The following is a 72089-nucleotide window of genomic DNA, read 5'->3' as shown; positions in this document are numbered from 1 at the left end:
CATTAGATCGTCAAGCTGTCGCGTCTCAAAGTTTCTCGACCGCGCTCGCAATCAGATCACAGATACAATACTCGTTCGAACAGAAGAAGAGTAATGGAACACTCTGAACAAGAGAATATTGAGCTCCGTGGTACAGTGACCACCCTTCAGGAAAAGTTGGAAAGTCTCACTACTCTGGTTGACTCCTTAATGGCCGCACAGAATCAGCCGCCACCACCCAACAGTCAAGCAGCGGTAACATCTGAAGTCACTACTCCAGTTTCTACAGTTGCATTCGGTATTCCATCTTTCTCCATGCCAGAAGGTTGGGGCCCGCCTTTCAGCTTTGGTACAGGTTTCCGCCATAATTTCTCTGGGGTTCAAACAGCTACAACTGAAGCGCCTGCTGCGCAAGGTTCAGCATTTACTCCAAATCAGGGGGTAACTTTTTCTCAAATCACTATGGCACTTTCTCAACCCACTATGACAGTTCCGACCCCTACGGTTCACACTGTTCCTTATGATGACAATGAGATTTATCATGATCAGGGTGATAGCACAAATCAGCGTAATCTTGTGGGAGATCTCCAAGAGCAGTTTAACAAGATTCAACTGGAAGTTAAAGCTATCCGTGGCAAAGATTTGTTTGGAAAGAATGCCCAGGAGCTATGTTTGGTTCCCAGTGTACAAATACCAGCTAAGTTCAAGGTCCCAGACTTTGAGAAGTACAAAGGAAGTTCATGTCCACAAAGCCATCTTGTGATGTATGCCAGGAAGATGTCTACTTATGCAGATAATCATCAGTTGCTTATCCATTACTTTCAAGACAGTTTGACTGGTGCCGCACTGAAGTGGTACACAGGCTTGGATAGCACTAATATTCGGACTTTCAATGACCTAGGTGAGGCCTTTGTCCGACAATACAAGTATAACTCGGATATGGCTCCAGACAGAGATCAGCTTCGGTCCATGGCTCAGAAAGATCATGAAGCTTTCAAAGAGTATGCCCAACGATGGAGAGAAACTGCTGCTCAGATTAATCCACCATTAAAAGAAAAAGAGATGACAAAGATCTTCTTGAATACTCTCAGTCCGTTTTATTATGAACGCATGATTGCTAGTGCTCCAAGTGATTTCACCGAAATGGTAAACATGGGGATGCGTCTAGAAGAAGGAGTCCGAACAGGACGTTTGACTAAAGAAGGTGGATCTTCGAGTGGAACCAAAAAGTTCGGAAGTGGTTTCCCAAAGAAGAAAGAACAAAGTGTTGACATGGTATCCCAAGGGAAGCCAAGAGGAAATATCAATCGTCGACAACAGATTGCTGCTATTGCGCCAGTCGTTAATTCAGCACCGAATCCGGGATTTACCCCACAGTTTCAGCAACAACAGCCTCGACCACAGGCTCAGCAGCTGAACAATAATCAGAATCGTGTGCAAAGAGCTCCACAGTTTGATCCGATTCCGATGACCTACACAGAATTGTACCCTGCACTGATTGAAAGAGGCCTTATTCAAACTAAAACACCACCACCAGTACCTGAGAGACTCCCATGGTGGTACAAAGCTGAGGTCTCATGCCCATATCATCAAGGAGCACCTGGCCATGATCTTGAGCATTGCATAGCCTTGAAATATGAAGTCCAGAGGTTGGTTAGATCTAATCTTCTCTCTTTCAGAAATTTGAATCCAAATGTGCAAGCAAATCCGCTGCCCAATCATGGAGGGCATGTTGTAAACATGGTATATGGGTGTCCTGGTCCATACCGGGTCTATAATATCAATTACTCAAGAGCCAATTTGGTACAAATGCACGCCACTCTTTGTCGGGGGCAGAATTTTCGCCATCATCAATACGGTTCCTGTAGAATATGTTGTGTAGATCCTCACGGATGTTCAATTGTGAGAAGAGATCTCCAAGTTCTGTTGGATAATGGTACTCTTCAGATCTACCGAAATAGGGATGAAAATGAAGTTAACATGATAGGATGTTATCCGCATGAGCTTTTAGTCTCAGATATCAACTCGGAAATGCCTACAGTTAACGTCATCATTCCTCATTTCAACATGCCTGAGCGCATGGAAGTTACTTACAACAAGCCGAAGGTTCCTGTTGCTCCTTTGATCATTTGTCTACCTGGACCTGTTCCTTATGACTCTGACAAGGCAGTTCCATACAACTACAATGCAACAATGATAAAGGACGGACAAGAAGTTCCTTTACCAACTCTTTCATCTGTCGTAAACATCGCTGATGTAAGTCGTGTAACAAGAAGTGGGCGTGTGTGTACTCCACTACCTCCAAAGCAGCCTGTTGTTCCTGCAACCAGGCAAAATCCTGTCAATACGCCAGTGGGGAATCCTGAGGAAACTCCTGTCAGTAATACAAACATTGATGTTGGTCAATCCAGTGGAACCAATGTCAATCCAGACTTTGATGAAATTTTGAAGCTTATCAAAAGAAGTGAATACAAAATTGTGGATCAGCTTATGCAGACTCCTTCAAAGATCTCAATACTTTCATTGCTGTTGAACTCAGAAGCCCACAGGGAAGCCCTGATGAAAGTCTTAGATCAAGCTTTTGTAGATCATGATGTGACTGTTGATCACTTTGATGGGATAATAGCCAACATAACTACTTGCAACAATTTAAGTTTCTGTGATGAAGAACTCCCCGAGGAGGGCAGAAATCACAATCTTGCTTTGCACATTTCTATGAACTGTCAGTCAGACTCTTTGTCCAATGTGTTAGTAGACACCGGATCTTCCTTGAATGTGATGCCAAAGACGACTCTTGCTCGCTTGTCTTACCAAGGAATGCCTATGAAGTTCAGTGGTGTAGTTGTCAAAGCATTTGATGGGTCGCGAAAATCTGTTATCGGTGAAGTCAACCTTCCCATGACAATTGGTCCCCATACATTTCAAATCACCTTCCAGGTCATGGACATTCAAGCTGCTTATAGCTGTCTGTTGGGACGACCATGGATCCACGAAGCAGGGGCAGTGACTTCTACGCTCCATCAAAAGTTAAAGTTTGTGACAAATGGAAAATTGGTAACAATAAGTGGGGAGCAAGCCTTAATGGTGAGTCATTTATCCAATTTCTCTTTCATAAGTGCCGATAATGAGGAAGGAACTCAGTTCCAAGGTCTCTCTTTAGAAGACGAGTCTTCCAAAAAGAAAGCATCAATTTCTTCTTACAAAGAGGCAGTAAAAGTAGTGAAAGATGGAACTACCACTGGCTGGGGGCAAGTTGTGATCCCGACCAAGAATGAAACTAGAGCAGGTCTCGGATGTTCACCAACATTCTCAAACTGCACCAAGAAGGATGAAACCCTTCGTCCGATCAAAGAAACGTTCCATAGTGGAGGGTTCCTTAACCCAATTCCTCAAGAGGTCAATGTCCTTATTGAGGAATGCATCGAAGAAAGTCTACCTGATCCTGAAGAAGAATGGAAATGTTATCTCAATGACTCGGGATACATATCTCAGGAAGAACCATATCCTCCTTCAGAAGAATCCAAAGGCAATGAAACTGAGCCTGTTCCTGCAGAAATATGGGACACTTTGGGACAACCAAGTGGAAAATTTGATTATATGGTGAAATACACTGCACCTGAAAGTTACAAGATTGCGATTGAGGATATTCAACCAACTGGATGGGGAGATTCCTTTGAATATAATAGTCAACCAGAAGAGGCTTATCAGCCCTGTCAATTTTCTCAGCAGCCTGAAGTTACTGAAGATTTCGGATTCGATGTATCTGCCAAGGTTCATAATCCTGAAGATGGTTATTATCACATAAATGCCATTTTTGAAGATGAAGGAGAAGATGGTCCCGCAACTGACTCGGAAAGTGTCGCTGACAATGAGTCTCTTCATCCTGAAGACTGGGAAATACATCCTGAAAATTCTGAAGATTGTGACTCATCTTATGCTCTTCAAGAAGTAGAAGAAGACCGTTTCAACTCTACAAAGAACAAGGTTGACAAACCAGGACCTTCAAATCCTGCTCGACCAGCGGTCAATGTCAATGCTGAAGATAATTCTGGGGAGCATTTTCCTGAATACATAATACACAGAGGAGTTCGTTGCTACTGGAAGGCTGTCGACGTTCCGAATGTTGTTCGCCGCTCAAAGTAATCACCTCGCTGTTATTTTGACCTCCTGCCTTGCCCAAAGCAGAGAGATGTTTTATAGGGCTTTGCTTTTAAATGTTCCGCCCAAATAACTTTGTGTATAGGGCTTTGTTTTAAAAGTTTCCCTCTTTGTCCTGCCCAAGACAAATGAGTTTGTGTTTAGGGCTTTGTTTCAAAAATGAATCATAAATAAAGCGTCATTTTGAATTCCCTACATTATATGTTTTATTTTTGCTTTTTCTGGAAATGGTAATCCTAAAAAAACCAAAAAAATAATAAAAAAAAAAAAAACTTTTCCAAAAAAATCTGCATACACTCCTGCATTCATAAATTTTCTAAAATAGATATAAATCACATGTGCAGATTAACTATTGATAAACCCATTGAATGCAATAACCCTATGCCCTCTCCCAACTTTGAGTTTCCTGTGTTCGAAGCCGAAGAAGAGGAAGAAGAGGAGATTCCGGACGAGATCTCTCGGTTACTTAAGCACGAGGAAAGAGCCATTCTGCCTCACAAAGAACCTTTAGAAAAAATCAACTTGGGTTCTGAAGAAGACAAAAAAGAAGTGACCATTGGATCGCTGCTTGATGCTGATATCAAGAGTAAGTTGACAGACCTTCTCAAAGAATATGTTGACGTGTTTGCCTGGTCCTACCAAGACATGCCTGGGTTGGATACCAATATTGTTCAGCATTACTTGCCATTGAAGCCAGAATGTCCGCCGGTTAAGCAGAAATTGCGAAGGACTCACCCTGATATGGCTAACAAGATCAAAGTGGAAGTTCAAAAACAGCTCGACGCAGGTTTTCTAGTCACCTCAGAGTATCCTCAATGGTTGGCTAACATTGTGCCAGTTCCGAAGAAAGATGGCAAAGTCAGAATGTGTGTTGACTACCGTGACTTGAACAAGGCCAGTCCAAAAGATGACTTTCCATTACCGCATATCGACATGCTGGTTGATAACACTGCTAAGTTCAACGTCTTTTCCTTCATGGACGGGTTCTCCGGTTATAATCAGATCAAGATGGCTCCTGAAGACATGGAGAAGACATCTTTCATCACCCCATGGGGTACCTTTTGCTACAAAGTGATGCCGTTTGGATTAAAGAATGCAGGTGCAACTTACCAAAGGGCAATGACTACTCTCTTTCATGACATGATGCATAAAGAAATTGAAGTCTATGTGGACGACATGATAGCCAAGTCCAGCACAGAAGAAGAACATATTGAATACCTTTTGAAGTTGTTTCAACGACTAAGGAAATATCAGCTTCGCTTGAATCCTAACAAATGTACTTTTGGGGTTAGATCTGGAAAACTCTTGGGTTTCATTGTCAGCCAAAGAGGTATTGAAGTAGATCCCGACAAAGTCAGAGCTATTCAAGAGATGCCTGCACCAAAAACTGAAAAGCAAGTAAGAGGATTTCTCGGACGATTGAACTATATCTCCAGATTTATTTCTCAAATGACTGCTACTTGTGGGCCAATTTTCAAGCTTCTCCGCAAAGATCAAGGGGTTGTATGGACTGAAGATTGCCAGAAAGCGTTTGACAGTATCAAGGAATACCTGTTAGAACCACCAATATTGATTCCTCCAGTTGAAGGAAGACCATTAATCATGTACCTTACTGTGTTGGAAGAATCCATGGGCTGTATGCTTGGACAGCAAGATGAAACTGGTAAGAAGGAGCATGCCATCTATTACTTGAGTAAGAAATTCACAGACTGTGAGTCTCGTTACTCCATGCTCGAAAAAACATGTTGTGCTTTGGCCTGGGCTTCAAAACGTCTCCGCCAATACATGATCAACAATACTACTTGGTTAATCTCCAAAATGGATCCGATCAAGTATGTCTTTGAAAAGCCTGCCTTAACAGGAAGGATTGCCCGATGGCAAATGCTGTTATCCGAATATGATATTGAATACCGTGCTCAAAAAGCGGTCAAGGGAAGCATTCTCGCCGATCACTTGGCGCATCAACCAATTAATGAATATCAATCTCTCAAGTTCGATTTTCCTGATGAAGATGTCTTGTACTTGAAGATGAAAGATTGTGACGAACCGTTACCTGAAGAAGGTCCTGAGCCTGGATCAAGATGGGGCCTAATTTTTGATGGAGCAGTAAACGCTTTTGGCAATGGAATTGGGGCAATCATCATCACTCCCAAGGGTACTCATATCCCGTTCTCCGCCAGATTGCTATTTGATTGCACCAACAACATCGCAGAATATGAAGCTTGTATCATGGGTCTCGAAGAAGCCATTGACTTAAGGATCAAGATCCTTGACATATATGGAGATTCCGCTCTCGTGATCAACCAAATCAAAGACAAGTGGGAAACTTACCACCCTGGCTTGATTCCCTACAGATATTATGCAAGACGTCTGTTGACTTTCTTCAACAAGGTTGAATTGCATCATATACCCCGAGATCAGAATCGAATGGCAGACGCCTTGGCTACTCTATCTTCCATGTTCAAAGTCAGTCACTGGAATGATGTGCCTAAAGTCAGAATCACGCGCCTTGAAAGGCCCGCCTATGTGTTTGCAACTGAAGCAGTCATCGATGATAAACCGTGGTTTCACGACATCAAACGCTTCCTTCAAACTCAAGAGTACCCGCTTGGGGCATCAAACAAAGATAAGAAAACTCTAAGGAGACTTTCTGGCAGTTTCTTCCTGAACGGAGATGTGCTATACAAAAGAAACTTCGACATGGTTTTGCTCAGATGCGTGGACAGACACGAAGCAGACATGTTAATGCATGAAGTGCATGAAGGGTCCTTTGGAACTCATTCAAATGGGCATGCAATGTCCAAAAAGATCTTAAGAGCAGGATACTATTGGTTGACAATGGAATCTGACTGTTATAAACACGTGAAGAGATGTCACAAGTGCCAGATCTACGCAGATAAGATCCATGTGCCACCGACTCTACTCAACGTTCTCTCATCTCCGTGGCCTTTCTCCATGTGGGGTATCGACATGATTGGAATGATCGAACCGAAAGCTTCAAACGGTCATCGTTTCATCTTGGTAGCAATTGATTACTTCACCAAATGGGTCGAAGCAGCATCTTACGCCAATGTTACAAGACAAGTGGTTGTGAGGTTTATCAAGAATAACATCATTTGCCGATATGGTATTCCCAGCAAGATCATTACTGATAATGGTTCAAACCTGAATAACAAGATGATGAAAGAATTGTGTAAGGAATTCAAGATTGAGCATCATAACTCTTCTCCTTACAGACCAAAAATGAACGGCGCTGTTGAAGCTGCTAACAAGAACATTAAGAAGATCGTCCAGAAAATGGTCGTCACTTACAAAGACTGGCACGAAATGCTGCCATTTGCTTTACATGGGTACCGTACCTCAGTGCGTACTTCAACAGGGGCAACTCCCTTTTCTCTAGTATACGGCATGGAAGTTGTGCTCCCCGTAGAAGTCGAAATCCCATCAATGAGAGTCCTCATGGAGACTAAGTTATCAGAGGCTGAATGGTGTCAAAGCAGATACGATCAGTTGAACTTAATCGAAGAAAAACGTATGACTGCTCTATGCCATGGACAGTTATACCAAGCAAGGATGAAACAAGCTTTCAACAAAAAGGTTCGACCTCGTGAATTTCAAGAAGGCGACCTCGTGCTTAAAAAGATCTTGTCTTTTCAACCAGATTCTAGGGGCAAATGGTCTCCTAATTATGAAGGCCCGTATGTTGTCAAAAGAGCATTTTCTGGCGGCGCCATGATTCTTACTACCATGGATGGTGATGAACTCCCACATCCTGTGAATGCTGATGCAGTCAAGAAATATTTTGTCTAAAAAATACAAAAGAACAGCTCGGTAAGTCGAAAACCCGCAAAGGGCGACTTAGGCAAAAATGAGCGTCTCGCTGGACTGAAAACCCGAAAGGGCGGTCCAGGCAAAAATTAGAGACAATAAACAGAAAAAATTCATCCTGGTAGATTGAAAACCTGAAAGGGCAATCTAGGCAAAAATTAAGGAATTATGACAAAGTAACTGCATTAGTCTATACTTCGTCACCTGAAAAGTCTGTACTTCATCAAAGGATCTTCAATCAAATCATTATCAATCTGAAGCGACAAGCACAGTTGGAACTCAAAGTTATTAGAGGGAATAGTGGTTATTGCTTTCAATGTAGCCTTTTCCGCATAATTACCATTTCCAACTTTTGTAAATACTCCATGGAATCACGCCTTTAGCTGATTACCATCCTATTAAATAAATTTGAGCCTTGTGCCCATTTGTTTGCAATCTTTAATTTCTTTCAGCTTGCAAAATGACGCTTTAATTGTGTTATTCGTTTTTGGAAAAAGAAAAAAATAAGTTTTAAATGAATTTACTTCACTTTTCTTTTTCAAAATAAAAGCGAAATTTTCCTTTGAGTTGTGAACAACGGAAGGAACATCAGCAGTCGTCTCCATAGGATGAACAAAAAGGATTCTCCCGGAAAAATTGTTGAGACAACGGTATTCTTGTCCCAGAAAAGAATTCTTGAAGCAATTACCCCTCGAGGTAAAGAAGCTCTTCTATCCCCAGTGAAGAAGGTCTTTTATTCCCAATGAAGAAGATCTCCAATCTCCAGTGAGGAGGTTCTTTCATCTCAATGAGAAAAGATGCTCATCTTCCCCAGAGAAGTTTAAAGCACGCAACACCATTCATCACCCGTGTTATCTACACCGTGTTGAAAAACATTTGCCAAGTATCTGGTTGTATTGCGACGTTGGTCCTTCTCCAGTATATACTTCTTTGTCTGTCAGTATTGTCAGCATGCATGCTACATTCTTGACATTCATCATTCATACATATTTGCATCATTTATACATTCTTGCATTTTTCAATGTTTGCCTCAATATTCACATGTTCAGGATATATCTATCCTCGAAAAAAAAGAAAAAAAGAAAAAAAGAAAAAAAGAAGAAAAAGAAACAAATATGGGCGTGTCATCTCTCCAAGTAGGTTGTCACCCATAAGCAGAAAGAACATTTTGTTTCTCCAGTTCCCCACTGAGATTATTCCTCGTGGAAGAAGGTTGCTTTAGTTTCTCCTCTCCAAAACAAAGGAGAAAATCCCCATTCGAGTTCATTCCTCATGGGTACAAAGTCTTGTTTGATTGTTTCTTTCCAATTCATTCTTGGTTAGAACCTTGTCTTTACCAGAGATTCAAATTCCGATTCCCCAAATAGAGTCGTGAAAAAACAGACAATAAGCAATAGCCTCATCATCTGAACGGCTTATGTCTCTTTCAAAAGCTTTTTCCTCTCAAGGAAATCAATCATAAAGACCACTTGACAATCAGGACCTTATTACTGTTCACAAGGCTGAATAACCAGTAATTTCCCTAGCAAAGTCTCCAGAAATCATTTTATCACTCGGCTGATAATTGATCTTGTCTTCAGAACCTCTATCACGAGGCTGGTAGTCGGTAACTTTTGTTCTGGTTATATTATTAAACATGTCTATCCCAATGCTGATAGTCGATAATATTAACCGAACCTTTGAAACTCTTTTTACCATGCTGATAGTCGGTAATGCAGTTTCATACCTTCACCTTCGCATTATTAAACAAGTCTATCCCCATGCAGATAGTCGATAATGTTGATAGGTAAGCTTTTCTTACAAAGCTATCATTCCCCGGTGAAGCATACACTTGCTTTCCCGAACAAAACGGATTCTCTTCCTAAAACGGATTGGGACATCCTTCTCCAATCTCTTTTCCCCAGCGGAGTCAGTTCTTGATATCCCTCGGTAAAGATATCCTTGCATCATTCGCAATTTTGGTATCTTAGGTCCAAAATTCGCGTCTTCTGATATTTAAGTCTCTTCCACCCTATCAAAACGAAGATTTTCAATCTTCATGTCTCAGGTTGAAGAAACTTAAATAGGGGCATCTGTCATACCCCAATTTTTGACCTAAGATACCACCTCATATCATCTGCATATGCATCATTTGCATCTCTAACAAATTGCATAGCTTGTGTTTGCTACTTGTGACTCAGCAGGATTTAATCAGGAAATCACTCATCAGTACAAGTAACAATCAATTAGGGTTTTGTTCTCCCTTCATCTCAAAAGAACTATCTTCATCAGCAATCAACATTTGGTCCTCAGAGATCCATCTCAACAAGCTCAAAGGCTCTGAATCGACTGAATTAGGGTTTTGACTGAAGATAGTACACTCCTGACTTTAGCTCAGGATTTGACATAATGACTTGGGACATGATATCAAGACCTCAAGTGCATCATTTTGACCTAATCCATTGGCTCATAACATCTCCTACACAAAGATTGATCAGACAAATCCTCAGATCAGGGTTTTGAACTATCAGGGACTGAAATCAGGGATCACATTTGGGAAACCCTAAAAACCCCCAGGAAGTCAATCAAAGGTTTCAATCATCTTCAAATAATCCCTATGACAATATCCAATGAATATTGTGTCTCAATTCAAGATCCACAGACATCAATTTCATCAGGTCGACAATTAGGGTTTTTTTGACCTAATTCACTGAACAACTGACTTTTTAATCAGGACATGGTGCCACAACTCAAAACATGACTCAATATCCTCTAATGCTTCAATGTGATTCATTCATACCATTCATATGGTGAGGATAGCATGTTTCATTTGAAATCTCCAGAAACGCGGTTCGTCTGAAAAAGTCAACTGTACAAGATCACCATTGACTTTTGGGGAATTTTGGTCAACCATGACTTTTGAAGTTTTAAATCATCAATATATGATATGAGAAGTCATTTGATCAAGAAAAATCAAGAAAATCAATCAAGAATCAAAAAGTCAAAGTTTGACTTTCATACTTAGAAAATTTTCTAAGTGTTTTTCATGGTTTTTTCCAAACTTTGGAAGGGAATAACTCAAAATTTCACCTACAAACTGAAAAAAACTTCCAACATGAAAGTTGTAGATTTTGATCCAATAAACAACTTTGACACATATAAATTTTTTCCATAAGATCAACCATTTAAGAGATATGGTGCTTCAAAGTTGGTACTTTTTGAAAGTTTCACTTGAAATCTCATTTTCTTCAAAGTTCATGGATCTTTTTCACCCACTTCCTTAAGGGTCTTGAAGAAACTTTCAACTAGGGTTTTGAAGTATGTAACATGAGCTTTCCAAAATGTCCAAGAGCATGAAAAAATATGGAGCATAGCTATGGTTTTGAATTATGCATTTAGTGATCATTTTCACTTGAAATTTCAAGCCATTTTCACTAAGTTATGAACCATTTTGCCAAATAATGCAAGTAATGATACATAGAGGCAATAATTGAATGATATTTTCTGATTTGAAGATCAGAATGGAAGAGGATAGGAAGCTTGGAATTTAACCATGGTTTAGTAACTTTAACCATTTGCATTTAATGTGAAAGATTCCATTTTATCTCTTAAGCCAAATCATCATTCTTGATCAACTTGCAAAAGCTTGGAGTTCAGAATCCTTGGCCTATAAATAGAGGTGCAAATCACTTCCAAATTCACACCAAAACCTCACAATTATAGGTTTTCTCTCTTCTTTCTTGAATTGCAAGTTTCATAGTTTTCAAAGAGGTAGAAAACTCAACCTCCAAATCATTGAAGTTATGGCCAAAGTGATGGTTCTAACAACTCATAAACATCATATGGGATGTGTTTGAACCACTCACACACCCCAAATCACCCCAAAACTCAGATTCACTTTTCAACCTCCATATGAACATCAAATGAGCCTTATCATGCCAAAATCCACACAAGCTCATTTCTGTCCAAACTAATGCTTCTAACATCATCCATATATCACATATGAACTATCCAATCCATCACATATAGCCAATAACCTCAGAATCATCAGATTCGATTCTCACTCCAAGCTTATGCAGGTCGGGTACCATAGCCATGCCCAGATGAATTCAGATGATTCCAAGCATCCAGACACCTTCCATAAGGTCCATTGAAGCTATCCAGATCATCAAACAACTTCTGTAACACCTCTATTGCAGAATTCGATTCTCAGTTGGCCGTTTTTGAAGGTAAGCTCTCTTGAACTTCAAACTCATACATACATGCATCATAAATGAAAAATTGAGTTGCTATCTTGTTTCTGCACTATCACTGATCAATAGCCCTCAATCAATTTCACAATTCATCAATTATACACGATTTCATGATCAATCTCAGAATTAGGGTTCTTCGTGTTCATCAGAGAATTAATCATCTTAGAGCAAAAATAAATGAAATTAAAGATCACCATCATGTTCCTTATGAAAAAACGAGTGAGATAGACCCTTCACTTGATCAATTTCATTCAGTTTCGAAGATTTTCAGATTCTTGTTGAGGGTTTGTTCTTGGCGCCAGATTTGGTTCAAAGGTTTTTGGAAATTGATTGAAAATATATTTTATTGAACGCGTATGTTTAACAAGCCACAAGCGTGGCTCAGTTGGTCCAGGTTTTGGCATGTGAGAGAGAGGGCGTGGGTTCAAGCCCTTTGGAAGACAAAACCAATTTTTTTGACACTTTTTTCTTTCAAATTCTTCACAACTTCATTTAATTATTTAATACATCAAATTAACTTATTTTTTCTTCATTTTTTAAACACTTCTTATTTAATATACATATTTTAAGAATATCAAAAAAAATCATCAAAAAATATTTATTTGATACATTTTTTAATAGTTTTAAAATGACTTGTTTTAAGAAATTTTAATACTTTTAAATATTATTTTTCATTTGATTTTCAAATTTAATCACTTGTAAATATTTTTTGAAGCAAACCCTAATCATCTAAATGTTCGTTGAAGACAATCTTCTTGTTTATCTCGATTAAATTGATTTCTTTCAAAATTCAAATCGTTTTAAAAACGAGCGATCACGATTCGTTTCAAAAACGGTAAATCATTTCTTTTTGATTTTCAAAGGAAACTATTGATTAAATCTTTTTAATTGATCAATTGATTTTCAAAACGATGTGGGGCCTCTCGAATATTAGAGAGTATAAGTCCCTTTCGTCTTTCTTTATACAGTTTTTGTTTTAACAGAAAACTTTTTTCCAAATAAACTTCCAAACAGTTTTTTTAACAAACAAATCTTTCAACTCTTTTTTAAACCATCCACCATGTTTTATGAAAATAAAACATGGGCCTCTCGAATATTAGAGAGTATAAGTCCCTTTCCTTTTCTTTATACAGTTTTTCTTTGTACAGAAAACTCTTTCAAAACAAATCTTCAAACCGTTTTTTTCAAACAACGCGTCAACCATGTTTTGTAAATAAAACACGGGCCTCCACGTAGGTATAAGTCCCAAGCCCCTTTGTACATACCCACTCTAGTACATGAAATTAGGTATTTCATTGTACGCCTTTTGTACATAGCTCAATCTATTTGTTTTAACTTTAATAACAAACCAAAAATGAAGGTTTCTTTAAATCTTCCCAAAAATATACCATGGGCCTCCATGTAGGTATAAGTCCCGAGCCCCTTTGTAAATACCTGTTTACATAGCTGTTGAATAAATTCAAATGGACTTCTCCTCGAGTGTGAGTCCCGAGCCCTGTGTATACAAATGGATCATGCTTACAGGTATATTTCCTTCATAAACTCCATTATATACACACACTCTGTCATATATGTATAACTGTTCATATTTGTTCATGTACTTGTTCATGTTTGTTCGTACTTGTTCATATGTGTGTTTGTGTTATATATGCTTATTCAACTTAGTACAACACTAGGTTCCCCATAGCCTCCTATTGGGCTTCGTGCAAAGAATCTCCACTAGTTTAGGTTAGGACATAGAGTATGGTTTCCCGGTGAAATCGCTCTAAGAGCTCAAACCAACTATACCATGCCTCCCCTTGGGCTTTGTACAAACGAGTGACCCTCCCATAGCCTCCTCTTGGGCTTACAATGCAAGGACCCCGGATTGTCCCTCCCATAGCCTCCTCTTGGGCTTACAATGCAAGGACCCTCGGATAGCCTCCTCTTGGGCTTCGTACAAGGACCCACGGGCTTCTTATAAGCATCCCCAATATCCAAATCAAATACCCTAGGAGATTAGACATTTTTCATCTCTATACTAGGAGTATCTCTTTTATATCATCACAAACAATCAATCAATCAATCAAACTTTTTTGCCACAAGGTTGGCTAATCAATCAAATTTCTTTTTGCCACAAGGCTGGCTAATCAATCAAACTGTTTTACCACCGTACTGGATGATTAATCAAAGTTTTTGTCACAAGGTTGACTTCATTGAAACTTTTGCCACGAGGCTGGCTGATTAATTAAAACTTTTTGTCACAAGGCTGACTTCATTGAAAGTTTTTGCCACAAGGCTGGTTAAACAAAAACATCTTTATCATTCTAAGCACCCTAAGTGGCATGGCCCCGGGCTTATAATGAAAAGATTTTTTAAACAAAATCAAATAGATGTATGTGATGATATAGATTAGATACATCTAGCATTTAGACGACATTTGTCTATTTTTCTTTGCTTCCACTAGCATAAGTGGGAACTACGATTGCTCTGACTTTCTCAACATCCCTTTGAGAATACGTAGGCACAAGGTCGATCCTTGGCGAGCAAAACAAAACAAAAAAAACCATTCAAACCTTAGCACCCGTAGACCCCGAGCTACAGATGCTCTGATTCCCTTTAGGGGATATGTATGCAGAGGATCGCGATGATCTTTGCGAGCATAATCAAACAAACACCTTAGGTCCCACCTATTTCACAAGAACCTCCACCACAACAAGAATGGAATAAAACATAACAAAGAAACCTATAGAGTACTATAGATACGTTGGGTGCTAATACCTTCCCTTCGTATAACCAACCCTCTTACCCAAAGATCTCTCCCCCCACTTTTAGGTTATTGCAGCTTTTTTCCTTTTCCTCCTTTGGAAATAATAAAAAGTTTGGTCGGTACAAAAGAAAAATCATTTTTTTGAGCACTCGAGCCCAAAGAAGGCATCAGGTGTCTCATCCACAAAAAAGAGGAACACAAAAACGATTTTTCGCCCGCGACAGTGATGCCCCCTTTGATGCCAAGGAGTGGCACATTAGGGTAGTTTCCACAATGATCAATGATAGTAATGTCTCTTTGAAAGAAGTTGTTCCACCGGATATCTGAATGAGACAAAGACATAATCCTGCGAGACCATTGCATTCTTTGTTCATTTCTCAACACTGATCGGGGAAGATGAAATGTAAACCATCTAGCCAATAGTGGTATACAGCACATAAGAGTTCCTCGTTTCTTCATGGTACGAGTGTATAGAGAATGTAGAATGTCTCCCAGCAATGTTGGTACCGGGTTACGGGTTAGGAAAAGATTGATGATGTGTACACTTATGAACTGGTCGGGATTAGGGAATAAAACCAACCCATAGATCAAAAGGGCCATAACCTCCTCAAAAGCTGGATAACTTTTGTTTTCTAGCAGTAATCGAGCCTTTTCCAATAAGAACTTAGCAAGCAAACCCTTAACTCCACTCTTTGTTTCCCAATTGGACTCGATTTCTGATTTTCGCAAATGTAAAGCAGCAGCAATGACTTCAGGTTTTGGAATCCTTTCTAAACCAGTGAAAGGTAATTGATCTCGAATAGGTAATCCAATTAGCTCAGAGAACTCTTCCAAAGTGGGTACTAACTGGTAATCTGGAAAGGTAAAGCAATGATGTTCAGGGTCAAAGAACTGGAACAGGACTCGTATCATGTCTTCTTCAAATTTTGAGGTAACCAAATGGAGTAGGTGACCATGCCTTTCGGTGAATTGAACATTCCTGGGGAATTCTGATACTAAGTCTTTTAGTTCAGATGGTACCGTTGAGATGTTGATTCGGATGTAATCTCTGGTGGCGGGAGCCATTACCTGTAAAATAAACAAAGGTAAACTCTTTGATCCTTAAAGTGTTTAGTGTGAAAATGATATGCTTTATGATGCAAACATGTGGCACACAAAAACAAATCAAACAATAGCCTTAGGTTTAAAGGCCTGCACGGAGCTGATAGGTGATACCCTCCCCACTGAAGTTGAGTTGGTTAAAACCTGTCCTAGAATAGTATTCGGGTTCTATGATCCTTGGAGGTAACATCTCAATACGGCGCTCGAACGGCCGATCAAAATATTCCTGGAGGATAACTAACTTCGATCAATTTCAAAGCTAGCCACTTAATAGGCCACAAGTCAAGTTCAACTAAAAAGTTTCTAAGACAAATTAGTGTTTAATGACATTTCGGAAGCCTAATATACTCCTTGATCGTTTTCAAGGGATATCAGTATAAACCAAAGTATCGCACTAACGATGACTACCAGATCAACCGTATCGGTACATGCCGTACAGTTTCCTTGGTCTATTGTCATATACTTAAGGTATCTCGAGATTCGGGTTAGAATCTTTCACACAAGCAAAATACCCAAACAAACCTTTGAAAAATAGAGCAATTAAGTCAAACAATTGAAAACATCGAAGTGACCTATTCTCTTAAGGTAACCCCTTTTGAAAACATTTTGTTTTTTGAAAGTATTTGATTCCCCAGCAGAGTCGCCAATTCTGTGGACCTCCGTTTTCGGCCATACCTCTCGCGGATAGATACGTGAACTGACTCTTTTTATTGTTTCTGCTTTCGCTTTTTTTTTTTGAAAATTCAGAGAGTCGCCACCGACCTTTTATTTTATCCAATTAAGGAAAGGTTTATAAAAGACACAGAAAAAAGACCTTTAAGAAATTCTGGGTAAGGGGGTAGGTTATACAAAGGGAAGGTGTTAGCACCCTTTGTATCCATGGTTATCCATGGGCTCTTAATTTGCTTAGCTCACTTGTTTTCAATTGCTCTGAAATACTTGCATGTGATTTGAAATACCTTTGTAAATTGAATTTGTAATGATCCTTGTGCGGATGTATACAAAGTGTTTTTATCTTTCAAAAGATGTTTTTGGAAAAAGAACGTTAACTTCGTAATGATCCTTGTTTGGATGTATACAAAGTATTGTCTTTTTTGGAAAGTTTATTTTGAAAAACAATAGTGTATGAGAATTTTGTTTGTTTTGATTTGAGCAAGCAAATTAGGAGGTCTACCCTGAGTTGTAAGGTCTTTATCCTATTTCCTTTAAAAATCTATCCTTTCACCGGATATAAACAAAAGGTTCGATTTTGTACTCGAAACAGTAGAATTTGACTTTGATTTTGAAAAGAATGAGAAAGGGGTTACCTTAAGAGGTGCAAGTGTGATTGTGTTTGAATTCAGATATTTTATCTTTTGAAGTTAGTGATCTAACGGTTCAATTTTATCTCTGACATACACGCAGTTTATATGTGCTGGAATTTAAAAATGCGGAAATGTAAAATGCGGAAAGTAAATCTACGCTATTACATCGATTTGCAGGAAATGTAAACTATGCCTATTTACATGAATTTAGCAACCTATACATTTATCTAGGAATTTTAAATAGCAAGAAAATAAAGACATGTTTTTGGATTTTTTATGACTTATTTTAATTATGATTAATGCATGATTAATTATAATAAAATGAGGAAAAAGGATGAAGATAAAATTTAAACCTAAAATTTAAGTTCAAAATATGTTCAAAATGTTTGTTAATTAATTTAAAAAACAAAACTATTTTTTTTTTGAGTTTTTGAAATTGATTAGAAATTTATTAAGTTAATTAATATATAACTATACAAATAATTACACAAATAATTAAAACTTGAAGAGAAAATTATTCAAAATATGTACAAAAATTAGTTTATAATGTATAAACAATATTTAATATAAAGAACAATTTTTTTTTATGATTTTTTGATTGGTTGAAATAATTAAAAAGCAAATATATAAATATATACCAATTAATTATGCAAAATATTTAAATTATGAAGAAAAATAAAATATTTTTATATCAGAAAATAATATATTATTTTAGCAACCTAAAAATATTTTTTTTGTATTTTTTGGATTTTTAAAACTATTTTTAATTAATTTAACAAAGAAATTAAAATAAAATAGAAAATAAAAGGATAATAATCAGGTGTGATGGTTTATGAGGGAACATGGTGTGGTTGCGTGTTGTGATGCGTTGGATTGAAAATTTAATGAGATCTGATGGCTCAGATTTTGAGGCACATGGCATAATGATAGGACTTCACGCACTGAATCAGAGATTTTTTTAAAAAACGCGCGCGCTACATCCAATGAGGTGAAGACACCTCATCGTCTTCAACCTCCAGCCAGCATCTTTAACAGCGTTTTTGTAATAAAAGCGCTGTAATAGATACTTCCTAAACCTGCAAAATAGCGAATAGGGTCAAACGTGAAAATAAATTTGGCGCGACATGTGCCACTTGAGAGATTTATGTCTCAAGCATCTTGTTGTGAGTGGCCAACGCGTCTACTTTAGTCGCTAACTGTTTGATATGCTCATTAGTGTGCACGTTCTGGTTTATGAAATCCTTATTAGTCTGGGTTTGAGTGGCTATGAAATTTTCCATCATTATTTCTAAGTTAGACTTCCTAGGGACATTAGGAGTAGCGAATGGTGCCTTTTGGTATCCAGGTGGTACACTGGGTGCTTGACCAGGTGCATACAAAGCATTATTGTTCTTGTACAAGAAATTAGGGTGATTCTTCCATCCTGGGTTATACGTGTTTGAGTAGGGGTTTCCTTGAGCATAGTTTACTAGTTCAGGGGAAACTCCTGCCAAAAGATGGCAATCAAAAGCAGCATGTCCAGTCATTCCGCATATTTCGCAATTGGGGGAAACAGCAGCCACTGCGGCTACAGGTGCTATAGTGAGGTTTTCAATCTTCTGAGTTAGGGCATCGACTTTGGTGTTAACGTGGTTTAGGCTACTTATCTCGTACATCCCATTCTTCGTTGAAGATTTCTCTCCAGAAGTTTTCTCTGATTGAGCTCTCTCCCTTCCCCATTGATAATGGTTTTGATCCATGCTTTCGATAAGTGTGTAAGGATCAGCATATTCTTTATCCATCAGTACAACACCCGCGGCGGCGACAATTGTAAGTCTCGTATTGTAGAGGTGACCATTGTAGAAGGTATGGATGATTAACCATTGTTCTAAACCGTGATGCGGATAAAGTCTAAGTATGTCTTTGTATCTTTCCCACGCTTCGAATAAAGACTCGTTGTCTTTTTGTCTAAACCCATTGATCTGAGCTCTAAGCATGGCGGTCTTGCTAGGTGGAAAATAATGCACCAGGAAGACTTTCTTAAGTTCATTCCAGGTCGTGACAGAATTGGCGGGTAAAGACTGGAGCCAAGCTCTAGCTCTATCCCTCAATGAAAAAGGAAAAAGGCGCAGTCGGATAGCTTCCGAACTGACGCCATTTGCTTTTACAGTGTCTGCGTATTGCAAGAACACTAACAAATGAAGATTAGGATCTTCCGTCGCATTTCCAGAAAACTGGTTTTGTTGTACAGCTGACAACAATGATGGTTTTAGCTCGAAATTGTTTGCCTCAATAGCAGGAGCAGCAATGCTATTGTGAGGTTCATCTTGCGAAGGAATAGCGTAAGATTTGAGAGGACGCGGTTGTTCTCCCATGGTTGATTCTTCGACTGGTTCAGAAGTAGGAGTAGGAACAAGAGTGCGAGTACGTCGTAATCGACGTGATACAGTGATAGAACGCTCCAGTTCGGGAATTGGCAGCACTAAGTATTCACTTCGAGAGCGAGTACTTGGCATGCACAAAGGGAATTAGAAAAATTGTTGCCTTAGTCTCTACAACATAACAGTTAATTACGATTATCGACTAAATCAGTCCCCGGCAACAGCGCCAAAAACTTGATCGCGACAATGGGGTATGTCTATGATTATGACTGCAAGTGCACAGTCTATCGCGTAGTTTTAAAAGATATCGAATCCACAGGGACTAAGAATCGACCTAATGTAGTTAATGCTACTACGTAAATCTAAGGCTAATATTCAATTGATTATCAATCGGTACGGGGTTTGAAAAGAAATATGGTTTGAGAAGAAATATTATTAAATATAATTAAATTGAATCTAGAATAATAATATCGGTATGCAATGGTCGGACTTCGGGGATCTAGTAAGCCGTCGATGCGGATTGTAATTTAAAATCGCTTTTCTGTAGAAATCATTAGTTTAAAAACCCTCCTCTCACACTCTCGTGTTTATTTATTATGATTTCACTATTAAACCTAAGTGAGCGCTCTCGCTGTATCAATTAAAGTTCAAAGTGATTTTTGAAAACCAAAGAAAACTAATTACCCTTAAAGCGCTCTCGCTGTATTTAAGGTTAATGCCTAATTTCTAGGGTCCAGTTAAAATCTCAAACTCTCGTTTTTATTGATCCTAACTTTTATTTGTTTTTAACTCTCGTTACAAAACAGTTTAATTACGCGTTTAGAAATATCAGCCAGACAAATAAATTCAATTAATAAACTACATCGACAGTGTTACTTGATTCCCTCGGTTATGTGACCTTGCATACCGATAAAAATAAATTAGCCGGACATTGTTTTAATAAACGGAACAGGATAGATATAATAGATATAAAATGATCTGGACATAATTTGATAAATTAACATAAACCGTGAATAATAATAAATGCTAATAAATAAACCTGAATTAAATTGCAGACTGGAAAATCGTATCTTGCGGTACCGATTCTTGAATCCGGGACGAAAATAAATGCTGAAACTAAATCTACTCCTAAAACTAATATGAATTCTGAAGCTTGAAAGGAAAATTGAATTGCAATAGAGTTTCCGGTGTGGAAATCTATTGCAGAAAACGGTTTGGAAAATAAGAACAGGACTGAAAAATTGCAGAAGAAAGAATCTTGACGGCAGTAGGTAAAACTTCGTAACCCTTTCACTAATTCTTGAAGGGTTTATATAGAGCTCTCAATTCTTGAATTTCGTAGTTGTTCCTGGTCTTTCAGCAGAGAAAATGGAGGAAACAGAAAAACTGCGCTTCTTCTGGGCTTGAGTGTGTGACTTACGTCACACACATATTCAAGGGGGGTGCCGAACGGCTGGAAGGGGGGTGCGCCGACCGGCGTGTGGCATGGTGCGCCATCCGTCTGGGCTGCCTCAGTCTGGGGCGCCTCGGTCTGGGCCTTTGGCTTGCCTTGTTTTGTCGCTATTCGCACCTCCTCTCTTTCTTGCACCTTTTCTCACATGAGCCAATAATTATTCAATTACCTGAAACACAATGAAATACCGGCATAACACAAAATAATATAATAAAATCGAAATAAAATAGAATAATAATGCATGTAAATTAAGCTAAATATACGATACGTTTTTGCGTTATCAGAGATCTTATTTTTAGACTTGGGTATTCTATTCAGGACATAGCAAACAATCAATAAAATTTTCCCTCACCAATGAGGTGCAACACCAGAATTCATCATAATTGCGATAACAAGTTCACTAAGAGTTCTATTCTTTCTTTTTGCTTTACCATTCATTTAAGGAGAATATGTAGCAGTCTTTTCATGTACAATTCCATGTTTAATATAAAAATCATTGAAAACCCAGAATCGTATTCAGTCCCCCTATCACTACAAAGCTTTTAATCTTCTTATTAAATTGATTCTCAATTTCAGTTACATACATCTTAAACATGTCAAGCGCTTCACTTTTATTCTTCATTAATTATACATAAGTGTAATCAGAGCAATCGTCAATAAAAGTGATAAAGTAACATTTACTATATCTAGTTAAAGTTCCATCTAATTCACATATATCAGAGTGTATATGATATAGGGCACTACAAATAAAATGTCATATGCCACGGCCAGAAAACCGCGACTAGATGCAAAATAACCGTGGTTTTACGCTTTGGCCACGGTTTGGCGATGAAAACGTGACTGTGGGATATGCAGATGTGGCCTAAAGTTTAAGCCACAGTTTTCTTGTTTGGGCGACGTTTTCTTGTTTGGGCGACGTTTTATAGACATCTGTGGTTTGTATATGCCACGGTTTATCTTGCGTTTAAGTTCTGAGCAGTGGCCAGATTTTAAAACCATGATTCTTATTTAATGTATAGCATACGATTTAGTTGCCTAGGTCTAACCACAGTTTGTTTATGGCCACTAGTTAAAACCACGGCTAACTTAAAAACTTTCAATTTTTTAAACCACAGATTGTATACCATAATCAATTTTAATAAGCTTCATTCATAAATGAATTAAGTATATAAATTTTGAAGAGGAAAGCAATATAGTGAAGAATTTGTTTTAAAATAACTGATTATAATACACAGACGTCAAGGTCATAAAGGAGTTTCTCCATAAAACAACAATACGATATTCTCATATAATAAGTAGCAACAAATATAAACCGTAAAGAGAATATTCACAAAGTAGCTATTCAAAGGCACAAATATTCTTGTTAACTTAATAGAATCCCTTAATCTATTAGCTCCAGAAATGAGATCCATTCAACTTCAAGAAACAAACAAAAATAGAGCAAACATAATGCTTTACAAAATATAACTTTTCCTTAGTTTTCTTGAACAAAGATTCATTCTAAACAATTTAAAATTGTCCAAGAGAATGCATAAAGTTTTTCAATGGAAGCAAGTATGATATGAAAGAAACCATCTATCACCAGTCATCATAAGCTCCAACTTCAATAGCAGCCTTCTTAACAGCATCCATTCTAAGAATCAACGGCGCGCGCTTCGGTTCAAAGATCTTATCTGACGATAATGCCTTCCCTAACATGACAAGGATCATATCAATTAAGGTCTGCAACTTTTTGAACTAATTCTCCTTATAAGTGCAAAATTCCAACTAGCAAAGCCTAGTGATTAATATTATAATATGCTGCTAGTCATCAGCTAAAGGCTTGAAATTAAATTCAAATAAACCCAAGTGTTTCAAAAAAATACAAATTCATATCACTGGATCAGATACTAATATGTGTTAATAAGATTGATAAATTGAACCTTCTCGTGTTTGAAAATTACTCTCTGCATGAAGCTTATTTTCAGATATAGCAGACAAATCCAAGCGCCTGCATGCATCAGAGGGTAATGCAGTTGTGGCTCTTTGTTGCATTATACTAATTGACTGCATAACTAAAGGAGATTTCAGCCATTTGCTAGATCCAGTCTGGTTGTTCATCTGCTTGATTTCATGAAACCGTTTCAGTGATAGAATACAATCAACAATTTTTCCAGTAGATCCATTCTCTACACTCTCCTGAAAACAAATGACCAAAACACTAGATCAACCATGCTAATCTAAAACCAATACAAAAATCTTAAAAAGCAACTACATTTATTCAGGGTTTTAAAACAATGTCCATGACCTAACACACTTGTTCAACCATGCTAATCTAAAACCAAAACGAAAAAGCTTAAAAAGCAACTAGAATTATTCAGGATTCTTAAAACAATGTCTATGACCGAACACACTTGTTCAACCATGCTAATCTTAAACCTAAACAAAAGGTTTAAAAAGCAACTAGAATTATTCAGGGTTCTTAAAATATTGGCCATGACCTAACGCACTTGTTCAACCATGCTAATCTAAAACCAAAACAAAAAGCTTAAAAAGCAACTAGATTTATTCAGGGCTTTTAAAACAATGTTCATGACCTAAGCCGTGATAGTAATAATGTCTCTATGACCACAATGCAACCTCCATTGAGGCCGCATTACCACATTTGACTGTGATTTCTACTACAGGAAGAACAATAAAGCAGCTGTCATTTCAATATGCACTAGATTTATCATTTCATCATGCACTAGATTTATTTAACTACAATGTTTGCACACACATTCGGAAAACATGGCATGTGGCACATATAACTAACATACCTTTTCAAGATCATAAGCCTCAAAAGCTGGAAGCTTTAATTCTCTGGAAGCATTAATAAAGTTGCGAATATTTTCAAAATACTGATAGGCAGGCAAAGGCTGAGAATCCCAGGCAAGTGATTGCATTGGTACTTGAGTATCCACTATCTAACAAAATTAACATCACAATATGAAGTGTCGTATTCAAACAGTCAAATTTCTCAATCAGAACATTCTATTTAACCAAAATATGCAATTAATCATTCTATATAATGCCATTGGATTGCAATACCTTCGGTACTGCTCCTAGATGAATCTTGTTAATAGCCTTGCAAAGAATTAGACCATTTCTCAAGCAAGAAACAAGTTCCCTCTCTGAGGGTTGCTTAGATATTCCAAGAGGACCAACTTGACTTTCTAGCCACTGCGTCGCCTCATAACGCCTCAAAGCTGCACAATTTGAATCAACATTGTTACATCAACATAATCAAAACCAAAAGATATATCGTAATAACGCAACAGATTGATTTATGGAAAACATTCAAAATTAACCTGCTTCTCCAGCTTTTCTTGAAGACATATTGAAATCATGAACTCCACTTATGGAGGAATTCTCCATCATGATCATCAACCATAAAAAATCAACAACAATAGGAGTAAAAGGACTAAACCTAAAATCTTTAATCTAAAGAAATTATCACAAAAAAGCGCAATTTGACATTTTCTCCTTATAATAGATTTGTGTTTATCTTCAGCGAGAATGGCATTGTTCAACTGAATATCAATTCTGAAAACCAAATTCAAAATCAAAAGCATGAGATCTGATCCATTTCATCTTTTTGTAACTCAAATCAACAACACAATAAAACAAATAAACAATCGGATAGAAAGAGAGGTGTGAGTGGGGTACTTTTTCAGGAAATATTTGTCGACGACAGCGGAAATGTCGAGAAGGGGGTTACCTATACCGAGGAGAACACCTTCCAACTCCATTGGTGAATGATGGATGCAAAAAAAACAGAGAAGAGAAAAAGGAGAGGCGAGAGGTGTTGTTGAATGAATGATAATAGTTTTGGAGTGAAGCTTGGAAATAAAGCATTTATCAGGCTCTCGGTACCTTATCTAAGAGGCCATAAAACAAATTTCCAACTATAAGGTTGGTCCTGTTGTGTTTTCACCAGTATATAACACCATAAACATGTTTACAACTAAACACAATCTGAAAGGCAATAAGATAAAGAAAACCATACCTATAATGTTATTACTCCTAAAAAAAAATCTCTCTCCATTTTTTATATATTCAAGTTGACAAAAAAACAATGAAACCATCAAATTTCGGAAAGAATTAAATTGAAAATGGGAAGAAATTAGGTTACAAAATTGCTAATGAACAAAAGTTAGGGGAAAGAGGGAATTGCCTAATGGAGTGACGTTACATTAATTCTGAGAGAGAAACGGGAGGGTTTTTTGCGTTCGACATAGAAGAGTTATTAACCTTAAAAGTTTTTGTTCTGGGCATGATTGGTTTTCTCATGAAGAGGGTTACTGTGGTTTCTCCGTTTGTTGGGGTTATAAGAACACGATGGTTTCACCGAACGAGGGTTAAGGTGTACAAGGCATGGTGGTTTTCTGAGGGAGAGGAAATTTGAAATCGACAATGCTAGGGTTTCTTCTAGGCAATGACGGCTTTCTCATTGAGACGGGGATTAGTATTTGAGAGGGAAAATTAGGTTTAGAATGAGGCACCTTATTGTATTTACATTTTCAACTAGAATATAACCCGCGCGATGCGCGGTTTGCTTATAATATATTATTATCATTGTATATAAAATTTTAAACTTCATCAAAATTTTAAAATTATTGTTATGTTTATGGAGTGTTTTTTAAATAATTTTATTTGAGTAATTGTTATAGGTAGTTTTTTAGATACATATTTTAAAAAAAAGTTCAATATTAAGAATAATATAAAGGATCAATTGATTGTGTTTATAAGATTTTTTTTCTAATGAGTTTATTTGATTAATTATTGTATATGAGTTTATTATAATAGTTAAGAATATGTTGAATTTGAAAGAGTAATAAATTAGATAGATATATTAGTAAATAATATAGGAATTATAATAAGTTCTATCAATTAGTTTGTATCTTAAAAGTTTAATGATTTTTGCATAATTTTTTTTAATGATTTTAATGAACGAAGAATATATAAAACAACATTTGATTGGTTGTCATTTAAACGGTTAAAATTTCTATTAATAATTAGTAAAAAAGTATAATTTCAAAAATTCTAATAGTCATCAATTATAGGTTTAGGATAATTGAGATCGATTTTTTTAAAATTAGAATTTGGTACTAACTGCAAAGTTAAAATTTTTATTGATAGATAATGTCTTTAATTTGGGAAAATGGAGTTTTAATTTTTTTAAGAGTTACAATTTGGATTCATAAATAGTGAAAAATATATTTTAATATTTTTAATAGGTCATTGATGGTTGAACAGGAATGTAGAAATAAAAAACAAAACTTCAAAATGATTAAAATGAAAATTAAATATCATCAATATGCACCGATTATAGTGTAAGAATCTTGATTGTTAAAAGTAGTTTCTTTAAGCTAATAAAATATTTTTTTATAAAGAATAACAACATCAATTATTCCATGTTTCTTCTAAACAACAAAAATATTGTGAAGTTGAGATGAAGGAAATTTAATGGAAATTAAATATTGTTGGTATGGTTATATTCGAAAAATCATAAGTGGAAAAACAAAATTAAACAAAAAATAATAATCTAAGTCGTATGGTTATATTTGGACGAAAACATGTATAGTTTTAGAAATTTGACGATCTAAATGATTACAAAAATTATATATTTCAATATTCATTCTAAGGTTGTTATGCGTAGAAGTAGAGGCCGATAAATTACTTCCAAATTGGAACAGGTAAATTTATATGCATATTTATTACAATAAAAATATACAACATATATCAAAATAATTTTAACATAAGCATATGTATTACACAACATATATCAAAATAATTTTAACATAAGCATATGTATTACGGTTTTTAAAATTTAGATGCTCCAAATGATTGCAAGAGATGTATATTTCAATCTTCATTCTAAAATTGTTATTGTTAGGAGCTTGACCCGAGTAGACTCTCATTCAAATTGCAAAACCTGCAAAATAATAATGAATAAAGAATAACAACATCAATTATTCCATGTTTATTCTAAACAACAAAAATATTGTGAAGTTGAGATGAAGGAAATTTAATGGAAATTAAATATTGTTGGTATGGTTATATTCGAAAAATCACAAGTGGAAAAAGAAAATTAAACAAAAAATAATAATCTAAGTGGTATGGTTATATTTGGACGAAAACATGTATAGTTTTAGAAATTTGACGATCTTAATGATTGCAAAAATTATATATTTCAATATTCATTCTAAGGTTGTTATGCGTAGAAGTAGAGGCCGATAAATTACTTCCAAATTGGAACTGGTAAATTTATATGCATATTTATTACAATAAAAATATACCGCATATATCAAAATAATTTTAACATAAGCATATGTATTACGATTTTAAAAATTTAGATGCTTCAAATGATTGCAAGAGATGTATATTTCAATCTTCATTCTAAAATTGTTATTGTTAGGAGCTTGACCCGAGTAGACTCTCATTCAAATTGCAAAACCTGCAAAATAATAATGAAAAATTATATATTACACATATGACTATGAAATGAATTTGAATATGATCAAAATAATATTTATGAAATAAATTTGAATATGGCCAAAATAATTGAATAAAATTTATACAGAAAAATATGGACATGAAATATATTTGAATAGATGTAAAAAAGATGAACCTTTCCAGAGCTTTTGGATTAGATAAAGATAGAAAAATAAATTTTCTTTTTGAAATGGGGTAGAATAACTCACTCATTCATCTCATTCTTTTTCAGATTATGCATCTATTTCTAAAATATACGTGTGAGGAAGAAAGTGAGTGGGCATTTATATATTTAAGAAAGAAAGTGAGACAAATTGATCAATTTTAAAATAATAAATAGATATTATAAATTAACCGTTTCATAGAACTCTCCATTTTCTAAACATTAATTTTACAATAATTAAGAAGATAATGCAATTAAAAAATTGTAACTGATTTTGTTTCAAAAATAAGTTATAACTAAAAATAATATAATAATGATGACATTAAAAACAAAACAAAAAATTAAATGAAATTATTTTTATTAAAAATCTTAAATATTTCTTTTAACTCTTTTATCATGTGACGTTCAGGAAGTTAATAGTCCAATAATATATTTATTATGTAACTTCCCTGAATTAAAGTTGTTGAAGAGTATTATAAATGAATTTATATCAAGTATATTTTAATTATAATGTAATATCTTATGACCTAACATTTTTAATCAAAATTAAAAAGATTTAATAGTGGTAGTTGACATATGTGATTTTTCTCTATAAATTATAAAATTGAAAATATTTCACTAAATGAATTTATATTATAATAAATTATGAATTAAATTTTTAATAAAAATACTAAATTATGAATTATATTTATTAAATCTTTAAAAATTTCTAATAACTCACATATTATGTAACGTTCACAAAATTAATAGGCTACTAATAGTTTTGTTATGTAACTTGCATGATTAATCATATTATTAATTAAATTTTATATTTAAATTAAATATAGCACATTTTAAAAAATTTCTATAAATAATTTAAATTAATGAAATATTACATAGTTTAACAAACTCAAAAAATATGATTGTAAATTTTAATAAAAATCTTGTACTGATAATATAACATATTGTGATAAAAAAATTATTCAATAAAAAAATTTAAACTATCATATCAATTAATTTTTAGTTCCCTTTTTAAATTAATCATGAAAATTTTATTGATCATAACAATTTTATTGATCATGAAAATGAAAGTTTTTTTAAATTTGTATTTTTATATATTTTTATTATTGTAGTGTATACAATTTTAATGGTAACAAAAATGAAAATTATTGAAAATATAATTATAAAATTTAAGAGTTAAAGTTTAAAAAATGAAAAGATATATTATTTGGTTTAGGTGATATTTTTTAATAATAATTAAATCAGTTTAATTTGAAAAGCTATGAGAGAATGACACGTCATCTGAAAAGCTATGAGAGAATGACACATCATCCTAAAGTTAGGGTTTTGTCTAGGGTTGCTATCATGACAACCTTACATTTATATTAAGTAGATATTAAGTAGATAGATAGATATATTATTATTATTATTATTATTATTATTATTATTATTATTATTATTATTATTATTATTTATAATTATGGTGGTCGGTTATTATATTATTATTTTATTATTAGTATTATTATTATAGTTGTTATTATTATTTTACTATTATTATTAGTTAGATATATTATTTTATTATTATTAATAGTGATGGTTTAATATTAATATATTATTATTATTAATAGTGATGGTTTAATGTTATTATATTATTATTAATATTATTATTATTTATTTTAATATTATTATTAATTGTGGTATTGAATTGGAGTTGTTGTGAAGAATTAAAATAAAAGTGATAAAAATTCTAAATTTTAATAGGATGCCACATAAGCATTGGGATTCTAATATGATGCCATGTAAGAATTAGGGTTAGGGTTGTGTCCTAGGTTGTCATCATGACAACCTTGGATTTATATTAAGTACATGTTTTTTCTTTTTTAATCTAAAAAAATTAGAAAAGAATATAATTAACGAGAGGGAATCTAAAAAGAAGAGAGAAATTCTGACGGGGTCTTTTTTTTGGCTTGGGCCACAGTTTGAAGTGAAAATTATAATACCGCGGTTTTTATTTGCGGCTTAAAATATCTACAGTTCGTTAACCGTGGACAATGAAGAAAATGCCACACTTTCACACTCTGGATTTAATATTTTAAAACATATGTCTACGATTTGAAGACCCTGGCTAAAGCTTGCATGTGGCCACAGTTTTTGAGTTGTGGAAAAATTTAGCGTGGCCGTAGGCCAAAAATGTTGTAATGGGGGATCAGATTCTTTAATAATTGATTTATGCGAAGTCTTAGTTATTTTAGCTTGACTACAATATTCACATTTATTTGTGTCAATAATATTTAATGTAGGGATTAAGCCTAAGTCGCTTGCATTAGAAATAACTCGCTTATTAACGTGACAAAGTCGAAAAAAAATCCAAATAACCATATTTAATAATTTATTTACACAAAAAACCATGTTTTCGGCAAAATTACGCATATGACCAGGTTTCAGAGGTGGTCTCCACATAGGAGCCACCTCAGGTGGCGCCAACCCCCAATTTCTCCTAACCTATGCGCCACCCAGGGTGGCATCAATGTACATTTTTTCAATTTTAGCCACCTAGGGTGGCGCCTATGCACACTTCCCTTTTTTTTTTTAAATGTTTATATACTATTTTTTTTAATTTTTTTTATTTATTAATAAAATTGTTTTTAACATAAATAAATAAATTTTATTTTGTTTTTTTTATTTATTAATAAAATTGTTTTTATTTTAAAGTATTAAAAATATATATATATTAAATTGCAGCAGATAAAATCAGTGAATCGGCTAACTCGAGCGTCCACGGAAAAGAGTAGTTCATTCATTAATTAAAAGGTACATAGAAAATAACCAACAGAAAAAGATAAAGTAAAACATCTAAGAAATCACCACGGTTAAAACAATGTCATTAGGTCCATGCATCATTTGAATGACATCAATGTCGTATTCCACGTTGTCCCAGAAAGTTATCGTTGCTCCCGTCACATCATCAGCCCTTGTTTTAAGCCTCTTGATGCTTCTTATCTGTTCGCCGGCCTCGTACTCCCCCTCTAAAAATCTCAGGAGAGTCCTCTTGAGTTGCTCGACGGAAGAGATATTCCAAAACATAACCGGCATGGAAGGTTTGACAGCGGAGAATATGACATGTCCGTTCCTTCTGCGATACTCCGGTTCAGGTTCGGCACGCCATGTTGATCTCAGGGGCGGCAACTCTGTTGTCCGGTGACATCCATCTGGCCTAATGGTTGTCCGGCGAGGCATGGTTGTGTTTGTGTGATTGTTTGGTATTTGGAGTTTGTGTATCTGTGTGTAAACTCAACCATAGGAGCCCCTAATTTATAATAGTAGTGGGTAGAAAAAAGTAATGATGTTGCGTACTGTTTACAAGCACGCCTAACATGTATGATAAATGCAGACACGCTGATCAATGACTGACTTGATGGGACTAGACGAAAGCATGCGTATTTGACTGTCCAAAATAAAGAGTGGCAGTATGGTCCATGAGGACAAACACACAACGAGACAAAGACATAACTAGTTGATTTAATAAAGGATAATACAAATACATAACCAATAGAAATAGAAATAGAAATAGAAATAGAAATACAAATACAAATACAAATACAAATACAAATACAAATACAAATACAAATACAAATACAAATACTAATACAAATACAAATACTAATACAAAATACAAATGACATACAACTAATTGTTGGTGGAATTTGATCCACGGTTAGGACAGGTATTTTTATTGTGCCCGACTTCACGACATATGCTACACTTTCGTACCATTTTCTCATGATCCATCTCGGTTGTGATCCGGGTGCTGTTCGGACGACCTCTTTTCTTTCTCCGCATGTTATCATTATGCCAAACCACGTCCCCTTCATACGCAGGCCAATAATCCTCCTTTGCCATCACTTGAAATGAGTTGTTGTACACCCCGAGCAAGGTATCCGCCTTGTAAATGGGAGATAAAAGTGCTAACGGATCTTGATGCGCATACGAACATGTTGCAATTACATGAGAGCATGGCATCCGAAAGGCTTGAAACTTTCCACAATCGCACCAACCTTCATCTATAAGAACCCTGTATTGTTGTCTCGGAAGGCCCTCGTTATGGTCAATCTTTTCTTTAACACTGAAGGTCCGGTTGAATCGATCGAAAGATGTCACAATGTGGCTGTTGGCTTTGGCAGATTGCTCTTTCATGAATTTGACGCATGTTTCGCTCCATAATTGTCCGAATTCTATAACTGCATTCCAACGCTCACCTCTTCTTGCGAAAAGAGAAGCCATCCTATAGTATGTTGCTTCCACCAAGGCAGTAATCGGAAGGTGTCTGATGCCCTTAAACACCCCGTTCATATACTCCACAAGATTCGTAGTCATGTGCCCTCATCGCTTCCCGTTGTCGTATGATCTGGTCCATTTCTCTCTAGCAAGATTGTCTACCCATCTGCCTGCATCTGGATTTGCCGCTACAATTTCATGTCGATAATATTGGAACGTCGGTTGAGTCAACGCATATCCGGCATTGACAAGAGTCTTCCGAAGAGCCCTGTCCTTTATCTCCCGCATGAAATTTTGTGCGATGTGTCGAATACAGTAAACATGCGTTGATGTAGGGTTTTGCCATCCGTTTGCTGGATTGTTGTACGCACTCTCGATGGCAGCATGTCTGTCTGAAATCAAGCAAAGTCCAGGTTGGGGGGCAACGTGTGTCCGAAGATTTCTGAGAAAGAAACCCCAACCTTCAGCAGTTTCTCCTTCCACAAGAGCGAAAGCAACAGGAAATATGTTACTATTTCCGTCTTGAGCCACAGCCATTAACATGGTGCCTTTATATTTTCCGTACAACCAAGTTCCATCTATTTGAAGAATTGGTTTGCAATATGAAAATCCTTGTACACATGGGCGGAAAGCCCAGAAGAGCCTGTGGAATATCACATTTCCTTGAAGTGATGTTCCGTCTGGAGATTGCGCCGGAAGGGTCTCTAAAATAGTAACAGTTCCAGGAGCATAAATTTGAAGCGCATATAAGAAATGTGGGAGTCGTTTATACGAATCCTCCCAATTTCCATACACAACTTCGATCGCCTTGGTCTTTGCCAACCACGCCTTTCTATAAGACGGAGTGTAGTTGTACGTTGCAACGATATGAGAGATTATCGTTTTCACCTTTAACGATGGATCTTTTTCAACTAGAGGCAAGATTTCTTGACAAATGATGTCATAACTGAGCTTACGGTGATCTTGTGAAACATTTGTGTTAACACATGTGTGATCTTGGGAAATATATCCTATAACCCATGAGTCACTTCTCTTCCTGTATGATGCATGCAACCTGAATCCACAATCAGTGTTTCTACAGTAAATTTTGTACCTTTCGACATTGGCGCGATCAACTCTAAAATCAACATTGTTTGCCATATGAAATCTTTTTATGGCCATGATACATGCCTCCTTAGAACAAAATCTGTCTCCTACTTTTAACCGTTGATCTGTTTGGGTGTATGGATCATAGAAAATATCAGTCGATGGTTCGTCATCCCCATCAAAATTCAGGTTCCTCATGTGCACTGGAGGCATATGCACTTGATCTCGTGGTACAACAACTTCCGGTTCATCTTCACTTTCCTCGTTTACCAGGTTATCAACTTCTATTTCCGGTGCTTCTTCTTCTTCATCTACAACGTCGACCTCTGCTTGCTCGTCTCCAAGTGCATCAATGACTTGTGACTCAACCATTTGTGTGGGTTGAACTTCTGGTAGAGTAACATACAGTTCTATGCATTCGTAACCAGAATACTCATGATTGGCAAACATATTCTGCATGTCTTCATCGTCTTTGATCTCAACTTGGATAAACTTGACTGGGTTGTCTCCACGAAGAAATCGATATTGGTAAAAAATCTGGGATACACCACCCATTGCAAGCTTCGTCTCTAATCTCCCTTTGAAGTAACTGAAATTTTCTTTTCTGCTTAAACAAAATCGTTTAACCTCAGTGTTTCTAAATAGAAAACCAACTTCTTCGTTGTCATAGGTCTCGCCAAAAACATGAGCGTTGATAATGTATTGTGGAGGGGCCATTGTTGAGTGGGTAGAGAGTTTTATTTCAGATGTGTAATCAGATGTGTAATGTGTTGTGTTATTTTAAAAGTTATAGGCTTCCTTTATGTAGACGAACATTGAGTGATGACAATTATGAAGGCGAATACTATACAATCACATGCGTACTGAGTTGATTTGATGAATAAATGACACTGCTGCACACCAGACTGTTTCACAATTGATTTGAGGTATGCATGACACTGCTGAGCTGCTGCACAGTCGACTTGACCAGACACAGCCATACTGTACAATCACATGCGAATAAAGTTGACGGAAAATGAATGCCTGAGTTGATTTGAGGTGTGCTTGACACTGGTGAACTACAGTTTTGCCGACTTGACCAGACACAACCATACTGAGCAGTGTACACTGTACAATCACATGCGAAGACTGTATGCTAATTATTTTCGGTGACACAGAACTAGAAAAAACCCTAAACCCTAAAAATAAAAAAAAATAACATAGAAAACCCTAACCAAACCCTAACCCTAAATTTTCAACAAAAAAAAATAACAGAAGCATGTAGGCGCCACCTGGGGTGGCGCATTAGAGTAACTTTTCCCAGCATGGCGCCACCTGGGGTGGCGCATTAGTGAAATTTCTTTTTTTTTTTTTTGTTTGCCCTAATTTTGTCTAGTGGTCCCCACTGCCAAAACCCTAATCTGATCCGCCAGCATGTGATCTACCTGCATCGAAATACTGTATGCATGCATGCCTAGACAATTCAGCACCGAACACGGGATGCAGGCCTAGTCTATTCTGCCAGAAACAATTAATGCATGCATGCTTAGACAAAGTCAGCACAAAACACGGGAATGCATGGTCATTTCAACACAGAATGCATGTGAACCCATCTTTATCACTTTGATATCTGTATCACATGCATGCTCACCACTTGGCCCTCATGCACTTAACATCAGCAACCACCAACCCTCTATAAATACTCTCATAGACTTGCTTTCTTTTCACCAACATATATTCTTCTTCTTCAAAAAACCACTTTGCATTTTCAAATCCGCAGAAAACTTAAAGAGTTATTGAAAATGGCTCAACAACAACTTCTTACCATGGGTGAAACACACAGAGGAACTAGAGCGAATTTGGCAACCTATGTAAGTTTATACTTATTTATTTCTAAACATCTATGCGTATATGATATCCAGTTTAATCGATTTATTTGTGGTTCTTAGGCTGTTGACCGATTCCGTACACGTTCTCACGCTTATGTTGAACCCGACGAGAGGATTATTCCGAATCTCCAAGCATGTGGCTTCGGACATATCATAAAAGTCAGCAACAACACCATAGACAGAAAATTCATCCTTGCCTTACAAGAGCGATGGAGGCCTGAAACCCACACATTTCATCTTCCAATAGGTGAGTGTACTGTTACTCTAGAGGATGTTTATATGTTACTTGGTCTGCCCATTGATGGCAAGGCTGTTAATGGATCTGTTCAACATGCTAATTCAATGTGTGTGAGAGTGTTGGGAAGAGATCTAGTTGAGCCTACTCAAGGTTCAAGAGGCCAGGGTATCAGTCTGGCCTCCCTTAGAGCTTACTATGATGAACTCTTCTTTATGGACAACTCTACCGAGGAGCATGTTTGGTTAATGACTAAGGTCTATATAATGCTGATGTTTGGTAAACTTTTATTCCCGGAGTCGACAGGTAACACTGTCAACTTTTTCTATTTAAGTAAATTTGATAGTATTAGCAAGATTAGGAAATATAGTCGGGGGTCCGCCGTTTTGGCGATGTTATACCAGTCTCTTTATAAGAACGCGGTTGCCGAGAAGTGCACCTTCTATGGATTAGCGTTCCTCCTACAAGTATGGGGTTGGTGGAGAATGCCGACGCTATCCCCTGCAGGCAGGAACAACTACACGTTCCCTTATGCAACAAGATACGTCTTTTTCTCTTTTTCAACGCTATTCCTTGAACACTAACTCTCTTTTACATAAAAATCTGAAATAACATTTTTGCTCTTTTTTCTTAGGTTCTGTGGTCCTAAATTGGATTACAGTAAGAATCCGAGGGGGAGTGTTGTTTTGTATCGGGACCTAATTGATCACCTCCGAGCTGAAGATGTATTACCCCTAAACTTTTATATGATCATATAGATGTATTACAATTCATCATGTTTTTTAATAATATGTTATTTTTTCTCCTACGCAGTTTAATTGGAGACCATACTTGTTGCTGGACCATGAGCCAAACGAGAGTGACCGGGAAGTTTGGACTGCAGTAGTACCGATAATAAGGTTCAACATCGTGGAGATGCACCAATCTGACCGTGTGAGACTGCAGTTTGGCATGCATCAACCGATCCCGGATCCCCCCACTGATTTGGGTCGCTGGCATATTAAAAGAGTTAACAATCAATGGGACCACACAGATTATCGTACATTCGCACCTGAATTTTGTGAGATGTGGAAGCAGCGTCGCAGCCGTCTGCTACAATTCCCTGTTGCCCAACTCCCCATGTTTCCAACCGCGGGATACCTTGCTTGGTATAGAACAGTCACAACCCCCGATATGTATGTGTCCGACCCCTACTACCTACACGACCCCCGCCAACAACAATACACACAACAACCACCCCAACAACGCCAACAACGCCGACAACGCCAAACATCCGAACAACCTGACCATGAGGAATATCAAACAACACCAACAACGCCCTACCAAAGTCAACCCATCCAACAACAATCATGGGGCTTCACCCAACAACTCCGTGACGCCGACCCCTCCACTAGGCTACCCGTCCAACAACAATCGTGGGGCTTCACCCAACAACACTACGACGCCGGCCCCTCCTCCTCCACTAGGCAACCCATCCAGCAACAATCATGGGCCTTCACCCAACAACACGGCGACGCCGGCCCCTCCAGCTACAATAGGCAACCCAGCCCCGACATGGGTCTAAATGACAATTACGACCCAAACGAGCAAATGACCACTCAATCGTCACAGTACCAACAACATGGATACCCCACACCCCAATTTCCACAACACCAACAATATGGGTACACCACACCCCAACAAACAATGCCATTTTTTCAAGGTCAATCAAGCGCTGGGTTTTACCGACCATGTGACGCAACTCCACCGCCAAGACAAATCTTTGAGGGCATGGGGACCCGACTATTTGACAGCAACATACAAGAATACATGTCCAACGAGCGCATGGAGGGGCTAATACGAGGCCCACCTACCCAGACACAGCAAGAACAACCAAGGAATAGGGGGGCGTGGAGAAGTGGGTCGTCGAGATCCTTCCAATCGGATTCGAACAGTTCCAGATTGCGGAACTGGCGGTCGGAGGGGTCATGGTCCTGGTCGGGGGGGTCGTGGTCCGAGGGGTCATGAATAGCATAATATCCATGTTTTAAAAATATTCACTTTTTTTTCGTATTTGTGATGTTTGTCCCGTACTTTCCGTATTTGTAATGTTGTTTTTGCATTTCTCGTATTTGTACTGTTTCTTCCCTAAATATATTATTAAACACTACGTGTCTAATTATTTATTTAATTGTTTTTTTTCATTATGTTATAATAATTTTAAATAAATCAAAAACAAAATATAATTAATATATTTAATATATAATTATAATATATAGAAAAAAAACAAAACAAAAATTAAAAACAAAAATTAAAAAAAAATAGTAAAGAAACAACAAAAAAAAGCAAAAATAAAAAATAAAAAAAGGGAAAGCACCTAGGCGCCACCCTAGGTGGCTTAAAAGAGGAAAATATACATTGATGCCACCCTGGGTGGCGCATATGTTATGGATAAATGGGGGTTGGCGCCACCTGAGGTGGCTCCTATGTGGAGACCACCTCTGAAACCTGGTCATATGCGTAATTTTGCCGAAAACATGGTTTTTGGTGTAATTTATTTATTAAACATGGTTATTTGGATTTTTTTTTCGACAAAGTCTAGCATGCCAAATATTAAAATCACACAAAGAGTAAACGGAAGAAGAAATTTTATTCAAATCAACATTCAACGTAAACATGCCATCAACGGCGTACCCTTTCCCAACAAAAATACCATTCTTAGTGATGGTGTACAAATCTTCCCTTATAGTTTGACTAAATCCTTCCTTATTCAAAAGAAAACTAGAAACAAGATTCTTCCTAATTTTAGGAACGTGCACGACGTCCCTTAAGATCAAAGTCTTTCCTGAGGTAAATTTCAGCTCAATATCTCCAATTCCAGCAACATTAGTGGTGTGAGCATCTCCCAATAACATTTTCTTATCTTCAGCATTAATGTATGTCTTGAACATAGCACGATCATAGCAGACAAGACGAGAGGCGCCAGTGTGTATCCACCAACCATGTTGACTTAAGTGATCATAGCAACAAATGGCTCATCAGTCAAGTTAACCTGAGCATTTGAGCCAGCGACAGGTTTAGGCCTGCTCTAACATTTTTTTGCCATATGACTCGGTTTCCCATAATTGTAGCAGGTGAAAACTAGAGCGTCATTTCTTTAAGGTGGTGGTTGCTGCCTAGAAAATGGAGTAGATGGGGCCCTTGAGGGATTCCCATTCTTAATTTGGTTCACAGCATTGCGATTATGATTCTTTAATGGTTTACCAATAGGCTTCAGAACCGCACCGAATCTATTTTTGTTGTTAGAAACAACTAAGACTTCATCTTTCTGATTTTTTCTCCGAGTTTCCTCTTCAATTCGGAGGTGAGTAATCAGACTCTCGATTGATTCAGTACATACGAGTTTTGGGAGGCGACTGTGTTGCTGCCGCCGAGGATACCTACAACTCCACTGTGGCCCAGCCTAAGCTGAAGAATCCTGGGGTGGAGTTGGTGACCGAGGGCACCGGGCCATATCATTGTGTGAAAGGCGACCAAATTGTCTCTCCAGATTTTGGGGACGGGCCAGCGACCCAGGAGACCAAGGGGATCCAGATGGACGAAGGTGTATGAAGTTTTATTATGTTAAGTTTTTGGCCTGCGTGCCATTTGTTATTTTGTTGTGATGTTCTGGGGGGTATGCCCTCCGCTTTTTACTTGTAATGATATTACCGGCTCGGTCTCTATGGCCGCAGTCGGGCATATTTCTCGGGTTGTCTGCTCGATTTAATTTGAATGTACTTTATTTTTAACGCTCTCGTTTGCTGTGCTCGTTTCTCGAAGTTTGTGCGCACGTGTTTTGACTCCTTGGGCGGCGTGTCGCTGGTTCCCAAGGATTTTTCCATTTAATGTCTTGTTCGTTTCCCAAGTGCCTTTGCTCCCTCTTCTTTCCTTTAAAAGGAGGTCCCATGGGCCTCTTCTTCTTCATTTTTACACAGGGATGGGTGGCGCAAAGGGGAAGAAGGTTTCCATGGTCTCATGCTCTCGTGGAGTCGAGGAGGTGAAGAAGAAGAATAAGGAGGTCTCTGCTGGGTCTGCTGGGCCGGACGCGCAGCCTCAGTCTTCAGGTGTGAGGGTCGTGACTAATGTTGACAGCTCTGAGACGGAATGGGATAAAGACTGGTATCAATACCTTCATTCAGAGGAGTTCGCGCGCCGGGAAAAATGATGTGTTTTGCTTTTGTTTGCATGTATTTTGTAATTTCTCGTGAACAATGAATAAAGTACCGCTGTTGTAGTCTTTTCTTTGTTTGTATTTTATTAGTCAGTGATTTTGCTCGAATATAATGTATTGATCGCCAAGTGTGTGGAACTATGGTCGATGGTCGGGGACAAGTGCCTGGCGAAGGTGAGTCTCAGGCCCCATTGTGTTGGATTCTGAGTCTCAGGGCGTGAACAGTCCCCTCACGAGCGGGGCGCTCTGCCATCGTGGTACTTGCATACGACAGGGATGCTCGGTATTCGTGCCCCCCCTGAAGGACAAGGAGTCTGCTCGATTAAGGGAGCAGGCTTCTGTCGTTTTGTCTCATTACGCGGTGCTCGGCATGAACCGTGCCACACCTGTGTATCGAGCATTTTTGGCTTTTTAGCTGTAGTATTGCTTGAGCTTTTCAGCGTTCCAAGGTCGAGCAAGGTCCTTTCCTTGTAGTTTTTCTAGATAGTAGGCTCCGTTTTCTGTCTTTGCTCGGACGCGATAGGGGCCTTCCTAGTTTGCGGCCAACTTGCCCTTACGAGAATCTTTGTGGTTTCTTTTAAGGACTAGACTGCCTACTTCGAATTCTCGTTTGATGACTTTTGCGTCATGTCTCAGCAATTTTTTGTTTGAGCGAAGCTTCTCGCAACGCAATTCCTGTTCGGATTTCTTCGACCAGGTCGAGTTCTTGTCGGATGGCCTCGAGGTTGGCTTCTTCCTCGAGGGGTTCCTCGACTCGTCTAGTGGGCACGTGCACCTCGACGGGGATTACGGCCTCTGTTCCGTACGTAGGCTGAAAGGGGATTTACCCAGTGGTAGAGTGCGGGGTGGTTCGGTAGACCCAGAGGACGTTGTGTAGCTCCTCGACCCATCCTCTTTTGATTTCGTCCAACCTCCTTTTGAGGCCTCTTAGTATTACTCTGTTGGCGGCCTCGGCCTGGCCGTTTGTCTGGGGGTGTTCGACCGATGCGAAAAGCTGCTTCGTTCCTAACTTTGAGACAAACTCTTGGAAGCGCTTGTCAGTGAACTGTGTGCCATTGTCCGTGATAATGGCCAGTGGTACTCCGAATTGGGCGAGGATGTTCCTTTTATAGAATCGCAATATGTTCATGGATGTGATTTTGGCTAGTGGCTCGGCCTCGATCCATTTAGTGAAGTAGTTGACGACGACTATGAGGTATTTGTTTTGGTTGCTTCCTATCACGAATAGTCCGAGGAGGTCCATGCCCCACCACGTGAAGGGCCAGGGAGATGATAAGCATTTTAGTTCGCTTGGGGGTGCGAGGTGCATGTCCCCGAAGCGTTGGCATTTGTCGCATTTTTTTCCGTACTCTTTCGCATTGTGTTGCATGGTGGGCCAGTAATATCCTGCCTGGAGTGCTTTCCTGGCGAGGGATCTTCCTCCCAAGTGTTGGGAGTTGATTCCTTCGTGTATTTCTCGAAGTACGTGAGGGGCCATGCCTTTGTTGACGCACTTTAGGAGGGGAATGGAGAAGCCTCGTCGGTATAGGTGTTTTTCGACTATGACGTACGAACAAGCTCTTCTCTGATGACTAAAGCCTCTTTGGGGTCGTTGGGCAGGAGATCGTGTGTCAGATAGTTGTACACGGGGGTCATCCAGCAGGACGCATCTCCGATCGTGCTCACTTGTGTTAACCTGGTCGGAAGTTCAGTACCGGGTTTGGGTAATATCTCTTGGATCACAGATTTATTACCTCCCTTTTTCCTTTTGCTGGCCAGTTTTGATAGAACATTTGCCCGAGAATTATGTTCCCTTGGGACGTGTCTTACCTTGGCGCTTATGAATCGGGCCATCCTTCGCGTACGAGGTTCAGGTATTCAGCGAGGGCCTCGCTCTTGACCTGGTATTCCCCCGAGATGTGGGATGCCACCATTTGGGAATCGGTGAATACCTCGATTTCCTCGGCTTCTATATCGTTAGCGAGGCGTAGCCCAGCGAGCAGTGCCTTATATTCGGCTTGATTGTTGGAGGTCGGAAACGATAGGGAGAGCGACACTTCTATTTGGGTTCCCTCTCTGTTTTCTAAGATGATACCTGCTCCACTTTCGAATGGGCTCGACGCCCCGTCCACATATAAGGTTCATCGTCAGGCGTTATAGGTCGTTGTCTCGGGGAAGGCCATTTCGGCTACGAAGTTTGCCAGAACCTGTGCTTTAAGGGCTTTCCTTCCTTCGTATTTTATGTCGAACTCCGCGAGTTCTAATAACCAGCGGAGCATTCTTCCGGCCATGTCGGGTCGTACGAGTAGTTGCTTTATGGGTTGCTCAGTTCGTACGATTATGGTGTGCGCTAGGAAGTAGTGTCTTAGCCTCCTGGCTGCGGTGACCAGCGCGAGTCCGACTTTCTCGATCTGCTGGTACCTGACCTCGGGGCCCTAGAGTGCTTTGCTCGTGAAGTAAATGGGTCTTTGGCACTTTGGGGTTTCTCGGATGAGGGCGGCGCTGACTGCCTCAGCGGCGACGGCGAGGTAGAGGTAGAGGGTCTATCCGTTCTCGGGCCTCGAGAGGACGGGCGGGCACGACAGAGCTTGCTTGAGATAGGAGAGGGCGCGTTCGCACTCATTCGTCCATTCGAGGGCGGTTTCCTTACGCAAGAGTTTGAAGAGGGGGAGGGCATGCTGAGCGGATTCGGCTACAAATCTGGATAGCGACGTGAGCATGCCGTTCAGAGATTGGATAGATTTCTTTGAGTTCGGAGTGGGGAAATCCGAGAAAGCTCTGCATTTGTCTAGATTTGCCTCGATTCCTCTTTCTGTTAAGTAGAAACCGAGGAATTTGCCCGCTCGGACTCCGAAAGTGCATTTCTCGGGATTAAACCTCATCTTGCATTTTCGGGCTTGCTCGAAGAATTTTTTTAGATGGCCGGCATGATTGGTTTCCTCTTGGGATTTGACGATCATATCTTCCATATATACTTCGAGCATATCGCCTATTTCCGCCTGGAATACTTTGTTCATCATGCGTTGGTATGTTGCTCCAGCATTTTTTAGGCCGAAGGGCATTACATTATAGTAATAGTTGTCGGATTCAATCATGAAGGCCGTATATTTTTTGTCTGTGTTGGACATGGGTATTTGGTTATACCCTGAATATGCGTCCATAAACGATAGCAATTTAAAACCTGCAAAATTATCGACTAGTTTATATATGTTAGGCAGAGGATAAGCATCTTTTGGGCAAGCCCTATTAAGATCGGTATAGTCAATGCACATGCGCCATTTTCCATTGATTTTTTAACAAGTACAAAGTTGGAGAGCCAACTAGTATACTTGGCTTCCGATATGAATTTGGCCTCTAAGAGGTCCTTTACAACTAGTTCGGTCGCGGCCGTTTTCTCCGGTGACTGCTTCCTTCTCCTCTGGGCGACGGCTTTGCAGGTAGGGTCGATCGTCAGGTGGTGACATGCCACTTCTGGGTTGAGGCCGGGCATCTCCGCTGCGCTCCAGGCGAATAGGTCGGGATTTTCTCGGAGGCAGGCTTTGAGTTGTTTTCTGGCCAGCTCGGTGAGGTCTGTTCCGATTTTGACTCCTTTGGTCAAATCATCCCCGAGGGTTATCAGCTCGAAGTCTCCGTCAGGAATCGATCGGAGACCTTCCTCTGATGTTTTTGATTCTTCTTTCCCTTCAGACTCTTTGTGGAAACGGCTGTCTAGGTCGATAGTGTCGATGTGCGGCATCAATTTGTTAGGCTCGGAGACCGTGCTGGTCGCTGCTTTGTCTCGAGCGGCTGCCTTTATTGAACTGAGGCCCTTGGCGGAGGCCTCGAAGCATCTCCTGGCCGCTTTGATGTCTCCGTGGAGCGTGGCAACCTGTCCTTTAGCTGTGTAATACTTATGTTTGAGATGTACGGTCGATGGGACAGCGATTAGCTCGGCTACAGTCGGGCGTCCCAAGATGCATTGGTAGATCGAGGGGCAATCGATGACCAGGAACTGGACTTTGATGTCCCTCGCGGTTTCTGCCGATCCAATCGAGACAATGAGTTCGACGAATCCCCATGGTTTCGTCGTTGTGCCATTGAATCCCTGCAGGTCGGAGCCTACGTAGGGGGTGAGGTGACTGTCGTTTAGTTGCAACATCTTGAATAGCTGGGAGTACATAATATCCACTGAGTTCCCTTGATCGACCAGAATGCGGCGCACGTCAAAGTTGGCCATCCGAGCTCGAATAAGGAGGGGGATGGTCGCATTGGGTGCGCCACCTGGCAGTTCTTCCCGATAAAATGCTATGGGGGAGGAGCCGCTTTTGACGAGGTTAAGGGTAGCAGCTTTGCTAGAATTTGCTTAAATTAGCTCGTCAAACTTCCGCTTTACTGACCCGATGGTGAGTTTGCTGAATTCCCCTCCGGAGATAAGGGAAAAACTCCCATGGACTGTGTGAAGAGGGGATGGAGGACACTCTAGCCCAATCGGGAAGGTAGAAGTCCTCCGGTCTTGTGATACTCATGGCCACTTGCATGGCGGGCGTTTCTTCCGCCGGCTTCTCCTCGGTGACCGGCTTGGCCTCTTTGGTGGCCTCCTGTTTCTTCGCATATTTCTTCAGATGTCCTTCTCGGATCAATATTTCTATTGCGTCCTTTAGGTGGATGCAGTCTTCTGTGTTATGTCCTTGACCCTTGTGGAAACGGCAGAACTTCGATTTGTCCATGTTTGGCCGCGCAGGCATGGACTTCGGGAAACAGACTTTGCCCGTTTGGAACTCGGCGTTCGCGTATTCGTTCAAGATGCGCTCCCTTAATGCGTTCAACGGGGTGTACTCTCAGAACTTTCTTGTTGGGGATTTGTAATCTTTAGGATCCCGACCTTTGTCATCTTTCTTCTTGTCGGATCCTCAGCGGGAATCGTCTTGTCGGGCACCTTTATTGCTTTCTTCCTGCCTGGAGTTACGAACCGCGTGAGCGGCTTCCTTTTCCTCATATTGTATATACGCCTGAGCCTTGAGGAAAAAATCATCCAGAGTGGCGGGCGTTTCGATCCCAATGGCTTTGGAGAAATCTGAGCATGGCTGTAGACCTCGTTCGAGCAAAAACTTCTTCATGTTGGCCGTGGTGGACACCTGTACGGCTTCTTTGTTAAACCTTTCTATATAGGCTCAGAGCGATTCTTCCTTCCCCTGGATGATGGCTTCCAGATAGGCTTCTGACATCGGGTGCCTGCTAGAGGTCGTAAAGTGTCTAGATAAGAGCTTTTCGAGCACCTTCCAGGTGTCATACCCCAAAATTTTCCCATCTCATTTCATCTTCAAGGGTCCAAGGTTCAATGTTTAAACTCAAGTCACTCTTTCCTCATCAAAGGGTTTTCAAATTAGGGTTTTGGATTTTCTAAGGAGAAAAGATGTATCAAGGGTTCCAATGGATTTAATATGGTTTATTAGGTTTCAAGGTATCTCAATGTCAAAAGTCAAGCTTCAATTCCAAGGATTGCTCATTCAATGGCTCAGATGATCCACAGTCGACTAGTTTGACCTAAAAGTCAACTATGGTCAAAGTATAGTAAAAACTCCTAATTTATGGTTAACATCAATATTATGAAGTATCATTCATAATTTGATCAAAGGTTTATCATTATTCATCAAGGAAAATGTTCAAAATCAACAAAGGGGGTAGTTACTAAACTAGGGTTTTGGTCTAAAAAGTCAACTGTACTTTGACCAGGCATAACTTTCACATGGAACATCATAAATTTCTAACTAAAAGCCTATATTGAAGGAAATTGGATTCTCTACAACTTTGTCTCTCACATGCCAAGGCCAGAAATGCTTCATTTGGGAGATATGGTACAAAGGATTATAGCTCCATTTCAAATGTCAACCAAAAACAGTTTTTGTCAAAGGGAATCTCATCACTATAAAATATCCAAATGAAACATATGTTCTAAAGGGGCTTGTAGAGGACATCTCGAGGTTTCCAAAAAGTCCTAGAACTTGTCCATATCTTAAAAATTGAGGGAGATATGCCTTGTCAAAGTTGGGCAATTTTGGAGGCAAAATGTGAAATAAAAGTGGTTCAAATTGGAGTTTCTTGCAAATGGGCCTAACTTTTTAAGCTTTAATCTTGATCCACAACTTATCCAAGTCACCAAATTCATTTTCCACGAATTATTAGGTTTTATTTGATTTTATATGGTTTTTTATTCATTTAAATGGTGATTAAAAGTCAAATAAATCAAGTGAAAATCAAATATTTGATTAGAGGCCTCATAATGATCAATTCCAATCAGTAATTACACTATATTTCAATATAATTTTCGTCCATAAGGAGATTGGAAAGAGAAGGAGCAATATTGATCAAATTTGGAAAGATTAAATTCAAGTTTCAATCATATTTTCAATTTCATAAATCATGGATATTTGATTCAATTTTTTAACCTAATATGTTCCACTATAAGTATAGAAGTTAGGGAAATGAATTAGGGGAGAAATTTATGGAAAAGGAGCCATATTCAAGAAGCAAAAATTCATCAAGAACTTGAAATCAGTTTTGAAGAATTAAGGCGTTTCAAAGGGATCTGAAGCTTGCAAAACGTTCCTTGGATCATCCTGAAAGCTATCTGGATTGTTGCACTACACCAACACCCCCAGAATCATCAACATATAGGCCAAGGTAAGTCTCTTTAAACTTGAACTCGATTACGATAATTCATGCATCTCCATTGAATTTTGTTTGCATATTATGAACCCTCAGCCTAGCCACATTCAACAAAAGCCTGGTTTTTTTTATTATTTTGTTTATATTATTAATATAATTATAATTAACTTAATATATTTTACTATATTATAATTTGATTTTTGAATTAAATTAGTAATAAAATTAATATTAAAATTTTATTTATTATTCGCTTCGATTAAATTAATTGATCGCGGACGGTAATAATCAATTATTTAATTAATTAAATAATAAATTCAAATAGGGTTTATTTTGCTAAAAGGTTTTAACCATCTTATTGGTTACGATGATTAGCATGTTTTTATCGAATTCATTATTATTTTTAATCAAATCTATTGATTATGAGGGGTAACGATAAAATTAATAATTTAATTCTTAAAATACATTTATTTGCTAAATAGTGATAATTGAATCTATCGATTAGAATTGTTAGCAATCCTTTATTAATCTGTTAATTATGGTGATCAAACCTATTGATCATTGCAATTAATGGAACAAATTAAAATCAGGGTTGTACGCCAAATCTTAAAACATTCTTTCATCTTCAAACTACGGATTTTCATCACTACGATAAGGTAATTCAAAACACCTTGCAAACTGCGAATTTCAAAACCTCGATAAGGCAATTCAAAATGCCTTCATACATTCATAATCAATTCTAAGGCGTACAACCCTACCTCGAACTACGTAGACTCTGATCCTCCATAAGGAGGTACGTAGGCACTTGACAACAAGGCGAGTCCCCTTCCCCAAAATTCTAATTAGGTTCGAATTTTTCCGTTCAACCTATTCATTTCATTAGCTATTAAACCTTAACATTTAGCCATAAACCTTCGCCTTTAAACTCAAAACCTTAGGAAAGGGTTAAGGGTGCCTAACACCTTCCCTTGACCTGAATATAATAACTTACCCCGAATCTCTTAACTGCGTAGGGTTTCCTATTCTCCCTGGTAGAATAGGTGGCGACTCTAAATTTTATTTTTAGGGCAGGTTGCTACACCAGGATGTAATGGATTCATCAGGCAGACTCTTGTACCACGTCATTGCTCCTTTGCGCAAGGTGGTCGGGAATAAGCGGCATTTGATCGCGCCAGGTACCCCTCAGTAATCTAAGAGGGCGTCGATGTTCTCGATGTGCTCGCCTGGGTCTGTCGTCCCGTCGTACGTGCCAAGTGGTGGGGGCTTCTCGAGACCGATCGGCAAGGGCGCCTCCAAGATTACGTGGGACAGAGGGCCCCGACGATCTTCTTCTTCGTCACTGGCGGAAAGCGTGGCGAATCGGCTGCGACTTCGCCTGTGTCGCCTGCGGTTGTCCTCGTATTTCGGGGATGACCTGGATCTTCTTTTCGGTCGAGGAGACTGAGAGTAGCGCCGAGAGCGGCGGTCGTCGTACCCCTTCTTGGAAGCGGGACCTACGTGTTCCCTCGGAGAGGGGGAACGAGGGCGTTTCTTGGGGATCGCCTCGCGATGGGGGCGAGATTTGTGGTCCGGGGGAGTCTTTGAGCGACGCTTTTTCTCGAGTGCCCCGATCCTGTCGTTCTGCTGCTGGATAAGGGCATTCGTTTGTGCAAGGGCGGCCAGGACGGCGGCCATAGTCTGGTCCTAGGGGTTGGACCCTTGGAGGATGAAGGTTTCTCTTGAGATTCTTCGTGATTATCTTTGCCGCTGGTGTCACCGAGGTGATGAACGACGTCATCGTGGAGACCCCTCGGGGAAGGAGAAGCCGTGAGACTGTCACAAGGATGTGGAACGGTATTTTTGGGTGGAGGAATGACAATGGAAAGGTCGTTCTTCTTAATCACGGTAGCGTCCAGAGAAGAGGAGTCTTCATTGTTGCCAGCCATGGATGATGATTGAGTTAGAGCTTTGGTTTCTGGATTCTTGCAGAAGGCAAGAACGGATCAAGAAATGCAAGAAAAGAAACGGGGGATCTGAGGTTTCCCACAAACGGCTCCATTGATCTTACCGAGCAGATCAGATGGCCAGCAACGGTGAATGCTTGAAATCCAGAACGGTTGAGAGTGGAAAAAATGGTTAGGGGTAAGAAAAAGGTTACCTTTCCCTCTAGGACTAGAGGGCTATTTATAGGATTATCCTGTGCAGAAAAGGCTCCATCTTCTGAGGACCCGTGCGAGGCGTTAGGCTGAAAATACGCGAGCTAGCCGTAACCGAGCACGAGGCTTCTGCGTGCTCGGTTAGGTCTAGTGTTTGCCCGGAATGGACCGGAGAATGTTGTAGCGTGTGTGGACCAGAGCGCCTTGGTCCAAAGAGTGGGTTGGCCCAATTTATAGATAACTGGGCCGGTCCAGAACTATATATATATATATATATATATATATAAAGTGAGAGGTTGTTTAGAAAGAAAAATTTTCCTTAAGAGAAAAAGGACAGAGGGAAAATAGATTCTGAGGGGTTGAATTTGCAATATGTGGAACAAATTAAATATTGGGTAATGCTAACTTGTGCCCCAATGAGACAAGTTAAGAGCTAGATTTAGAAAAAGTTACTTGGAAATTGTGTATTTTTTCATTAAAAACTTATAATTAACATTTTTTATTACTTTTTTTAATACATTCTTTCTATTTATGAGTTTTTTAATTTGTGCCCTTTAATTTGTACCCTTAGGGCACAAGTTAGCACAATCCTAAAATATTAAAGCAAAGTAGCAGTAACATATATGACTGTGTAGCTATATCTAGGTGGTAATAATGATGTTAGGCAAATGTAAATGACCAAGACATGCTGAAACGTTAAATTATATAAAAACAACATTCAACTTGCTTATATGTGAATTATTTTTAGTTAATTGATTTATTGTCATTTCATAATGGTCATATATGAAATATTTCAACTTGTTTATATATAAATATTTTTAGTTAAATAATTTATAGTGACTAAATAACTTTTTTTATAACCTTTAAAAAAAAGGGTCATTTTATTTCATTTTTTTAAAAAAATGGATGCTAAATATTTGTTATTATACATACATTGTCTTAAATAATATTATTTCTTATTTTTAGTTAATATTTTAAAAATCAGACCGGAAGTCGAACATTTAAGACTTTTGATTCAAGATTTATTTGGTTCAACCGGTTAAATCTACGGTTGAACAGTTTGGTAAACAAATTAAAAATATAAAGTTAAATTTTATGGATAAATCGCATAATTATATGTTCACAAATTAATAAAATAAATATTAGAATCCATTACAAATATAATATTATGAAATCAACTATAGACATAGTTACACCATATGATGGTATGCTTAAAGAAACAAAACTATAAGATGTTAGAACAAGATTTGTTCTGATCAATATTATATGTTTTGATGATAACATAAGTATGAATTTTGTATAATACAATGTGGTACTCTAATTCTTTACGTTTTCCATTTCAGGAAATATATAAAGAGTATGCACAAATCAGCGCTCAGAAGCACTGACTCAGAAGGTTCTGGATGGCTTCATCAGAACATGCTCTGGCAAGACATCAGAAGATGATCAAGCAGAATCAGAATATGAACTGGAAAGCATCAAAAGATTAGAAGTCAGAAGTACAAGCTCTGAAGCTCTGATGGTATCACGCTCAAAGCTCTTCAAAGTCAGAAGACAGAAGATGCTCTGCACCAAAGCTATTTGAGTAGGGAGAGCTTGAAAACAACAAGGGAGCTTTCATCTTGATGATTCAGAGTCGAATTGCTCATCAATCGGAGTTGACAAACTGGTAGATTTGTGATTCTTCTTCTTTTATCTCTATATATTCTCTATTTGTTGGTTTTTTTAAGTTTACTCTGAACCTATGTAAATTTTTACTCTATTGTTGTATAAAGTTTGCTTTATAAATCTTTGTCAGTGTTTCTTTGATCTTTTTGCTTAAATGCTTTTGATTTGTGTTGTTATAGACATATAGCTCATGAATCTTGATTAGGGAGATATTTGTTAGATTTAGATTCTAGAGATAGGTTTGGGGTTATCACCATATAATATCGGAGTTTAATGCCTCTGTGTTGTTTGACCGGTTGAGACATTATCGAAAGAGCAATATGGTTGAACTCTCATCTATGTTTCAGAAATGAAAATTGATGTAAGGGATATGTGGTGATTCTGACGAGTATTATCAGTTGAGTTCAACGGAGTGATATGTTTAAGTTTGAAACAAGTAGGGTACATTCGTGCCGGATTAGTTTCTCCTCTCGAAAGTGAATTTATTTTCTATTTATAATTTACTTTTTTGCACTTTACTTTAAAACCCATTTAACCCGAACTCAATAACTAAGAATTCGTAGAACGACGATTCTTTCCAACCAGTCCCTGTGGAGACGACAGATTTCCAGAATAATATTTCCAAATCTCTAATTGTTTGCCCTCTACCGCTTCAACAAACAGGTGAAGAGGTAGTGAATAAAGGTTTATAATAGAATAGAATACATGTATCTCTTGCATAGGAGAGTATTTATAATGAGTCCCTAGCGCATGGCCAATGGTCTTTATTATGGATTGTGAATTCAGGCCCATAACAGATGACTACCAAGATTAATCCCACGTCAACGTGGAGATGAGCAGCTTGTGCCCATAATCCTGGGTTAGCTGCCATGAGATTCCCAAATCATTAGTGGACTTGCCTGTTACGGAGGGCAAGGCAGTTTCTCCAATCGCGTGAAGAGTAGGGAAACAGTTTTATAAATTGATTTTAATGAGTTAGATTAAACTCTAATACAATATTAGATTCTATAGATCGGCAATGAATCATCCACATAAAGTGTTAAGAGACTCGTTAAAAATTGAGTTTTGAAAGAGTTTCTAAAAAGTGACACCACTTTAACCTAGGTTAAACTCTAATACTAATTAAAATTTATTTAATCTAGATTAAATTTATCCAAACTTAAAAACAAGTAAAAATAAAAAATTATTTAATCTAAATGTAAACCAAATATATTTTAATTTTAATTTATATTAAATTCTAGAGCATATTATTTTATTTGATCTAACATAGTACAATAATTATATACTATTGATATAATGTATGTCAAAATATCAAATAATTTTGTTTAAAAGGAATATGTAGAGTGGAAAAAAATTCTTTCATTTCATGATATAAAAGGGGGCAATATATTACTTTCATTAGCTGATAAGCTAAATTGTCAAATTTTTTAATTAATATATAAAATTTACATGACAAGGCATCTAGGTTAAATGAATTTATGTATATTATATTATTTGAAGCAGTGTTTTAAAATTCGGACCAGTAATCGATCCGGTAAATTATTGGGTCGGGCTATAGTGAGTCCCTAATCAGTCCTCGTGACTTTTGATCCAGTTTTTATAAAATAAATAAAAATTGAAGAAAAATTGATCCCTATTAAAACTCTGACAGATATGCAGGGGCACCTTGTGTGTCTCACTTGCTTTTTGCAGGGCAAATCCCTTGGAGGCAACAAACCTTATGGAGTTTCTTAACATTTATGCAGCGGCAATGGGTCAGGAGATCAACCTGTCGAAGTTTGAGGTGTTTTTTCGCCGCAATATTAGTGGCCCGGCCCAAGATGACTTAGCCCAATTGATGGGGGTGAGGCGGGTCTTGGGTACAGGGAAGTACTTGGGGTTACCCTCCATGATCGGTAGAAGCAAGAAGGCGGTGTTCTCTTTTATCAAGGATAGGATTTGGAAAAGAATCAATTCTTGGAGTGGTAGATCTTTATCTAAATTTAGAAAAGAGGTTATGATTAAGTCGGTTCTTCAGTCGATACCGGCTTACATCATGAGTGTTTATTTGATTACGGATGGGGTGGTGAATGATATTGAAAAAATGCTTAGCTCTTTTTGGTGGGGTGGTGGTGGTAACAACAAAGGCATAAGGTGGTTGGCTTGGGATCGTATGACTATTTCGAAAAGTGAAGGAGGTTTGGGATTTAGAGATTTTAAATCCTTTAATATGGCTATGGTAACTAAACAAGGTTGGAACATTTTGTCGAAACCAAACACTCTAGTAGCTAGAATCTTCAAAGCAAGGTACTTCCCTCGCTCTTCCTATCTTGATTCTTTGATTGGTAATAACCCAAGTTTTGTTTGGCGTAGTTTGTGAAAGGCAAAGGTTGTTCTTAAGCATGGTAGTAGGTGGACTATTGGTGATGGTAGTAACATTAAAGTTATGTATGACCCGTGGCTCCGAGATAGAGGAAGTTGTTATCACAAAGCACTTATGAACTCTTGGTTAAAGATCTTTTGTTACCCAACATAAAGAAATGGAATGTGGGTAAGATTAACCAAATTTTTGACGCAGAAGGGGAGGCAATTATTCTTAGAGTTCCTCTAATAGAGGATGTGAGGGAGGATAGGTTTATTTGGCAAGAGGAGCAAAATGGTGAGTATAGTGTAAAATTGGGTAATAAATTTGGAATGGTATACAAAGTAACAATCGATATCATAGCATCGAGGGTAGGTGGAAGAGTATTTGGAGTATTTCTGCACCATCTAGAGCTAAACACCTGTTATGGAGAATTTGTAGAGGTTGCCTACTGACGCGTGCAAAGCTACAACAACGTCATGTTCAATGCCCGTCTATTTGTCCTTGGTGTGATTTAGAGGATGAAGATGAATGGCATATTTTTTCCGGATGTGTTTCCATCATTCAGAGTTGGCGGGCAACAGGATTGTCATCTATTATAGACCCTCCATTGCATACTTTCCATGATGCTAAGTCTCTTATTTTTCATGTTTGTAGTCGCGAGGATCGTAGAGATGCAGGTCGTTTTGTTGTCTTGCTTGAGACCCTTTGGAGGAGTAGGAATAATATGGTTTGGCAAGATACTCGGGATGATGCTTTGAAGATTGGTTTACAAGCTTATCACAATTGGGATGATTGGTTTTTAGCTAGAGATGATCATAAATCGGTAGCGGTTAATAATTTAACAACAAGTTGGATTCCTCCTACAGTTATTCAACTGAAATGTAATGTTGACGCATGTTTCAATAATGTGTGTGGTACAACAAATAGAGGGTGGTGCTTTAGGGACCATTTGGGAAGGTTTATTTCCACAGGAGTGTTCTGGGATGTGGGTCTTCTTTTCGTTGTCGAAGCTGAAGCAACCGCTTTAAAGGAAGCAATCCAGAATGCAATTTTTCTTTAGTTATCCCACGTCATCTTTGAAAGTGATTGTCAATATGTCACTAAGGCTATTCATGCATCTCATGTTGGTAATTCGGAATTTAGCTTTATTATTAAGACTATTCAACATTTGTTATTTTTATTTCCGAACTTTGAGGTAAAGTTCATTAAGCGTCAAGTGAATTCGGTTGCCCATACGTTAGCTAAGGCGGCCAATTCTTGGTCTCGGCGTAGTTTCTTAATATATATACCTCCTTGTATTGAACTTTGTTTGATTAATGATATCAGTTAAGTTTGTCCTTGTAAAAAAAATAACATCAACAATAATAAAAAACAAATCATAGAGTATGTCAATGAGAGTTTTGATATGGGAAGATTGAAGAATATAGCTTCTATTAGAAAGAGAGAGAAAAAATAGTATAAAAAAACTATTTTTTGGGAGAGGAGAAGACAGTGAAAAAGTTTCAAATTTTCTGCGTTACGTTTCCTTTTTTTTGTTCAAAAGCCCTAAAAAAAGTAGCTAGATAATGGTTTAACCGGTGACACGGTCAGGTTCTTACCGGTTTCTTTCGGGCTAAATGCAATTCCGGTCTTCCACCTTCATCGGACCCGCCTATCCCACCGGTTCCCAGTCCGACCGGTCTTTAAAACAGTGATTTGAAGGGTAAAAATATTATGGAATGACATCCAACTTCTAATTGTTCAGGGCTATTGAAGAAAATTGTGAAGTAAAGAGAGTCTATATTAAAAGTTACTACCTCCGTTTTAAATTATAAGACGTTTTGAGCATTTTACACGAATTAAAAAATGTATGAAAAGTGAAATAATGTTTAATTTTACAAAAATACTCTTCAATAATTACATTGAAAAACGAAATTAAAAAATATGAAAAAAAGGAGTAATAAATGGTAGAGGGTATATTAGAAAAATTTGTATTAATATTGCATTAAAATTAATAGACAAATTTTTTCTCTAAAGATCTTATAATTTATAATTAGAGATAGAGGTAGTACTATATAGCAACTGCCCCCAATTGCTATGCCTTAGATCCTTGTCTGTGTGGTAGTCCCATAATTCATTCTCTACACCCCCTTTTCATATTCTAAGCAACCCCTTTTTGAGACCAAAGAGGGTAATCATGAGAAACAAAAAAGCAGAGAATATGCCTCCAAAAGTAACTACCTGCAAGTAGAGTAAACATGTTACATGATTATATGTTACTCTATTTTCTTATAAAATTGCACATAAGCAGCAACAGTTTTCTTACCGATTTGAACATGTATGAATGGTCATCATTCCAAGTATATGGGATGTTCATGCCAAAAATACTAGCCACCTGTTAGCTGGAGATTTCTATTGAACGATATATTCCTTGAAGAATTAGAGTTCGAAGAATGAGATGGCTTTCGATGGCCATTCCTGAGAATAAATGGTTTTTTAAGACCATTTCCGAGGATGTTATTTATGATGAAGATGATTGAAATCGAAGTTGAGTCGAGATAGATTGTCTTTGAGACTTAAGCGTTTTTTGAAATACAAGAGTACTGAAGCTAGTAGTATTTCGTTGCATTCTCATTAAAGATCACGTTGCCACGTATCGAAAGAGAATTCAAACGGGAGGATTTGAATTTCGAAATATTTTGTTGTTGGCTGGAGATTTCGTTTAGAGGAAATATTCTTTGAAGGATTATGATTCGAAGAAAGATGGTTACTGATGACCATTTCTGAGATTAAAAATGGCTACTGATGGCCATGTTTCGAGGATGTTGTTTAAGTTGGAGTGAAGATGGTTAGAATCGGAGCTAATTCGAAGTGAATTATCTTTAAGACTTAAACGTTTTTTGCGAAATATGAAGGGTACTGAAGCTTAACGTGTTTTCGTGACATTCTCGGTTCTGATCACGTTGTCACGCGTCGAAAGAGAATTCAGGCGGGAGGATTTGAATTTCGAAGTAGTCTGTGTAACCGAACAAGGACAGATGGCATCCCAGGGATTCTTGTGAGCAACGTGGCATCAGATTAGTGTAGGACCGTTAGGGTCGAAATTAGTATAAATAAGGGTCTTAATGTTAGGATTCCGTGTGTTCATTTTGTACAAATCACTCACAAATTACTCAAGTATCAAGTGTTTAGAGAACGAGTTCGCTGAGAAATGTACGTATGACACCAACACCATTTTAAATACATTTGTATCTTTCTTTATTCAAGTATCTTTTCAATTCCTTTATTTTCTTCGTTTAACTTTCATTTCGAAGTAACTTTACGTTTCTGCATTTAACATTCTAGCACGTTATATTCTTGCACTTTACATTTCTGCAATTTACACGCTTTTATTTATGTTTTCTTTGTCGAAAGTCATATTGACATGTATAACAAGTGTTGTTTCAAGTGAATAGTCATAAGATCATATCACAAACAAGTTTTCTTGAAGTCAGAACAAACAAATATGAACCAAATCATATCGAAAGACAATTGTTTGACTATGTCCTAGGATCAATCTAGTCGATCCTTCGAGTAACCAAAATATATTTTATAGTTTGGAGGACTAGCGGTTGTTTACCGGAAATCACCGTAAACAAATTGGCATGCCCAGTGGGAAAGTGTCAAACAGATTGTTATTAATTGATTGTTTTTTGTTGTCTAGAAAATATCAAGACCTTGTACGAACCTTAGGAACGGTAAATTAACCAACAGTGCACAACCGATTCCTAAACGAAGGTACAACAAGAAAATGGTCAATGTGGCCAGTGGAGGGGGAGATCAAGATCCCCCACAGGGGTCAGGAACAGTAGCGGCAAATTCTACGCACGTTTCGACTTCTACTCAAGGAGCGCAGGATATACCGGGTTCGACAGGATCTGCACCCATAGGTAGTTCCCAGGATGTACCCGAAAATACATCAGGGACAACAGGGACTGTTCCAGTCTCGAGTTCGACCATCGTGCCTCCACTCGCAGGCGCAAGCGAGATACCACCTTTCTCGACAAACGCCGCAAGTCAATTATTTACCCCAGGACCATCATCCGCTTTAGAAGGTTGGAGACCCAACAACCCATATGGAATGCCATATTCATACATGGTAGGATTACGAGGAACATGGTCTACATACACTGCGCCTAACCCAACGGCGTTTTTGCCTAATGTCGGTTCGATAGGTCGAAGCGCACAAAACACTGGTTTTTCTGCCTAAATACCTCCCTTAACCACCAGTAGTCAGGCAGCATTTCTACAAGAAATGGATGCAAGTAACCATGATATGTTAGGGGTCCTTGCTAGAGAATTAGGGTCGATCTTTAATCCGTTAGCAACAAATATTGCCAGGACTAACCAAGAGAATGTAGAGACATATCAAAAAATATCGTCACAAATAGGACGAATGGCGGATTTCTTAGGAGTCCCGCAAAATAGGCGGAGAAACAACCAATCAACCTATCAGGAAGGGGACCCAGTTCTAGAACAAGTTCGAACCACAGTACCGCCATCTAGGCCAGCGCCAGTCGAACGAAACCAAGTGGTAGATTTAGAAACTCAAAATCAAACGACTAACGTTGGTCGACAAGCAATTCCCCAACAACAGCCTAGAGTAGTTGTAGTGGGAAGAGACGAACATCCTGACGAAGTTGTGTATAGGGTTAGGAGAGACAATTTGGCAACAGAAAACAATCTCACTGCCATGATAGAGAGGATAATGGCTAACAATGGCCTTAATACTGGACTTCGACGTCCAAACTACACGTCCCCCATACCCGAATATATTATGCAAACAAAATTACCAAGAGGTACCAAGGTACCCAAATTTACGAAGTTTTCAGGGGACACTAGTGAATCAACGGTGGAACACATAGCCAGATATTTGACGCAAGCAGGGGATCTAGCAGGGAATGAGAATTTAAGAATTAAATACTTCCCTAGTTCGCTAACAAAAAATGCTTTTGTTTGGTTCACTACCTTACCTCCAAATTCCATAGACGCATGGGCACACTTGGAGAGATTATTCCATGAATAATTCTATATGGGTCAAACCAAGATAAGTCTGAAAGAATTGGCTAGCATCAAGAGGAAGTTCACGGAGCCTATAGATGATTACTTAAACAGGTTCCGTTTGTTGGAATCAAGATGCTTCACGGTTGTCCCAGAACACGAATTAGTCGAAATGGCTGCGGGCGGTCTAGATTATTCAATCAGAAAGAAACTAGATACCCAATACCTAAGGGATATGGCCCAATTGGCAGTCAGGGTTCGAAAAGTAGAATGACTAAAAGCAGAAAAGGCCAGAGCAAATAAAAGTTACAAGAAGGAGAGGGTAGCATACATTGAAGCTGAAGTCGTTGACGGCGAATCTTTCAAAGATTCATACAGCGTGGAAGAGGTCGAAATAGATCTAGCTGAATTAAAAGAAGCACCGCCTTATTCTTGCAAATTGCTCACCTCTTCTAATGGAAAAAATCTAGTAGATAATGATAAAAGCGATAGATTTCCTAAGAAAACTTATACATTTGACGTCACTAAATGTGACGAAATATTTGATTTGTTAGTAAAAGATGGCCAGATGATAGTGCCTCCCAATTCCAAAATTCCTCCGTTAGAACAACGGAAGAAGCGAGGCTTTTGCAAATATCACGGTTTTTTAGGCCATAAAACTTCACAATGTTTTCTTTTCAGGGATCTAATTCAGAATGCTATCAAGGATGGACGTCTGAAATTCACTGATAAAACCAAGAATCATATGAAGGTTGACACAGACCCTTTGAGTGTTGCTGACACTAACCTGTGTGAACCACTTGACGTCAACATGGTGGAAGTATCTGAAATTGATGTTGATGAATCAGAGATACTTTCAACTGGAAAGCAGGCTACTGAAAGCCTAAATGACAATACAGTCTTCAATACTGATATTGAAGAATCCTTTGATGCAGAGATGACTGAAGATCTGAAAGGGAAAACTAGTGAGGCCACTGAAGACCTCAGGGCGAAACTTCAGCAGATACAGATTTCTGAAGCTCCTCCGGCAGATGTTAACATGGTCAACGTCAGGCGGCCTTTATATGAAATAGAAGAACTAGAAAAGTGGCTGATAAGGGAGAAAGGAAACATTGAAATCCCACCAAGAGGAGAGAGTCTGAAAGATTATCTCTGGAATTGTCATGAGAAAAATGGTGGAAAAATGCTGATGTGCCCAAGGTGTTCAATTATGCTAAATCGAAGGGTTCAAGCTAATTTTGAGAGGGCCCTACGAGAAAGAATGGAACAACCCTGGAGAGGAGGAAACCTATTGTTAAAAGTATACCCAAGGACTGAAGAAAGTTTAGTAGGATTCTTGGTCAGATGTCACAAAGAAAACACTGAGGTTGTATTGTGCCCCGGATGTGGAGCAGTCTATGACGAACTACTAGCACGATCATTCGAAAGAGTATATTTCTACATGGGTCGAGAAACTCAGGGACTTCGTCCCAACAAGTATGTGTTCGATAACTGGACCCCATCGAAGAGGCCTGACAGCCCGCACCCTAGAGCTCGAAGGGTCACATTCAAAATCTCCGCAGACATACCCAGGGATAGATGGATGCAAGTTGGTGCGAGGACCAACAAGTGGCGAAGTTGGGACCAAGGGGGAAGAACTGCAATGGCATATAGGAAGCAATTTCAGACCTCAAATCGAGAGATGTACAGGTTGGAGAATTACAAAGGCAAAAATCCTATGTCTAGATCCCAATGGAGAAGGCACCAGAGGATGAAGAAGGCCCAAAGGGAATATAAACCAAAGGAGATCGGAGAGTCTAGTAGTAACCAAATCCCAACGCAAGGGGCAAGGACAAGTAAAACTCTAGTGGAACGCAGGTTATTCGATTCTGAAAATGAGAAAGAAGAAGAAAAGATGCATTCCAGTCCATGGAAAGAAGACGATAGGATGACAAATGATTTCGACTCAGACGGAGTATCATCTATAAACCTCAATTGCAATGTTGTGTCAGTACTCCCTCATGAGTTTAATCAAGAGACAGAAGCTGAAGATTGTGAGGAAGCTGATGCGGAAGAGATGGCTAGACACAGACCTGTGTGTTATTATGTGCTAAACAACGGGGCAGTCGAAGAACAGAATGCCTTCTTCGAGAGGCCTGATGAAGGTATGAGAAACCATCTAAAACACTCTACATAAGGGCTAAGATTGAAAATGTTGGCATTAACAAAGTCCTAGTAGATGGGGGGGGGGGGGCAGCGATGAACCTAATGCCCCAATACATGTTGAAGAGAATTGGTATGTTTGATACTGATATAAGGCCACATAACATGGTCTTGTCTAACTATGAAGGCAAGATAGGGCAAACTTTAGGAGTCATTCAAGTGAATTTAAGTGTGGGTTCGGTCACAAGGCCAACGATGTTCATGGTGATACCAGCAAAGGCGAATTACAATCTTTTGCTAGGAAGAGAGTGGATCCATGGAGTTGCTGCAGTGCCTTCGACAATGCATCAAAGATTAACCATTTGGAGGGAAGATGGCATAGTAGAAAACATCGAAGGAGATCAGAGTTACTACATGGCCGAAGTTAATCAAGTCAATAAAACCAGTTTCGACAGGCACTTGGCGAACATAGGACCTTGCCATGCTGCTGAAGATATATACACTCTGAGCAAGAATGCTTTATACTATTTGTATTTACACCCAAATGGATTCCAATGGAATAGAGAAATAATGGACGGTCCAGAAGATACCGCACCAATAGACCATTTGCCAACGATACGGCCAACAGGCTGGGATGACGACGTTGATGATGTCTGAATCATCTTTCTTCGAAAGGATTTTGGCTTACATAGCCGAGAACAAAAGAAAGACGGCTCTCGAAGCCGAATTATCAAACATGACTGTCGATACAATTCAAAGAGAGGCAGAAACGACGGGTTCTGAGGTACATTCGATCCCTCAATTCCCTAAAGACACAGTTCAAGCCGAAAAGATTTCAGGTGAAGAGTTGAGTCAAAGGTTGGACGCAATATACGATGAAGAACCCTTAGGATTCGAGAAAGACCCAATGGCGTCAAATATAAAAATGTTAGCCCAAGATCCACTCGAAGAAGTAAACCTTGGAGACGGAGATCAGAAGAGGGTAACATACGTCAGTGCAAAATTAGAGCCAGCTTTGAAATCAAGAGTCATCGCGTTATTAAAATAAAACAAAGATTGCTTCGCATGGGATTACGATGAGATGCCTGGTTTAGGGCGAGATTTGGTCGAATTAAAGCTGCCCATAAAGGAAGGGAAAAAACCCATCAAGAAAACTCCTAGGAGAGGTTTGCACCGGAGATTTATTCGAAGATCAAAGCAGAGGTCGAAAGACTTCTACGATGCAAGTTCATCAGAACTACAAGGTATGTTGAATGGATTGCTAATATTGTGCCAGTTATTAAAAAGAACAGTTCATTAAGAGTATGCATAGATTTTCGTGATCTGAATGCAGCAACGCCTAAGGATGAATATCCCATGCCTGTGGTAGAAAAGCTAGTAGATTCAGTCGCAGGCTTCAAATATCTAAGTGTGTTGGATGGATATTCAGGGTATAACCAGATCTTCATTGCAGAAGAAGATGTGTCCAAAACAGCTTTTCGTTGCCCAGGGGCAATAGGCACCTACGAATGGGTTGTAATGCCTTTTGGTCTAAAAAATGCTGGGGCAACTTATCAAAGAGCAATGAATTCTATATTCCATGATTTTATAGAAACTTTCATGCAAGTATACATAGATGACATTGTTGTAAAATCTGTTTCAGATTACAGTCATCTTGACCATCTGAGCCAATCATTCGAAAGAATAAGAAAACATGGCTTAAAGATGAATCCCCTTAAATGTGCTTTCTTTGTGCAGGCTGGAGATTTCCTGGGCTTCGTAGTCCACAAAAAGGGAATAGAAATTAATCAGAATAAAACAAAGGCTATTATGGAAACAAAGCCACGGAGAAAGAACTATAGTCTTTACTAGGAAAGATAAACTTCTTGAGAAGATTTATCTCTAACTTGCGTGGATGCACGCAAGCTTTTTCTCCCTTACTTCGACTCAAGCAAGGAAGGTTTGAATGGAATGCTGAACATCAAGAAGCTTTTGAAAAAATCAAGCAATACTTGATGCATCCACCAATATTATCTCCCCCAAATGGGAAGAAGCACATGCGCCTATATATTTCAGCGTCAGATGATACAATAGGTAGCATGTTAGCTCAAGAAGACGACAATGGCATCGAAAGAGCCATTTATTACTTAAGTAGAGTACTCAATGATGCAGAGACTAGGTATAGCGCAATAGAAAAACTCTGCCTTTGTTTATATTTCTCTTGTATCAAACTCAAGTATTATATAAAGCTAGTTGATGTTTATGTTTCGTCTCATTGCGATGTTATTAAACATATGCTATCAAAACCAATATTGCATAGTCGAATTGGCAAGTGGGCTTTGGCCCTACTAAGTACTCTTTGATATATCAACCCCTTAAAGCAATGAAAGGTCAGATCGTATCAGACTTCATTGTTGACCATGCAGTGGGTGAGAACCCTCAAGAATATGTAGAATTGAAGCCTTGGAAGTGATACTTCGATGGTTCAACCCATAAAGAAGGAACCGGCGTTGGAATACTAATAATTTCTCCTGATGGAATTCCAACAAAGCTTAAGTACAAGATTGAAGGTCCCTTATGCTCCAACAACGAAGCTGAATACGAAGCACTGATCGCTGGACTTGAAGCTTTGTTAGAATTGGGGGCAACCAGAGTCGAAATTAAAGGAGACTCCGAACTAGTGATTAAGCAATTGACGAAAGAATACAAATGTATCAAAGAGAATTTGATCATGTATTTTGTCATAGCAAATAGGCTGCTTAAAAATTCGAATATGTGGAGCTAAATCACGTCTCAAGGTTAAATAATCAAGAAGCGAATGATTTGGCGCAACTAGCCTCAGGATACAGGGTATCAAAAGAAAAACTAGAGGAACTGATCGAAGTAAGAGGCAAAGCAATGGCCACCAAGCTTTCCCCAAGCGATCTGGAGAACTCACAATTAGGTTTCGCTAACAAAGAGGAGTTTGAAGTTTTAAATATAGACTATTTAGCAGACACAAATTGGAGGAGTCCAATTGTGAACTATTTAAAAGATCCTTCGATAGACACAGATAGAAAGGTAAAGTATCGAGCCTTATCATACTTCCTGATGGGAAACGAATTGTTTAAAAAAAACTCCTGAAGGAGTTTTGCTAAAGTGTCTGGGTGAAGCGGAAGCATATTTGGCTCTCTCAAATGTACATAGCGGAGCATGTGGTGCACACCAAGCAGGGCTTAAAATGAAATGGATTTTGTTTTGATATGGAATGTATTGGCCCTCTATGTTAAAAGATTGCATAGAATTTGCAAAAGGATGTCAAGAATGTCAAGAACATGCAGGTATTCAACATGCTCCTGCAAATGAATTAAATTCAATAATAAAACCATGGCCTTTTAGAGGTTGGGCACTAGACCTAATTGGGGAAATTCACCCCAAGTCTTCCAAAGGTCAGAGATATATCTTGGTAGGAATAGACTACTTCACAAAATGGGTCGAAGCGATACCACTTGCAAATGTGGATCAGGAGGCTGTGATTGAGTTTATTCAAAGACACATTATATACAGATTCGGAATCCCGGAAAGTATAACAACAGATCAAGGATCAGTGTTTACTGGGCGGAAGATGCAAGATTTTGCCAAAGAAATGGGGTTCAAGTTGTTTACTTCTACACCTTACTACGCTTAGGAAAATGGACAAGTTGAAGCAGCAAATAAGATAATAATTGGTCTCATAAAGAAACACGTAGGGAAAAAACCTAAGAGTTGGCATAAAACTCTGGACCAAGCACTCTGGGCCTATCGAACGTCGCCAAAAGAAGCTACAAACACCACACCTTTCCAATTGACGTTCGGACACGATGCAGTGCTCCTAGTTGAGATATACTTGCAATCAGTCCGGATCCAAAGACAGACAGAAATTCCACCAAACATATATTGGGAATTGATGATGAACAAATTGGTGGATTTGGACGAAGACAGACTTCGAGCATTGGAAATGATAAAAAGACAAAAAGAAAGGGTGTCCAGAGCATATAATAAAAAGGTGTAAGGTTAAACATTTATTAATAATGACTTAGTTTGGAAAGTTATTTTGCCTATAGATCGAAAGAATCAAGTTTTAGGCAAATGGTCCCCACACTGGGAAGGACCCTTTCGAATTTTAAAAGTATTCTCAAATAACGCTTATGAGATAGAAGAGTTGGCAGAAGATCGCAGGATCTTAAGAGTGAACGGGAAGTATTTGAAAAGATACAAACCAAGCATGCACGAAGTAAAAATTGCAAAAACGTAGATATTCAAAGTATGCTACGTAGGCCAAAATGGTTGAACAAACACCAAAATGGCTTCGTGTTCAAGCAAGATATGTGGTAAATAAAGTAAGAAGACAAAGAAATGTCAAAATATATTTCATTAGGATTAGAAGAGTACATTCATTTTGGAAAGTTGTGTTTCCACGAACAACAAGGGCTACAGAAATAGAAGCATACTAGAGGCTATCAAAAGGAGCATTCAAAAATTTTGGACAATAAAACTAAAACCTATAACACCTCCATCAAAGCCTCAAACAACGCACCCTCTAGTTGATCCTTTGTTCTATACCTTCCAAAGATAGCATGGGCAAGCTTTCTGCTTCGAAGAGATCTAGAGATCCTGACTTACGCATTCTTCTCACTATACCTTTTTTGAGAAACATGTAGGACTGCAACCTTCCATAAGGAAGACATGTCACTACTCCTTGTCGAGAGGCGGCCATAGCAACAGCTTCGACAAGTTGCTTGAAGATCAGCAGTGGAAAGTTGATTTTCCTTCCCCGGAGAGCACAGAGTATGAACTCCAGATCTTCCATCATGATGCTGTCTTGATCATGGTTTCATGGACGAAAGTTGCCCACTAAAAGTTGGTGCCAAATCTTAATGATATTAGCGCTAAAGGGATCATTAGCCATGAGGGCCCTCAAGACATCAGAGGTAGTCATGTTAATGGTGTTATCATCAAACGCTTCTCCAAAATTATCACACCTCAGCAGTTCAGAGATGGTTGAGGGAGTAATGGTAATATGAGCCCTTCGAACCTGAGACACAATGGTGGTTCTCCCTTCTGGATCTATGCAGAGGGACGCAAACATCCAGAAATCTGCCAGCATGTTAGGATAAACGGACCCCTCCAGTATTTCCTGGTAAAACTGAAGTTGTTGGTTGGCAAAGAGTGCGCCAATGTTGATGTGGTTCTCATCGAACTCCTCCTTAGAGAGTTTGAATTCCTTTTTGATGCAGGACCTGATGGTAACGTAAGTCAAAGGTTACGCCATTTTGAGGAAGAAAGTACAAGAGGTTTTATCAAATTTTGTATTTGAGAGAGTATAAGGGGAAGAAAGGAAACTTTGATAAGAGTTTGGTGAGAGAATGAAAGAATGAGTAGAATGCTAAGCCTTATATAGAATACGTTGGCCATAAAAGAACGGTTTATCTTTTAAGTGTTGATTGGACTGCGTTTGGTATCCCCAAGAGAAGTTATGGCCTCCGCCGTTTCCCACCTTGGAAGTTGGAGTGTAATCATTTTGAAAACTGATACACGCATGTCTCAAATAGACGTTTTGAAAAAGTGATGTCATCATTTAATGATGGTTACGGCTAAGGAAGTGGAAACGTCAAGTCTAGGCTTGAGAGGCTGCAAAGAGTAATCATGTCACGTGGGTACATTATTAAAATCATTATGATAATAAAAATAAATTTTGACAATTTTTAGGAATTGTTAAAACGCTACTCGTGACAATTACAGAATCTTATGTATGGAAAATGGAAAGACAAAACTGCATATACATTCCTGGGGAAGTTTGATTACAAAATAAAAACTAAGTACGAAACGCAGAAGGATAGTACAAGGTTCAAAGTAATTAATTAAAGTCCCTAGGAAGGTTATCTTTCATCTTCAAATATTGAGATTCCCCTAAAGACATACAAAGTTCGATTAATGCCTGTTGTCTTTTCAGTTCCTCGATTTCTGGCACTAGCTTCTGTGCAGTCTCGAAGTGTCGAATCCCTAACTGCGCCACTTCAGTCAATTCCTCCTGATGAGTTTGTTGGATTGCTTCCTGATGAGACTGGGCTTTCTTTATCTTCTCTTCGAGGAGTTTAATTTCTTGTTTCCAGGATTCGATATTCGCTTCACAAGCTTCATATTCTTTCTGGTTCTTCGAACGTTCAAGCTTAAGGGCGTCAGCCTTTGTTGTTGCATCATTTGTAGCTTTCCATGAAGAACTATGAGAAGTCACCTTTGTTGTGAGTTGTTCGTCAACATTTCTTTTTCGAAGAATATCAGATTGAAGTTGATCGATCAGAGAACTCAGCGAAACAATCACTTGTGAAACTTCCTCTGAGACAAGAAGTAAATCCACTTTCTTCAAAAGATTGTTTAAGCTATAACAACTGGTGGAATCCTTGCTTAGAACTTCAATGAGGTTGGTTTCAAAGAACTTCTCCCTTATTTGACGAAGGATATTAGGAATATCATCCTTGTCACCGCTCCCTGCCAGGACATTAGAAGAAGCTTCAAGCCCGACGAGCGAAACGTTATCCACACTCATCATGGTCTTGAGGAAGCTTACGGGATCAGTTTTCTTGAGTTGCTCTAGTTCTGAAGGAGTAAGCATTGCTGGGGCCTGCTTCGAAGTAGCCACATGAGTAACTATAGTCCTGAAAGTCAAAGTTTCATGAGGACGAGGTGTAGGCAAATTGGAAGTTTCCTCCGCAGTATCATGTTCAGAAATAGTATCTTCGCTTCCAGTTGGTTGTCCGACTACATTATCACTATCTGAACATTGAGGATTTTCCCCCATATTTTCATCTTGACGAGTAGGTGGAGAATCATCATTTGAATGGCTTTCTTCAGCAGGCACAGTTGGAATGATGGTTGCAAGGGGCTGAGCGTCTTCGATAACCGGAGAAAGCACAGAAGATTTATGTCGTGGAACACCTGTGTTGAACAGTTAGAATTGATCAAAATGGAAAGGTTGCAAGAAATTCATCTGTCATTAGATAAAGCAGACGCTTACCTTGAAGATTGTCAAGATCAATGTTGAGACTTAAGGTTTTGAGATCAGAAGTAGCTGTGCCCCCATCATCCTGCATTTATAAGGTAAGATGTGAACTTAATCATTAAAATTAAGATTTGAAAAGATGATTATGTTATGAAGTCCAAATACCTTGGTTGGAACATTGTCTGGGCTTGAGTTGTGGCTCTCTACAATTGGGATAGTACTAGTAGCCTTTAAGGGTGATTCATCAGAAGATACCTTATCACTCGATGAAGTAAGCTTCGAAGTCCCAAATCCCTTTTCTTTGGTTAAAGGGGTGGCAGTTTTCTGTCTTTTCTTTGTTTCTTGTCTAGTACGAGGAGGAGATTTATCTTCGTCATCTGAAGCAGCTGTCTGAGGAATTTTTCGCTTCGAAGGTGCTGGAGGCTTCAAGCTCTGAAGATGCATAATAAACCAAGTGAGTAATATTCAGAAAAATTGCACAAATTCGAAAATAAGGTGTATATGTACCGTGGGTTTCTTGCCAGTGGTGACAGGATCACTCCCACTTGTCTTGGTGTTCCTCGAAGCTCCAGAACCCTTCTGTGCAGGGGTCTCCTTGATACTTTTCTTTCGAGTAACGGCTGTGAACAAAATAGGAATTAGTATTTCAGTGAAGAAGGAAAAGTTAGTCGAAGGATTGTCTAAACCCCAACCTTCAGGTATTGGAGTCAAGACGCGAACGTGCTCAAGACCTATATGAAGATGTCCTTCGAAAGTATCCAGGGTATGCTTAGTCGGGACCACTCGTTCAACGCGTTTTTTAGATTCTTCCTGAAGGATTTTTATGACATTCCCACACACAAACCAGTCTGGAAAAGGAGGGCTTAAAGCCACACCAAAATCAGCACTAGGTAGTGGAGGAAATTTTGGAGGATTAAGTTCAAAAGCCACTTCATAACGTAATTCAGGTCGAACAGACGTGGGCAATTTCAACTTATCCAGTTTAGCAGAAAACTTTTCACGTAAAATGACCGCAGCCTCACGAACGGTCCGACTAAGATCATCAGGCCTGTAGATAGTTTCAAAGAATTTTTGAAATGCTTGGATTTCTTTAATGTGAGTCGAAGTACCTTTATGGAAGTTCGCCTGCACATCAGCAAAAGCTTCAGTTAGTTCTTGAGAAAGGCTCTCAGCATCGAAGAATTGCGTAGTATAGTAATCTGTCCACCATTGATGAAAATCTATGGTAGAATAAAAAGCAGGTTCGAAAGAGACGGGAGACAGAGTGGTGATGCCAACATATTTGGAGATCTTTGACTCATATTCATCTTCTGCTAGATGCGAAGTGTGTAGACACATGTGATTCCTTTTGTCATACATACACTTTGGTTTCAGTTGAACCAATCCAAATTGTCTCGATACCAAATTTGGTTGGTAGCAAAGAAGACAACAGTGACTTTTTGGAGATCGAAGTCGGTGGTATAACAGCTTAGGAGTAAGGAAAGCCTCCCAAATGACCATGGATCGGCTTGTTGGTCGGAAGAAGTTGCTGGAAATTCACGAGTAAACCATTCAGGACCTACCTTCCTTTTTACAAAAGGGGCCATGGACGGGCTAAACTGGTAATGTTTAGCAAACATCATCACATACGCTAACAAGGTTTCATGAAGTTTTCCCGTTTCTTCTTTTGGAGTTAGGTAAGCTAATCTGGTTCCTTCCACTGTTCGATTCTTTATAGCTGTACTTTCTTCATCCACAACACTTTTGTATGGGAGGTGAGCCTCAAAAGTGGCATTAAGCCATAGTTGCAACAACCAGAAAGGACCAGCAAAAAGAAGGGATCCTGTCTTATAGTTTTTGACGAGATCCGTTGCTTCACCAAGGTTCTCGTAGAGAAATCCTAGAATTAATTGGCTTAAGTTTAGCTTTTTTCCGGCATTAATCTGGTTAGCCATACAGAGATATCTCTTTGCTACTTGGATAGACCAAGAACAAAAGACACATCTCGAAAGCCAGAGTGCTAGAAATGCAATGTGTTCTTCATCAGTGACTTCCGTAGTCGTTTGAACATGGTACCTTTGATTGAAAGCAGTGTAGGTGACTGTTCCCTCATTGAACTGGATGGTATCAGTATCCATGAAGTTGGGGTCGAAGAGTTCCCCAGTTGGTCGAAGCCCGGTAATGGCAGCTATATCGAAAAGAGTAGGAGTGATCATTCTGCAAGGAAGGTGGAAAGTATTGTGAGAAGCATCCCAAAAATGTACTGACGCTACTAGCATGGTTTGGTTATACTCTAAACCTGTTTTAGATAACTGAATTAGGTCATAAATCCCTAATTCTTTCCAAAATGAATCTTTTTGCTTTTCCACTTTAGCTAGCCAAGCGTAATACAATTCAGGATCTTTTGCTAAAGGGATGGACCTAAAGACTTTCATGAAATTGGTTACATAGTTTAACCTAATTTTCTCTAAGACCGGAGAAGTTTCAGTTGAGGTTTCTTCCGCGTTGTCAGGATCAGCTAAGATTGGATGACCATCTTCGTCTATCTTATTCTTGCTAACTAAAGGTCTAGTTTTATAATAAGCAGGAAAATATTTACTCAAAGAGGGGTTATTTCCTCCCGGTAAAGGACCCATGAAAGCGTGAGTTTTTCCAGAAAGTTCAAAAGGAATGATTACTTGAGAAGCGTAGATAGCGCGAGCCTCTGCAGCATTTGGGTCTGGAATGTGTTCTTGATTCCCTATCTGTGTAGGATTTTGAAGTTTTTGAATAGGTTGAAGAGCATTTGAAGAAGACGCCATGAGTAAATTTGATTTAAGAAATGGGTTAAACGAGACCAAAGAGGATTTTCTTTTCTGTGATGAACGCAGGAGAATAGAAGTGAAAGTTATGTGAGGGTAGAAGTTCAAGTATTTAAAGGTTTAACGGAAACCCTTTCAAATCTTTTGGGTAAAAGTCAAAAGACACGCGGCAGGCGTTGATTTAATCCAACGGCGGAGATTTCGTTTAGAGGAAATATTCTTTGAAGGATTATGATTCGAAGAAAGATGGTTACTGATGACCATTTCTGAGATTAAAAATGGCTACTGATGGCCATGTTTCGAGGATGTTGTTTAAGTTGGAGTGAAGATGGTTAGAATCGGAGCTAATTCGAAGTGAATTATCTTTAAGACTTAAACATTTTTTGCGAAATACGAAGGGTATTGAAGCTTAACGTGTTTTCGTGACATTCTCGGTTCTGTTGCCACGCGTCGAAAGAGGATTCAGGAGGGAGGATTTGAATTTCGAAGTAGTCTGTGTAACCGAACAAGGACAGATGGCATCCCAGGGATTCTTGTGAGCAACGTGACATCAGATTAGTGTAGGACCGTTAGGGTCGAAATTAGTATAAATAAGGGTCTTAATGTTAGGATTCCGTGTGTTCATTTTGTACAAATCACTCACAAATTACTCAAGTATCAAATGTTTAGAGAACGAGTTCGCTGAGAAATGTACGTATGACACCAACACCATTTTAAATACATTTGTATCTTTCTTTATTCAAGTATCTTTTCAATTCCTTTATTTTCTTCGCTTAACTTTCATTTCGAAGTAACTTTACGTTTCTGCATTTAACATTCTAGCACGTTATATTCTTGCACTTTACATTTTTGCAATTTACACGCTTTTATTTATGTTTTTTTTGTCGAAAGTCATATTGACATGTATAACAAGTGTTGTTTCAAGTGAATAGTCATAAGATCATATCACAAACAAGTTTTCTTGAAGTCAGAACAAACAATATGAACCAAATCATATCGAAAGACAATTGTTTGACTATGTCCTAGGATCAATCTAGTCGATCCTGCGAGTAACCAAAGTATATTTTATAGTTTGGAGGACTAGCGGTTGTTTACCGGAAATCACCGTAAACATCTGTATAACCGAACAAGGACAGATGGTGCCCCAGAGATTCGAAACGCATGCATGTGAGCAACGTGGCATTTCGTTAGCGTAGGACCGTTAGGGTCGAATTAGTATAAATAAGGGTCTCAGTATCAGGATCCAGTGTGTTCATTTTGTACAAATCACTCACAAATCACTCAAGTGTCAAGTGTTGAGAGAAAGAGTTCGCTGAGAAATGTACGTATGACACCACACTTTTAATATGTTTGTATTTTCATTTAGAGAATCAAAGTGCCTTTAAGTTTCTTTTACTTTTCGCTCAGTCTTTCCTTCAATTCCAGTTTTCTTTTCGATAAGGCTTTACATTATTGCACTTTACATTATTTCACTTTACATTCTTGCACTTTACATTTCTGAAGTCTACATTTCTTTACATTTTCGTCAAAGTTTCACTTACATTTATAACCAGTTTATGTTTTAGTTGTGTACATTATTTGTTAGTTTATTTCTCAAATTATTTACATGTTCATACTATAACCAAGTTTCGAAGCAAAATACCAACAAATATGAGCCAAATTCTCTCGAAAGACAACTATTGACTATGTCCTAGGATCAATCTAGTCGATCCTGCGAGTAACCAAAGTATATTTATAGTTTGGAGGACTAGCGGTTGTTTACCAGAAATCACCGTAAACAAATTGGCACGCCCAGTGGGACAGTGTCAAACAGTTTGTCATTAATTTGTTGTTTTGTTTTTGTCTAGAATATATCAAGACCTTGTATGAACCTCAGGAACGGTAAATTAACCAACAATGCATAACCGATTCCTAAACGAAGGTACAACAAGAAAATGGTCAATTCGATCAGTGGAAGGGGAAATCAAGATCCCCCACAAGGGTCAGGAATAGTAGCAGCAAGTACTACAAATGTTTCGACTTCTACGTCAGAAGTGCAGGAGATACCCATTTCGACAGGGTCTGTGGTCGTAGTTAGTTCCCATGCCATGCCCGAAAATACATCAGTACCAACAGGGACAGTCCCAGTTTCCAGTTCAACCACCGTGCCTCTTGTTACAGGCACAACATAAATACCATAATTTGCAGCAAATTTCGCAAATCAACAACAAACCCTAAGACCATCGTCATCATCATTCGAGGGTTGGAGACCTGGGAATCCATATGGAATTCCGTTTTCGTATATGGCAGGACCTACATATACTTCACCTAGTGCGACGACATTTTCGCCTAACGCTGGTTCAGTAGGTCGAAGCGCACAGAATATAGGCCCATCGGGCCAAATGCCTCTCTTAACTACCAATAGTCAAGCAGTATTTAGGTAGGAGATGGATGCAAGTAACCACGATATGGTGGGTATTCTTGCTAGAGAAATGGGATCGATTTTTTCTCCCTTAGTAGCAAACATTACCAGGACTAACCAGGATAATGTAGAAACATACCAAAAAATATCTTCAAAAATAGGTCGTATGGCAGATTTCTTAGGGGTCCCACAAACATCTACTAGGCGAAGAAATAACCAGTCTACCTATCGAGAAGGTGACCCAGTCTTAGAACGTGTTCAAGATGTAGTTCTGCCACCTAGGCAGATACCCGTCGAAAGAAATCAAGTAATAGATTTAGAAAATCAGAATCGAAGGACCAATACTGGTCAACAAGAAGTTCCCCAGGAACAGCCTAGGCTAGTTGTAGTGGGCAGGGACGAACATCCAGACGAAGTATTACACAGGGTTAGGACAGACAATATGGCGACATAAAATAACCTAACCACCATGATAGAAAAAATTATGGCCAATAATGGCCTTAA

General features: G+C 38.5%; 4 protein-coding genes and 1 non-coding gene across 9 annotated transcripts; 2 read left to right on the top strand and 3 right to left on the bottom strand.

Moving 5' to 3' along the window:
- The first annotated feature begins 19220 nt into the window (after positions 1-19220).
- Positions 19221-19327, top strand: LOC131624619 (small nucleolar RNA R71). Its single transcript, XR_009290631.1, has one exon. It is a non-coding gene; the product is annotated as a small nucleolar RNA R71 (small nucleolar RNA).
- A 3194-nt stretch (positions 19328-22521) lies between these two features.
- On the bottom strand, positions 22522-25695 carry LOC131624617 (kinesin-like protein KIN-14A). Of its 5 annotated transcripts, XM_058895560.1 has the most exons (6): positions 25437-25695; positions 24494-24728; positions 24234-24391; positions 23963-24109; positions 23087-23342; positions 22522-22855 (listed from the first exon to the last, which is right to left on the bottom strand). In XM_058895560.1, the coding sequence occupies exons 2-6, from the start codon at positions 24567-24569 to the stop codon at positions 22743-22745; spliced, it is 750 nt and encodes a 249-aa protein (XP_058751543.1). In that variant the 5' UTR covers positions 24570-24728; positions 25437-25695; the 3' UTR covers positions 22522-22742. The 5 variants fall into 5 exon arrangements, with proteins under 5 accessions (XP_058751543.1, XP_058751542.1, XP_058751545.1 ...); XM_058895559.1 differs by having other exon boundaries at positions 24494-25695; XM_058895562.1 differs by having other exon boundaries at positions 22522-22850; positions 24494-25695.
- A 1411-nt stretch (positions 25696-27106) lies between these two features.
- On the bottom strand, positions 27107-33900 carry LOC131624603 (uncharacterized). The gene is made up of 2 exons (XM_058895540.1): positions 32559-33900; positions 27107-27120 (listed from the first exon to the last, which is right to left on the bottom strand). Exons 1-2 carry the CDS (start codon positions 33898-33900, stop codon positions 27107-27109), a joined length of 1356 nt encoding a protein of 451 aa, XP_058751523.1.
- A 1088-nt stretch (positions 33901-34988) lies between these two features.
- LOC131624602 (serine/threonine-protein phosphatase 7 long form homolog) lies at positions 34989-39472 on the top strand. The gene is made up of 5 exons (XM_058895539.1): positions 34989-35033; positions 35112-35809; positions 35921-36011; positions 36100-36461; positions 39205-39472. The coding sequence occupies exons 1-5, from the start codon at positions 34989-34991 to the stop codon at positions 39470-39472; spliced, it is 1464 nt and encodes a 487-aa protein (XP_058751522.1).
- A 7809-nt stretch (positions 39473-47281) lies between these two features.
- On the bottom strand, positions 47282-47773 carry LOC131624601 (uncharacterized). Its single transcript, XM_058895538.1, has one exon. The coding sequence runs from the start codon at positions 47771-47773 to the stop codon at positions 47282-47284; it is 492 nt and encodes a 163-aa protein (XP_058751521.1).
- Between the last annotated feature and the right edge of the window lie 24316 nt (positions 47774-72089).

Source organism: Vicia villosa, unplaced genomic scaffold (assembly GCF_029867415.1).
Source record: "Vicia villosa cultivar HV-30 ecotype Madison, WI unplaced genomic scaffold, Vvil1.0 ctg.000144F_1_1_1, whole genome shotgun sequence".
NCBI classification, from domain to species: domain Eukaryota; kingdom Viridiplantae; phylum Streptophyta; class Magnoliopsida; order Fabales; family Fabaceae; genus Vicia; species Vicia villosa.
Note: the sequence above shows the minus strand (reverse complement) of the source record. Positions and strands in the feature narration are given on the sequence as shown.

Excerpts from the sequence above, each read along its gene's own strand:
- LOC131624617 (XM_058895559.1), bottom strand. The coding sequence starts at position 24,569 with ATGATCATGATGGAGAATTCCTCCATAAGTGGAGTTCATGATTTCAAT. Across the intron at positions 24,392-24,493 it reads AAGAAAAGCTGGAGAAGCAG|CTTTGAGGCGTTATGAGGCG; the intron begins GTTAATTTTGAA and ends CAAATTGTGCAG. Across the intron at positions 23,343-23,962 it reads AGGCTTATGATCTTGAAAAG|GAGAGTGTAGAGAATGGATC; the intron begins GTATGTTAGTTA and ends ATTTGTTTTCAG.
- LOC131624603 (XM_058895540.1), bottom strand. The coding sequence starts at position 33,900 with ATGGCCCCTCCACAATACATTATCAACGCTCATGTTTTTGGCGAGACC.
- LOC131624602 (XM_058895539.1), top strand. The coding sequence starts at position 34,989 with ATGGGTGAAACACACAGAGGAACTAGAGCGAATTTGGCAACCTAT. Across the intron at positions 35,810-35,920 it reads GCAGGCAGGAACAACTACAC|GTTCTGTGGTCCTAAATTGG; the intron begins GTTCCCTTATGC and ends CTTTTTTCTTAG. Across the intron at positions 36,012-36,099 it reads ATCACCTCCGAGCTGAAGAT|TTTAATTGGAGACCATACTT; the intron begins GTATTACCCCTA and ends TCTCCTACGCAG.
- LOC131624601 (XM_058895538.1), bottom strand. The coding sequence starts at position 47,773 with ATGGCCGCCGTCCTGGCCGCCCTTGCACAAACGAATGCCCTTATCCAG.